General features: G+C 35.0%; 6 protein-coding genes and 1 long non-coding RNA gene across 9 annotated transcripts; 3 read left to right on the forward strand and 4 right to left on the reverse strand.

Annotated features, from left to right (window-relative positions):
• Positions 1 to 3,427: 3,427 nt before the first annotated feature.
• Positions 3,428 to 5,572, reverse strand: LOC136067467 (uncharacterized). Its single transcript, XM_065773374.1, has one exon. The coding sequence runs from the start codon at positions 5,169 to 5,171 to the stop codon at positions 3,606 to 3,608; it is 1,566 nt and encodes a 521-aa protein (XP_065629446.1). The 5' UTR covers positions 5,172 to 5,572; the 3' UTR covers positions 3,428 to 3,605.
• Positions 5,573 to 7,539: 1,967 nt separating this feature from the next.
• On the reverse strand, positions 7,540 to 9,662 carry LOC112035299 (uncharacterized). Its single transcript, XM_024068127.2, has one exon. It carries the CDS (start codon positions 9,281 to 9,283, stop codon positions 7,718 to 7,720), a length of 1,566 nt encoding a protein of 521 aa, XP_023923895.2. The 5' UTR covers positions 9,284 to 9,662; the 3' UTR covers positions 7,540 to 7,717.
• An 18,302-nt stretch (positions 9,663 to 27,964) lies between these two features.
• LOC112035370 (uncharacterized) lies at positions 27,965 to 30,239 on the forward strand. Its single transcript, XM_024068203.2, has 4 exons — positions 27,965 to 28,927; positions 29,379 to 29,449; positions 29,576 to 29,756; positions 29,856 to 30,239. Exons 1-4 carry the CDS (start codon positions 28,823 to 28,825, stop codon positions 30,000 to 30,002), a joined length of 504 nt encoding a protein of 167 aa, XP_023923971.1. The 5' UTR covers positions 27,965 to 28,822; the 3' UTR covers positions 30,003 to 30,239.
• Positions 30,240 to 30,913: 674 nt separating this feature from the next.
• Positions 30,914 to 33,699, reverse strand: LOC136067468 (uncharacterized). Its single transcript, XR_010628945.1, has 2 exons — positions 33,323 to 33,699; positions 30,914 to 31,545 (listed from the first exon to the last, which is right to left on the reverse strand). It is a non-coding gene; the product is annotated as an uncharacterized LOC136067468 (long non-coding RNA).
• A 2,002-nt stretch (positions 33,700 to 35,701) lies between these two features.
• On the forward strand, positions 35,702 to 40,129 carry LOC112015750 (pentatricopeptide repeat-containing protein At4g31850, chloroplastic). The gene is given in 5 exon segments (XM_024048186.2): positions 35,702 to 36,864; positions 36,867 to 37,382; positions 37,385 to 38,410; positions 38,413 to 39,510; positions 39,659 to 40,129. Coding segments are annotated over 4 exon segments (3,333 nt in total). The 5' UTR covers positions 35,702 to 36,101; the 3' UTR covers positions 39,441 to 39,510; positions 39,659 to 40,129.
• Positions 40,130 to 40,790: 661 nt separating this feature from the next.
• Positions 40,791 to 48,983, forward strand: LOC112035369 (uncharacterized). 3 transcript variants are annotated; one of them, XM_065773376.1, is made up of 7 exons: positions 40,791 to 40,951; positions 41,054 to 42,116; positions 42,222 to 42,277; positions 42,580 to 42,634; positions 43,003 to 43,083; positions 43,170 to 43,423; positions 48,641 to 48,983. In XM_065773376.1, the coding sequence occupies exons 2-6, from the start codon at positions 41,909 to 41,911 to the stop codon at positions 43,403 to 43,405; spliced, it is 636 nt and encodes a 211-aa protein (XP_065629448.1). In that variant the 5' UTR covers positions 40,791 to 40,951; positions 41,054 to 41,908; the 3' UTR covers positions 43,406 to 43,423; positions 48,641 to 48,983. The 3 variants fall into 3 exon arrangements, with proteins under 3 accessions (XP_065629448.1, XP_065629449.1, XP_023923970.1); XM_065773377.1 differs by lacking the exon at positions 40,791 to 40,951 and having other exon boundaries at positions 40,971 to 41,158; positions 41,891 to 42,116; XM_024068202.2 differs by lacking the exon at positions 40,791 to 40,951 and having other exon boundaries at positions 40,972 to 42,116.
• Positions 48,984 to 58,363: 9,380 nt separating this feature from the next.
• On the reverse strand, positions 58,364 to 59,239 carry LOC112035372 (early nodulin-like protein 15). Its single transcript, XM_024068205.1, has 2 exons — positions 58,958 to 59,239; positions 58,364 to 58,854 (listed from the first exon to the last, which is right to left on the reverse strand). Exons 1-2 carry the CDS (start codon positions 59,136 to 59,138, stop codon positions 58,502 to 58,504), a joined length of 534 nt encoding a protein of 177 aa, XP_023923973.1. The 5' UTR covers positions 59,139 to 59,239; the 3' UTR covers positions 58,364 to 58,501.
• Between the last annotated feature and the right edge of the window lie 12,850 nt (positions 59,240 to 72,089).

Consider the following 72,089-nt stretch of genomic DNA (forward strand, 5'->3'; position numbering starts at 1 on the left):
AGGAAAAAAAATATGTAATGGGTGTCTTGATTTGATTTAGATATGAGTTTTGTAACTTTTGTTGATAATTTGATAGTTGGGATGGGAGGGATTTTTGGGATGCGTTTTTGGGCTTCCTATACCAACGTTTTTGTGAAACGCCGCTATAGACCTCCTATTGAAGTGCTTTGTAAAGCGCCGGTTTTGAGCGCTAGTACAAGCTTGTCTATTACGGCGTTTTGTAAAAAAGCCAGGAAAAAAATGCCGAAATAGGTCAATTTTTTTGTAGTGCTAACCTAAAATGCGTAAAATTACAATTTTATAATATATATCGTACCATTGTAGAACTTATTTTTAAGAATTATCTTGCTGTTCAATAGAAAAGAGAAACAAGGAACAATTTTCTAACCAATCCACGGGCCATCATCTTCTTTAGCAAAATAAAACCAGAAAAAAAAAAAGAAAAGTAATATTACAGTTATAAACTATATTCTTACTAACTATTATTTAGACTCATTATTAACATTACTTTTTTACATTAATAAATAATGAAATTGAGATAGAAATTATTTTCGAGCAAAATTTGAGTCCCAGGAAACGCATCTTGATGGGCTGATTTCTTTTTAATAAATTTGATGGGCCGACGTTAATTTGGAGGAGCAAAATATAATTAAGAAATGGCTTTTTCGAGCTTCTTCTTCTTAACAAAAGAAAATGGCTTTTCTCAATAAAGTAGTATAGATGATAGGGCATCCAAATCATTATAGAAATTGAAAGTAGAAGAATTTCCAGTTGTGGATTAATTTGAATATCGGCTTGGAATAATGCAGTGTGACAGGGAAAGAGACAGAATAGAGACGTATAGAATTTTAGATGGCCAGTTTGCTTAAGCCACAACTAGGCATAAATTGTTTGGTAAGCCAAAAGCAGACATATATCTCTTCCCTCCTTTGATTCCTTTCTTAGTTCTTTTGCTTTCGTGTTTCTTTCTTCTACGTTTTAATTTATTTTACATTTCTCAAACAGAATTCGTACTATAATTGCAATGCTTGCTCAGTTTTAAACATGTTGAGACAAAGAATTCATTGTAGATCAACTGTACAAAAACAACTAAAATGGATGAGTTTTATCATTTTATTTTGCGCCTTTTTTTTTTCCACAAATAATAATAGAGACAAAACTCTTTTTTTTTTTTTTTCACTTTTTTATTTATAAAAAAAAATTTGTTGAGGCAACAAATATTAGGATCATTTCCATTTAAAATCGATTTATTTCAAAATTCAAATTAAATATTATAAATCTAAAGATGTATCTAATAACCAATATAACATTATTTTAAAATTTTAAAATTTAAACAAAGTGTCACTTTGTAGACCGTTAGATCTAGCAAAATAAAATAAAAAACCTGAACTTGATTCTTTAGGATCTTGACACTTGTGGCAAGTACTGTTTATCAAAGCATTACCTTTACATGCAATGATTATCTCATTCACAAATTGTGATTGGTATAACATCATTTATCTTCTTCCTCTTCATCTTACACCACACATATGAATTGTGATTTGTATAGCACCATCGCCGCATGCAATAATTATCTCATTCATCCGACATATTAGGAACTCTATTCTATTACAGTTAAATGGAGTGATCGTGTTCCCTTTTCCTTCGTATTCTACAATCACACCATCTAAAGAACTGTGAAAAGAAAAAAGGTGTCATAGCCTCATAGGACTTGTTGATTTTCCTCAAACCGTTTGTTTGAGACTGTGAGACGTCCCAATTGATTTCAGATGATGTTCAGTGTCATTGTTCTCGTCCGTTTTCTCTTGGTATTACAAGTTAAAAGACACTGGTTTTTTCATCTTTTTACTGTAAAAGTGGAAAGTGAAGACCATTCCTTTCCAGCCCCAGTTTTCCTTCCCAAGTCAATGGGTGCCTTAGACATATCACGGGCTTTTGTCTTTTGCGCCCATAGGCTATAACAGAACCAACGAACATTAATTTTCCCATTCAAGCATCTCTTAACGTCTATTTTTAGTCCAGCTAAAGTTGTTAAGCAAACGACACAGATCAGGATAAAGTTCCAATTTTGAACCTCATATTGTTGCCATTACACCAAGATATTAAGACCCAGCACAATGTTGCTATCGACAGCTCGATGCCTTGCTTTAGTTATCTTTCTTTGGCAGGAAAGGATCTTTCCTTTACCTTGACTTGATTATGCTCATTCGAGTGATGAAGACACTCAAAATATTTGTCTTTTTTGTAATGTTTGATGTGATAAGTTGTTATTAAAACATTATAATCACAACATTTCATTTCAACAGTTGAAAATTATTGTGTTTCTAGACTTATTGTGCTCATAAACTCATACTTACTATTGTAAATATGTAATTTTTACATTCAGATGTTACTTTAAGCCAAGAAATCGTGATTGATAGACTATCAACAAACTCCATCATAGTTGAATTTGAACTTTCTTGAAAGCTGCTGCAAATAAGATTGTTGATCATTTTAACCTCATGTACATAGCTTTTTAACTTTGGTATGTTTGTACTTTTTAGTTTGTACAACTACTAGATTCTGCAGTATCACAGACAGCCTAATTAATTTCGGCACTCGCTTCAGTGGAAAATTGAAAATGCAACAAGCTGCAACCCCATAGCAAGAATTAGACTCAATGTCACATATAAGGTTAAGGGGTTGCCGACTTGCAGCTTGTATTTACACTGAATCTTCAGCTATAATTTAACCAAAAAGAAGAAAGAATATTCTGAATAAGGATAACATGCTGAATACCCTGCATAAGAATATTCTTATCACTAAGTTTTTTCTATGAGCAGTGTAGATGTAACCAGTTTAGGAAGGTCACCAAAACAACCCACATATTCCCTGCAAATCAAGTTCCATATTCCACCAAAATGAATTTGAATAGGATTACCGGTTTCTAGATGAGCAAACCTCAAAAACAGCATCAATAATTAGTCTCATCAACGGTATAATGATACTTCAATACCACTTCCTAGAACATAAGGAGTAACATTAACACAGTAACCAGTATTCTTAAAAAGTTATTCTAGGTGGGGAAAAGCGTATCAAAATGGTAGTTACATGGAAATTTAAACCAAAGTTAAAGCTAAAAGCACTTAGAAATTCTGTTCAGCTTTACTTATGCAACATCTAAAGTTCCTTAAAAGTGACTATTAAGGCCAATGAAAGACACTGAACATACGAAAATTTTCATTTTCTGCTACAAACCCTTACATCAAAAGTAATTCTGAGGATACAATTGCCCAACAGATTCAAGAACCAACAACATTTTAGTTGTAAAACAAGAAAAAATTTAAGCTTTACTTTTTTTTTTCTTTTTCTGTTTTTTGTTTATAAACTAAACTTTACTTAAACAGTAGCTAATCCTAAATAGTGATTTATTGAGAGACCGATGAAAGACATTGTAACAAATGAAATTTCATTTTCAGCTCCAATCCCTTGCATCAAAAGTAAAATCTCAGAATTCAATTGCCCAACAAAATTACAAGAACTAACAACATTTGTAACTGTAAAATAACAAAAAATTTCAAAAAAGAAAAAAAAAAGTTTCAAGAAGATATCATCTGTATGATTTGTTACCACCATTGATGAACAAGAACCCCACTTTCCCTGAGAGACCTAAACAAGTCCAAGCATTGTCCATAACTTTTCTCATACTTTGCACTCCTCTCACCGGGGCAACACCTTTGCCACCTATTGTAATGACACTCAAGAAATATCTCATCAATCAAACATATCGCCCCGGTCTCAAACAACCTTGGAATCAAATCGAATTCTGTTCCTTCCACATCCATTTTCATCACCACAAAATCCCTCTCCGTCACCGTGCTCTTCAACCACTCTGCAAAATCAAACCCCTGAATCTCATTCACCTCCCTCTTACTACCACCACCACCACCACCACCCGAATTCTTCCCAGGTTGAATTCTCCCCATTCCTCGTTTCGCCTTATCATCCTCCTCGACTTCCTTACCCGGGTCTCTATTAATTTCAAACATCAAACTCTCATTCCTCACCCACGCCGCGTATGGCAACAATGTAACCTTTTTCTTCTTCAACCTATACTCTTCGTGAAACGCCTTATCGGCTTCAATTGCATATACATCGAATGTCTTGTTTTGTTTAGGGTATTGCTTCTTAAACCAACTTCCTATACTAGAACCATAACTCCTAGCACCAACATCAACATAAACATACCTATTCTTAAACCTAATATCAGCCATTGATGTTAAATACTTTATGTTCTGTATGTTCCTCTTCAACGTAATCCACGGTTTCATCGGCTCCGTCGAAATCAACGGCTCTGCTTTCTTAACCAATTCCAGTTTATGCCCAGGAACAAAACACTTATTTACCGAATTGCCACTAATTTTCTTAAATTTAACAACATTCTCAACCTCTTTTCTCAAAACGACTTCGTGTATAAAAGGCATCGAAGACTTTGAATCCAAACCTTCAATTTGATGAGATTTGATCAATTTGCAAGAATTGAAAAGCTCAAGGAAAGAATTGAAACTATACGTATCTTTTGTGGGGACTATGTGGGCCACCACGTAGCCTCCGGGCTTTACTGTCCGCACGATCTCGGAAGACAGATCCAACGGCCGAGGCGCGTTGTCGAGTTTTCCCTCGCCGATGAAAACGAAGTCAAACGTGTTGTTGTCGAACGGGATTCGGTTCTGTGGCGCTTTAATTACCAAAGAACCCGAGGCTTTTTTAAAAATACCGATCGAGTCCTCGACTCCGATTTGTCTCAAAGCGTAGACTTCCTGTCCGGTTCGGGTCTCTACGGTTAACGACTTCGAGGCCGGTGAGAGGTAACCGTGGGCGATAAGATCTTGGAAAATAGAGGAGTAGAAATGGACGGCCTTGATCCAATCTTTGCTGGTGTAGAGGTCGCGAACACCACCGTTGGATGGTCTGACCGAAATAGCCGAGGAAGCTTCTGGACTCGTACTCGTTGTGATGACGAAATTGAAAGATTCAGGTAACGAGAAGAAACAGAAGTCACCAACGGTGCACGATTCGCCTGTGACGGTTACGACGTAGGTGAATCGGACGGCTATGATGAAAAGTCCGAATAAGAGTAAGCGTAAAAAAAGGTTTCTCAGGAAGCTCGGCTTGGATGAGGTCGAGTCCATGGTTAGAAATATGCACACTTTTTTTGTGAATGAAAAATTAGATTGTTAGAGAGAGAGAGAAAAAAAAAGGAGTTGTTGTTGTTGTTGTTGCTAGCGAGAGCAGAAACGAGCGGAAGTGTGGTTAGCTCCGATTAAGGATGTTGTGCGAGAAGATAGGAGAGTGCAGATTGGGAAATAGAGAGGAAAACGAAGGGTAAAACGGGAATGCATGGTTTATATTTTGGAGGCGAAAGTTCCGATTATGGGGGTGAGGCCATTGCTGTTTGGAAGCTTTGCAGAGACTGAGTTTTTTTCTCGAGGGGTTTTAGTTTTATTGAAAGTGGGGAGTGAATAGGAAAGTCATAGACGATAAACAATAAAGACACGCGGGGGGAGTGACCGGATTACCCGGTTACCACGCGTATTGACAAGTGAGAAAAGGAAGGAGCGGATGGAGTTGTGTAGAAAGGGAATATATATAAAAGTGAATTATTTTATTTTATAAATATTAAGATTGCCATCATGCGAATGCCACTTGAGCCTGATGGGTTAGTTGGCCGTTGCCTCATCAGGACCGTGACTCGCGTTCAGCGTGGGGACTGCCGGACTGGGGCATATATTATTCTGTCAATACTATTATTTATGGATTTATTTATTTATTTATTTATTTGGTATCTTCAATTTTAATATCTAAAATATCATTAATTTATTTTTTTACAAAATTTTCAACTAATAAGATAAATACGTAAAAAAAAAAGTTAAATTCTATTTTCTATGTTTTACTTCTAAAAAAGTGCTTTTAATATGCCAATAACGTTTCAACTCTTTCAATTACCTTTTTTACAGCCCCAGTTTTCCTTCCCAAGTCAATGGGTGCCTTAGACATATCACGGGCTTTTGTCTTTTGCGCCCATAGGCTATAACAGAACCAACGAACATTAATTTTCCCATTCAAGCATCTCTTAACGTCTATTTTTAGTCCAGCTAAAGTTGTTAAGCAAACGACACAGATCAGGATAAAGTTCCAATTTTGAACCTCATATTGTTGCCATTACACCAAGATATTAAGACCCAGCACAATGTTGCTATCGACAGCTCGATGCCTTGCTTTAGTTATCTTTCTTTGGCAGGAAAGGATCTTTCCTTTACCTTGACTTGATTATGCTCATTCGAGTGATGAAGACACTCAAAATATTTGTCTTTTTTGTAATGTTTGATGTGATAAGTTGTTATTAAAACATTATAATCACAACATTTCATTTCAACAGTTGAAAATTATTGTGTTTCTAGACTTATTGTGCTCATAAACTCATACTTACTATTGTAAATATGTAATTTTTACATTCAGATGTTACTTTAAGCCAAGAAATCGTGATTGATAGACTATCAACAAACTCCATCATAGTTGAATTTGAACTTTCTTGAAAGCTGCTGCAAATAAGATTGTTGATCATTTTAACCTCATGTACATAGCTTTTTAACTTTGGTATGTTTGTACTTTTTAGTTTGTACAACTACTAGATTCTGCAGTATCACAGACAGCCTAATTAATTTCGGCACTCGCTTCAGTGGAAAATTGAAAATGCAACAAGCTGCAACCCCATAGCAAGAATTAGACTCAATGTCACATATAAGGTTAAGGGGTTGCCGACTTGCAGCTTGTATTTACACTGAATCTTCAGCTATAATTTAACCAAAAAGAAGAAAGAATATTCTGAATAAGGATAACATGCTGAATACCCTGCATAAGAATATTCTTATCACTAAGTTTTTTCTATGAGCAGTGTAGATGTAACCAGTTTAGGAAGGTCACCAAAACAACCCACATATTCCCTGCAAATCAAGTTCCATATTCCACCAAAATGAATTTGAATAGGATTACCGGTTTCTAGATGAGCAAACCTCAAAAACAGCATCAATAATTAGTCTCATCAACGGTATAATGATACTTCAATACCACTTCCTAGAACATAAGGAGTAACATTAACACAGTAACCAGTATTCTTAAAAAGTTATTCTAGGTGGGGAAAAGCGTATCAAAATGGTAGTTACATGGAAATTTAAACCAAAGTTAAAGCTAAAAGCACTTAGAAATTCTGTTCAGCTTTACTTATGCAACATCTAAAGTTCCTTAAAAGTGACTATTAAGGCCAATGAAAGACACTGAACATACGAAAATTTTCATTTTCTGCTACAAACCCTTACATCAAAAGTAATTCTGAGGATACAATTGCCCAACAGATTCAAGAACCAACAACATTTTAGTTGTAAAACAAGAAAAAATTTAAGCTTTACTTTTTTTTTTCTTTTTCTGTTTTTTGTTTATAAACTAAACTTTACTTAAACAGTAGCTAATCCTAAATAGTGATTTATTGAGAGACCGATGAAAGACATTGTAACAAATGAAATTTCATTTTCAGCTCCAATCCCTTGCATCAAAAGTAAAATCTCAGAATTCAATTGCCCAACAAAATTACAAGAACTAACAACATTTGTAACTGTAAAATAACAAAAAATTTCAAAAAAGAAAAAAAAAAGTTTCAAGAAGATATCATCTGTATGATTTGTTACCACCATTGATGAACAAGAACCCCACTTTCCCTGAGAGACCTAAACAAGTCCAAGCATTGTCCATAACTTTTCTCATACTTTGCACTCCTCTCACCGGGGCAACACCTTTGCCACCTATTGTAATGACACTCAAGAAATATCTCATCAATCAAACATATCGCCCCGGTCTCAAACAACCTTGGAATCAAATCGAATTCTGTTCCTTCCACATCCATTTTCATCACCACAAAATCCCTCTCCGTCACCGTGCTCTTCAACCACTCTGCAAAATCAAACCCCTGAATCTCATTCACCTCCCTCTTACTACCACCACCACCACCACCACCCGAATTCTTCCCAGGTTGAATTCTCCCCATTCCTCGTTTCGCCTTATCATCCTCCTCGACTTCCTTACCCGGGTCTCTATTAATTTCAAACATCAAACTCTCATTCCTCACCCACGCCGCGTATGGCAACAATGTAACCTTTTTCTTCTTCAACCTATACTCTTCGTGAAACGCCTTATCGGCTTCAATTGCATACACATCGAATGTCTTGTTTTGTTTAGGGTATTGCTTCTTAAACCAACTTCCTATACTAGAACCATAACTCCTAGCCCCAACATCAACATAAACATACCTATTCTTAAACCTAATATCAGCCATTGATGTTAAATACTTTATGTTCTGTATGTTCCTCTTCAACGTAATCCACGGTTTCATCGGCTCCGTCGAAATCAACGGCTCTGCTTTCTTAACCAATTCCAGTTTATGCCCAGGAACAAAACACTTATTTACCGAATTGCCACTAATTTTCTTAAATTTAACAACATTCTCAACCTCTTTTCTCAAAACGACTTCGTGTATAAAAGGCATCGAAGACTTTGAATCCAAACCTTCAATTTGATGAGATTTGATCAATTTGCAAGAATTGAAAAGCTCAAGGAAAGAATTGAAACTATACGTATCTTTTGTGGGGACTATGTGGGCCACCACGTAGCCTCCGGGCTTTACTGTCCGCACGATCTCGGAAGACAGATCCAACGGCCGAGGCGCGTTGTCGAGTTTTCCCTCGCCGATGAAAACGAAGTCAAACGTGTTGTTGTCGAACGGGATTCGGTTCTGTGGCGCTTTAATTACCAAAGAACCCGAGGCTTTTTTAAAAATACCGATCGAGTCCTCGACTCCGATTTGTCTCAAAGCGTAGACTTCCTGTCCGGTTCGGGTCTCTACGGTTAACGACTTCGAGTCCGGTGAGAGGTAACCGTGGGCGATAAGATCTTGGAAAATAGAGGAGTAGAAATGGACGGCCTTGATCCAATCTTTGCTGGTGTAGAGGTCGCGAACACCACCGTTGGATGGTCTGACCGAAATAGCCGAGGAAGCTTCTGGACTCGTACTCGTTGTGATGACGAAATTGAAAGATTCAGGTAACGAGAAGAAACAGAAGTCACCAACGGTGCACGATTCGCCTGTGACGGTTACGACGTAGGTGAATCGGACGGCTATGATGAAAAGTCCGAATAAGAGTAAGCGTAAAAAAAGGTTTCTCAGGAAGCTCGGCTTGGATGAGGTCGAGTCCATGGTTAGAAATATGCACACTTTTTTTGTGAATGAAAAATTAGATTGTTAGAGAGAGAGAGAAAAAAAAAGGAGTTGTTGTTGTTGTTGTTGCTAGCGAGAGCAGAAACGAGCGGAAGTGTGGTTAGCTCCGATTAAGGATGTTGTGCGAGAAGATAGGAGAGTGCAGATTGGGAAATAGAGAGGAAAACGAAGGGTAAAACGGGAATGCATGGTTTATATTTTGGAGGCGAAAGTTCCGATTATGGGGGTGAGGCCATTGCTGTTTGGAAGCTTTGCAGAGACAGAGTTTTTTTTCTCGAGGGGTTTTAGTTTTATTGAAAGTGGGGAGTGAATAGGAAAGTCATAGACGATAAACAATAAAGACACGCGGGGGGAGTGACCGGATTACCCGGTTACCACGCGTATTGACAAGTGAGAAAAGGAAGGAGCGGATGGAGTTGTGTAGAAAGGGAATATATATAAAAGTGAATTATTTTATTTTATAAATATTAAGATTGCCATCATGCGAATGCCACTTGAGCCTGATGGGTTAGTTGGCCGTTGCCTCATCAGGACCGTGACTCGCGTTCAGCGTGGGGACTGCCGGACTGGGGCATATATTATTCTGTCAATACTATTATTTATGGATTTATTTATTTATTTATTTATTTGGTATCTTCAATTTTAATATCTAAAATATCATTAATTTATTTTTTTACAAAATTTTCAACTAATAAGATAAATACGTAAAAAAAAAAAGTTAAATTCTATTTTCTACGTTTTACTTCTAAAAAAGTGCTTTTAATATGCCAATAACGTTTCAACTCTTTCAATTACCCTCTTTCTTTTTTTTTTTTTTTTTTTTTTATCTTTAATCTTTTTTTTTTTTCCTTTTACAACTGATTACATTTGAATATTAAAAAACTGCATTTTAGGATTAAACAAAAATTTATAACTGCCATTAAAAAAATAAAAAATAAAAACACTAAAAAATAAAGAAACATTGGTCTTGGAGCCTTTCCTTTAACAAAAATAAATAATACAGTAACAGAAAAACCTAACACAAAAAAAAATGCGAGCCTTTTACTGCAACAAAATAAATAAAAACTATTAAAATTTTGTACTTTGTTTTGTTATGGATCTATACTAAGTGACTACATTTGAGGACTATCATAAACACATAACACAGCCATGTCCATTTTTCTCAAAAAAACCCACATCCATTTTTACTTCCATCAAAAATGTTATTCCATAAAAAAAAAAATGTACGTAGAGTTTCTTGGTTTTAAATGTAATTGTCAAATCCTGAATTTAAGTTTTTATTTTTTTATTTTTTTTTATTTTTAAATATTGTTATGGATGTGTTGTAGGTGGCTAAATTTTAGCATTGAAGATAAGTAGATAACTCTCATCAATAAATCAGAATTTTCTCTTAAAAAAATATAATAAATAGTTGAGGAAAGATGTGTAAATAAAAGTTTGGATAAATGAAACATTTAAAAATGAAGTATTCTTTTTCTATATTTCACTAAAAAAAAAATGAAGAAGTTTAGATATGCCCACAATTTTGGGATTGAATTCAGTACTAATAATATAAAAAAAATATATGGATTTAACTAAGTATTGATGAAAAATTATTTCACTTACAAACGCATAATACTCATCACATCCCTATGATTTTTTTTTGCTGATTGGAAAATGTAGTAATTTCAAATTATAATGAATGCAAATTATTAAATTTTACCTAACAAAATAGAAATTCAATTGGGAAGAACGTGGCTTTAAAAACCAAACTAACCGATTTGTTTGGTTCAATTGAAAACCGTGCACTAGTTCAGTCCGGTTAAAATACCCCAAAACCAGTGAAAACTAATCAAAAACAAGGTTAAGCCGAGAAAAAAGGGTTTTGCCCCCGGTCCGGTTTATAAAACCATGAGGAAGAAAAAGGGCAAGACTTGGACAAAACCTGTTACAATTGTGACATGTTGTCAAAAGTAGATATGTGTGGCGATCTTAACAAGTTCAGTGCTCTAGCCAAGTCCAAAGAAAACATGTCTTATAAATTACTTAAATTATGACGTTCAAGTGAGTATTATTAATAATTTCAACAATATGACTTAAATTATATTTTTGTGATTGGTAATATATTAGTTTGTAATATTTTTGTACCACGCGTATTAACTGAGAAAAGGAAGGAGCAGATAGAGTTGTGTAGAAAGGGAATATATATAAAAGTGGATTATTTTATTTTATAAATATTAAGATTGCCATCATGCAAATTCCATTTGAGCCTGATAGGAGTCAGGACCGTGACTCGCGTTCAGCGTGGGGACCGGGGCATATATTCTGTCAATAATTATTTAAGGATTTTTTTTTTTGGGATCTTCAATTTTAATATCTAAAATATCATAAATTTTATTTTTTTTTACAAGTTTTTCAAATTAAGTCATATTGTTGAAATTATTAATAATACTCACTTGAACGTCATAATTTAAGTATTTATAAGACATGTTTTCTTTGGACTTGGCTAGAGCACTGAACTTGTTAAGATCGCCACACATTCTACTTTGACAACATGTCACAATTGTAACGGGTTTTGTCCAAGTTTTGCCTTTTTTCTTCCTCATGTGAATAAACCAACGGGGGCAAAACCTTTTCTCTTCTTGCCTTAACCTTTTTTGATGTTTTAGTTTTCACTGTTTTGGGGTATTTTACCGGACTGAACTGGTGCACGGTTTTATTGAACCAAAATCTGGTGTGTTGGTTTTTAAACCAGTTCTTCCCAATTGAATTTCTATTTTGTTGGGTAAAATTAATAATTTGCATTCATTATAATTTGAAATTACTACATTTTCCAATCAGCAAAAAAAAATATAATAGGGATGTGATGAGTATTATGCGTTTAGTAAAATAATTTTTCATTTGTAGGGTTAGGATTTGTGGCCCAAGCCCAGAACAATGAATTTGTAGAGAATGGGTGAAAGAGCTAGGTTGATTATGAAATCGACAACAATTAATCACAACCCTCAAGCATAAACCAACATGAAGTTACTCATAAAAAAATGGAATGACTTTGTTCCCGAAGAGGCATATCATTGATCATATAGCGGTTACAATTCTTAAAATTACAGTAAGATTTTCTTTTTTCTTTCTTCCCCCTTTTCTCAGGAGCCTCCTTCCTTTATATATCCTCTCTTCTCCTCATCTCCATCGTCCACTTGTACCTCATCCGTGTGCCTACTTGAGTATATGTCATGTCAAGCATTTCTTTTAGCTTTGTGTGAGTGGCGGTAGGTGAGGTTACACTGTTCAGGGGGTCTTCTCCACATAAATGCGGCCAAAAAAGTTGCTGCAGAGCATTAAATACGGTGGTAGCAGCTTTCTCTTTAGATATTTTTTCATCCTTATCGTCTCCAAGTATACTCAGAGCTTATCTTAATCAGGAGAAGTCTTCGGAAGATCATTTTGACCTTTTATACGTTCAATTGATCCATACTATTCACGTCAGAGGAATATAATCTCTTCGGACAGAAGGCGATCTCTTCGGATTGTAATCACTTTTCTTTCTGGGGGTCCTTCTTCCAGATGGGCCTTGCCCTTACCTCTCCCTCTCTTCGGACGCACAGTAATCTTCGCATGGGGTTCTAGGGCCACTACATTAAACTAGGCTTTTCCCCCCACATCATTAATGCTAAGTTAAAATCCATATATATATTTTTTATATTATCAGTACTGAATTCAGTCCCAAATTTGTGGGCATATCTAAACTTTTATTTTTTATTTTTAGTGAAGTATATTCATTTTTAAATGTTTCATTTATCCAAACTTTTATTTACACATCTTTCCTCAACTATTTATTATATTTTNGGGGATGGGGGGCGGGGGCAATGGGCAATTGAAAGAGTTGAAAACATTATTGGCATATTAAAAGCACTTTTTTAGATAAAAACATTGAAAATAGAATTCAACTAGCAGTTTTTTTTTTTTTTACATATTTATCCTGCTAGAATTATATTTTTGTGATTGGTAATGTATTAGTTTGTAATGTTTTTGTACCAATTGAATCAAGGGAGGGGGGGGGGGGGTTTGGTTTTAGATGTTATGGAATTGTAGCAATGACTTTGATTGGAGTCATACTTAGTGGTCGCAATGCACTAAATCAAGCAGCTGTTATGGAAGGAGAATGAAACCTACTCATTACTCTATAGATCTACTAATAGGGATAACAGAGTTTTAATAGTGTTTTTGTGCTACATCTATATGTAAATTAGAGGGTATTTACGAAACTAAGTTGATAGGATTAGGAACCTTCCCCAAATTTAGGAATACGATTGGCATGTTGTTGTCCCTTAAGTTGGTTGAGAGAATGTGAGGATGGGTTGCTGTCCTCAGCAAAGAGGCAGCTCCTATCAAGTAACATTTAATGTAACAGACAATTGGTGATGAGAGGCAATATATTTTTGCTGGTGTCCCTTTTTGGGCGAGTGTATTTGTGATTGATTCTATAAAAAAGTAGGCTAAATTGTGAACTATACTCTTAAAGTTTAGGGGTGTTTGGATTTTATACTTTGAAATTTTAAAATTTGGATTTTATCCCTTGAAGTTTGGGGATATTTGGATTTTACACTTTAAAGTTTCAGAATTTGAATTTTATCTACCGAAGTTTGGGAGTAATTGGATTTTACACCCTGATGTTTTTGAATTTAGATTTTACCCCTTAAGTTTAGAGGTGTTTTGATTTTACTGCTTAAAGTTTAGGAATATTTAGATTTTGCACCTTGAAATTTCAAAATTTGGGAGTGTATAATCAAAATACTCTCAAACTTTAGGGGATAAAGTCCAAATTCTGAAATTTCAGGATTTAAACTGTAAAATCCAAACACTCTCTAACTTCAAGAGATAAAATTCAAATTTTGAAATTTCAAGGTATAAAATTCAAACGCCTCCAAACTTTAGAGGTGTAGTTTGCAATTTAGACCAAAAAAAAAAAAATTTATTAGTGATTGCCCTACCTATAGCTGCTAGGGCACCACCAAGCTCAAACTTGACTCTAACCAAGTTGACCATCAATATTGATCGGATACTATATATAATTCGTGGCTGGTGGCCAAACCAGGATATGTGGTCAAGCTTATGGCAATAGGCACCAACGACACTTTCCTTTAGGTTGGTCGGAGGGGTTAACTATCATGTGGATCTAATCAACGAGCGAACTAGGACGTGTTGGGTCTTCAAGATCCGTCTCAACGAGTAATATTTTTCTTTTAGCAATATACTTAAATGTATTACAGCATTAACAAGAGTATTGTATTTAAGTGATATTACTACAAAGGCACTTATGATAAACTTTTATAATAAAAAAAAATGATATTCACAAGACAAAGTTAAAAAGCACATTGCTGATGTGTGAAATCAGTAGGCTGAATGCTTCGGGCTTCAACGGTGGATGAATGATCTGAAAAGAAAAAAAAAAAAAAAAAAAAACTATCGAAGGTGACCGGGCTGAACTGGCCAATGACTCTCCGACGAATAAGTCAAATTTTTCTTTAGAACTCAAGTATAGTGAGTGGATGAATAGTAAAACGTACTTTAATCTGGTGAGGCTCAATTCCTTTTATAAAGAGTTTTAGAGTGGGTCTATTTTTTAGGCTCTACTAATATCATGAGAGATGTGTAGGTTTAGTGGGGAAAGTGAAGTGAATTTCAGAGAATCCACCTCACGTCTCGAAATCGAAATAGTGGATCGTAGTCCAATTGTTCGGGTTTGTAGAAAATACTTTAAAATTTACTAAGTGTTTGCAGATCACTTAGACCTTCTTGTGGTGTAGATGACCTATTTTCTTTAGACAACCTTGCTCTTCAGTGTTAGCTACTTCTTCCTCTTTTCCTTATGAAATTCATCTTTAGATGAGCTTTGCTATTGTGGATGACTTATATAGACGATGAAACGATTTTTAACTACCCATCAACAAACAAATTATGTGTAGTGTCCAATTGGTAGATTTAATGACCATTGTATTATTAACAATTTGTTTGGACATTTTTACAATAATAAAAAAGAAATCCGGATTTTGGATAATTGTTGCAATACATTACTAAAATGTGCTACCAACTACAATACACCTTTAGCATTAACTGTCAGTTTGGATAATTGTTGCAATACATTACTAAAATCGGCTACCAATCATAATCACAATAAGTTCTAGAGCAAAGAAGCCAATTCTCTACAGTACAGTGCATAAATACTCTTTATTTATTAGTGCGAACTGCGGAACCTAAGTTGGTGACCTGCTATACCTAAAACTCCACGAGTACGCCATAAATAATATTCAATGAAGTCATTGTCTTATTTTTGACCCCAAAAAAAAAGAAAAAAAAGAGAAAGAAGTCATTGTCTTTTTTTATTTTATTTTATTTTTATGAAATTGTCTTTCTTTTTATCACATTAGTCTCGAATGACATTAATATTCTACCCCTCTTTTTCTGGTGTACTTGACAGTGGGGATGATACAGACCAATAAACGAGATAAATCATAAATGTGAATTATGGTCATTATTTGCATTATTTTGCAGCTGCTTTCTAAAATATTTACTATAACATGCATAAGAAGCAAAAGTAGGTCTTCATTTATTCTTTTTCCCCACCCTAAATCTATGTAATTGAGAAAAGTTAACAAGTGCCTTAAGAGCTTTAGTTTAATAACTATTTTTAAAAACTTTTTATGAACAAAAAAAACTATTTTATTACTTTTTTAAAAAAAATTTTTGTAAAAATTGTATTAGAACTTTCTCAAAATAACCCATTTATTAGTATTTTAAATCTAGAACCTAAGTAATAACATGCCCTTCTTCATATTGGATTAGTTTAATTTTTTTTTTGCTAAAACTCCTCATTTCAATATATTTTTTTTTCATTTCAATATATTTTACATTAGTTACATTTTAAATTACAAATTACATTCTTTAACTTTGTATAAAAATTAATTTAGTACTCTGACTTCACTCTCATTCATTCAAATAGAAATTCTACTCTAACTTAATCTAAGTGCATATGTGTGTAAATTTTAAATTTCAAATTTCAATTTCGTTCAATTTACTCATTCCATTTGTCATGGTCATAATTGTTTCGCTAACTTTCAATTTTGTTCAATATAAAATTACATTATTTTGGGAGTTTTAATTGGCTAACTTTTGATGGGAACTAATGAGGTACTAAATTAAACAAGATTGTAGCGTTAGATGACTAAATTAAATTGTAGAAAAAAATAGCGATTTATAATTTACTTTTTAAAAAAAAAAGTTTTTTGTTATTATAACATGGGTCTAGAAGTCTAGTTAATGAATCATCTATTTTTAAAAAATTTTATAGGAAATTAAATAACTGTAAGAAAGAAAATTAGTAAATATTTTATAAAAATTTTTCTAAAATAATTTACTAAAAAAATAATAAGTTTTGATATATTCAAAGGAATTCTGAGGAATCAATGGGCTGGAAAATCTCCGGATGTTCTTGATCTAGTAGAGTGAGTCCTGAGAAAACAAAGGAAATCAGCAGAGAAGACCGGTGGAAGCCGGCTTTTAATTCTCCGAGGGTAAAGTTAGAAAATTGAAGGAGAGAAGAGCCCTCAATACTTCTCTAAAATTCTCTACCAAAAAGAAAAAGTCCCCTTACCTCTGCACAGAAAGGCCTTTATATAGCGTTAGAAAACAGTTACTTCTCTTAATCGTCGTAGAGTTTGGAGGATTCAGAGGGTAACTTCCTTAACTGTCACAAAGGTCACCTCTTCAGGAACTGCGTTGAGATTCGAGCGATACAACTTTTGGTTGGAAGTGTGCTTAGTCTAGCCCTTTGTGAATTCACCTCGTCCGTCACTAATGAAGGACGAGGTCTAGCTCTTTATTAATTCACCTCGTCCGTCACTATTGAAGGACGAGGTTCACAGCCCGCTCGTCCTTCAATGGACGAGCGTGTAGAAGGAGAAAAATGGTGGTAATGGAGGGACGAATGTATTAAAGACTCGCTTTCTGCTCTGAACATTGCTATGGACGACCATAAGGACGAGTGATTGAACTTGGTGTTTTTCTTGCACCATCAAGTTTTGTTTGTTTTTTTTTTTTTATTCTTATAACATATTTTCTCCAAAAAAAGAAAGAAAAGTTTCATAGGAAAATGTCACCGGATCAGTCGGTCAAGGCACGAGCTTTTTGGGAAATGCCCGCATGGCACAGCCACAGACAGACACGGATTCGATGGGCGCACCCCACGCCGAAGTAGCCGTTATTTACTTTTGGCACACGAAATACCCACGGTGCCCTTTGGAGAAAGGCCAAAACGGCAGGTATTTTGGACAAAATCAATCCAACTCTTGTGAGTTGTGAAAGCAGTCAGTCACGTATTGGCGTATTGCTTGCTACAGATGGAAACACAGAGCATTAAGCTATTCAACTACCAAACAAATTTTATAATAGAAAATTTCAATATATAAACTTAAAAAACAAAAATCAAACAACAACATTCGGTTAAACTCCACAATTCGGTCAAACTGAGAAAGGGAGGAGATCGGTCTGGGTGACGATATTGGTCTGGGCGACGAGATCGAGACGACGAGATCATTGGTGCGATGAGATCGAGACGACAAGATTGGCAGCGCCGATGAGCACTGGGTTAAGAACGAGAACGAGATTGGTAATGTCGGCGCCGATGAGATCGGTTTGGGTGGATCGGTCTTGGGTGGAGATGATCTAGATGGCGGCACTAGTGCTGGGGTGCGATCTAGATGGCGGCGCCGGTGCTGGGGTGCGATCGGTATCTCTCTCTCTCTCTCTCTCTCTCTCTCTCTCTCTCTCTCTCTCTCTCTCTCTCTCTCTCTCTCTCTCTCTCTCTCTCTCTCTCTCTCTCTCTACGTGTCTAAGACCCAAAATTGTTTGAAGTGAAATAGAAATGTAAACTAATTTCTGGGTCAAAGCCATAAAACACAAGGTCAAAGGAAATTAATTTCTGGAAAATTTTATTTTCCATGCACAACCAAACACACGTAGAGTGTAAAATTATTTCAGAAAATGATTTTACGCCAAAACAAACGCAGCCTTAATTACATTCTAGCGTAATTGATGACGAGGTGCACTGCTGCCTCAACTGCAGTAAATTCCAATAATTGAATTACTGTATTAAAAATGAAGTCGTACTATATACATTGAGTAGTGTAATTGGACTTTGCAATATTAAGTTAAGATTAAGATAATCCAAAGGTGACGAAATGATAATGTATTTGAATATTGAAGCATTAAAAGCATGAAATTATGGTGTCTAAACTCTAAATATTCCCATCTTGAAAGCATGGATGCGTTGTATCATGATTCTTTATCCATTTAATGAATGAACATCCCCCTTTCAAAAAAAAAAAATATTCCCATCTTCTTAGTCAGCACCAGCTGTGACAAAGTGCCAAACCAAACAATGCATGTGACGTGTGGCGCCCTCCTTAATGCTCTGTGTTTTTTTTTTTTTTTTTTTTTNAACTCATCCAACTTCAAAGTTCTCGACAATGTTTGGCATTTCCAATGTTAGGCTGTGTTTGGTTCATGTAAAATATTTTCTGGAAAATAAATATTTTTCCGAAAATGATATTTTCAAGAAAGGAAAATATTTTCAAGTGTTTGGTTGCATTTCAAAAATACTTTGGAAAATATTTTCTAATGTTTGGTTGTGTTCTAAAAATTCTAGTTTTTCACATTTTCTCATCTATTTTCTCAGCTACCAAACAAATTTTATAATAGAAAATTTCAATATATAAACTTAAAAAACAAAAATCAAACAACAACATTCGGTTAAACTCCACAATTCGGTCAAACTGAGAAAGGGAGGAGATCGGTCTGGGTGACGATATTGGTCTGGGCGACGAGATCGAGACGACGAGATCATTGGTGCGATGAGATCGAGACGACAAGATTGGCAGCGCCGATGAGCACTGGGTTAAGAACGAGAACGAGATTGGTAATGTCGGCGCCGATGAGATCGGTTTGGGTGGATCGGTCTTGGGTGGAGATGATCTAGATGGCGGCACTAGTGCTGGGGTGCGATCTAGATGGCGGCGCCGTGCTGGCGCGAGAACTTTGAAGTTGGATGAGTTAGTAATTTTTGGTGTTTTTAATTGAGACATTTGAAGTTTAAAACCCCTCACTCTCAATCATCAAATTGTAAAATAAGATAAGACAAACATATATTATTGTCAAATGGATAGCTGATGAAGAAAATCTAAAGTAAATAGATAATGGGATGTTTAATTCGTGATCACAAGGGCCATTAGGTAACAAGTGTATCCTTATCAATTGGTCATTTGACTAGTGTTGTAGTGAAGTTATGCATAATTAGAGATGGTTTTCAACTAGCTCTCTCACTCAAGATTACCCATTTGTTACCTTAGCTTGAGATTTTATTTTATTTTTTTCCATTTTTTAATTTAGAAATATTATGATTTAAATCTATGAAGTTCACTATATAATAATTATTCTTTACAATTAAGATACTAGTTGATTTTTTAGTGTAAACAGAATTTACTCAAATTATTTATTTGAAAAAAACTTAATAAAGGTTTTTAATCTATTAAATATTTTATACTATTGCAAAATCTTATCAATATAAGCAAAAATAAACTCAGACTATTTTATGACATGTAGAATTACCTTTATCATCAATTCTCCTAAAACTAATACTAATTCTTTTTTATGGCTCATTAACTAAATAATGCATTTTTTTTTTTAGGAAGAATGCATTGTTTTAGTTGAGGACGAAAACTTTTTAAATGCCACAGATTAATTTTAATGAAATTTTTGATGCCAAAGATAGAAGAAAGAAAGAAAACCAGCTTGGTCCACCAAAAATTGAAAAAGTCATGGTCCCAGCGCACCGTTTTAGCAACGACTTTTGGGCACGCAGCAAAGAAGGTCCACATCCGCAAACTACAAACGTATTCAACGGCAATATAGACCAGTCCCTTTTTACACGCCGCCCATCAAGTTCTCATTTTCTCCATTGCCATTTATTTAGAGGTATATTATTATTATTATTATTATTATTTTTTTTGGTGAATTGGATGATAATATTAAAAACTAAGCAGAAAGAACATCAGATACACGAGGGCAAGCCCTGTTACGAGACAGCCCCACAAAATCAGAAAACAACAAAGGAGCAATCGAGGGAGGGGGGGTTGCAAAGCGATTACAAACAGTGGGAGAACTTGCTCCAATCCTAGCTAAAGCGTCGGCGCAGCAGTTGGCCTCCCTATAGCAGTGAGACATTTTAGCCTGAGGCATCCGCAGCAACATCTCCCTGCAATCATCAACAAGACCCGAAAGGTCCCCATTAGTAGAACAATTGCTAGACACCAACGAAATTGCTGCAGATGCATCAAGCTCAACTTCTACAGCCTGAAGGTGCATCTCCAAACACAAAGAAAGCCCCTCCCTAAGTGCCCATAGCTCAGCTGCAATACTGGAGGAGACATTAATGGACATAGCAAAACCCGTGACCCATTGCCCATCGCTACCCCTAATAATACCTCCACAACCCGCCGGCCCATTACCAGCAGAGAACGACCCATCAGTGTTTAATTTGGCCCACCCAAGGGCTGGCCGAACCCATTTCACCTCCTTTGTTATCATGGTCCCATTCAGCTTTGGGCTAGCCACACAGTAAATGAATTCCCTGGTTTGACTCTCAACCTGCAATAAAAGGTCTGGGTTTACTGCCAAATGCTTGAAAGTTTTACGGTTGCGTTGAAGCCAGATATTCCAAATACCAAACAGAAAAAATAACCCCCAAGGGTAGTCTTTGGCTTCTGCATGCAGAGTGCAAACTGCATTATCGTGGATCCATGTCGCCAAATCAGCTGAGAAAGAACGCCGTAACGAGGAGGGGCATACAGCTGCATTCCAAAGAACCTGGGCAGCGGGACACTCTCTTAGAACATGGAGAATGTCTTCATTGCTATCAAAACACAAATCACAGCCCCCAAGCCCCATGATGCCTCTGTGTGCAAGAACACTCTTTACAGGCAGACTAAGGTGTAAGCATTTCCAGAGGAAGGTTTGGATTTTTGGCGGCGTGGGGAGCTTCCATATCCATTTCCCGTGAAATTCAGGGGTGTGAGTCCCCATTCCAGTGGCAAGCATGTATGCGTTCTTCATGTCAAACTCCCCATTCGTACTTGAGATCCAGCATTTGTGATCCCCTCTTTCTGCCACTCTCCTCAACGGGGTGGCCACAATAGCTTGACGAACCAGCTCATTCAAGTCAAAGGATATATTACTAAAATCCCACCTCCCACTGCAGATAACATCCTTAACTAAGAGATTCTCCTCTCCCCTCTGTAAGGGACCTTCAACCAGCGATCTAATAGTGCCCATACTGAGCCATTTATCGTGCCAGAAGCACAAAGTGCTGTTGCTTCCAATAACCCATTTAGACCCAACCTCACATATAGTAGCACCCTTTTTCACTGCAGCCCAAATTCTAGATTTCGCTCCTTTACTACTATCAGGCCTAAGTTTATACTTCTTTTTTAAGACCTCTGCCCATTTAGCATCAGCAGCATTCTCCATCCTCCAGTTCAATTTGGCTGCCATGGCTAAATTTTTCCCTTTTGCTTCATGAATACCGAGCCCCCCTTTTGATTTTGGTTTGGTGACTGTCTTCCAGTTTACCATATGCATCCGCTTAGCTTCTTCAGTAGTACCCCATAGGAAGTTTCTATTAATCCTATCAACCCCATTAAGCACTCTGCTCGGCAGAATACACCCTTGCATAACATAGGAGGGGATGGCAGCAATAACAGATTGGGATAAGACAGCCCGACCAGCCATAGATAGAAGCTTAGATTTCCAACCCACCAGCTTGTTTTGAACCCTGTCAAGAACGAAGTTAAAATCTTGTGAAGTCGACCCAGGAAGCTTTAAAGGGAAACCTAAGTACTTCCCAAGGTTAGGAGTGGAGCTCATGCCCAAAATCTCACACAATTCCGCCCGGAGAATAGGATTGACATTTGGGGAGAAATAGACCTTAGACTTGTGAAGACTCACCTTTTGGCCCGACAATTCACAAAAGGAGTCTAGAGTTTCCCTCACATTGCAGCAATTTTTTAAGTCAGCTTTGGCAAACAAAACCAAGTCGTCCGCAAAGAACAGGTGAGAAAAAGAGGGGCCAGATCTAGAGGCTTTCATAGGGTCCCACAGCTTGGCCTCACACTTCTCCCTAATTAGCACTCCCAACATCTCCATACACATAATGAACAAGTAAGGAGAAAGTGGGTCACCTTGGCGAATTCCCCTAGACGGAAGAAAGGAGTCAAGCTTACCCCCATTAAAGAGGATAGAGATGGAGGAAGTTGATATACAACTCATGATAAGTTTAACCATATTCGTGGGAAACTTGTAGAGATTTAGGATGTCCCTAATAAAATGCCACTCCAACCTATCATAGGCTTTCTCAAGGTCAATTTTCAAAGCCATATAGCCTACTTCCCCTTTCTTGAGGCTCATAGTGTGAATGAGCTCTTGGGCAATAATCATGTTGTCAAGCCCCATTCTCCCAGATACAAAGGCAGTTTGGAGCGGAGAAATGAGACTGGGAAGCAAGGGTCTTAACCTCATAACGATAATCTTAGTAACGACCTTATAGATGGTATTGCACAGACTGATGGGTCTGAATGCACCAAGGCAGTCCGCTCCTTGGCATTTAGGAACAAGAGTAATGAGAGTTTCGTTAAGGTGAGGGGGCATAGCACCAGTCCGGAAAATCTTACTTACTTCCTCAAAAATAGCACTGCTAACTTTATGCCAGTAGGATTGGAAAAATCCTGCATGGAGTCCGTCAGGCCCCGGAGCTTTAAAGGGTTTAAGACTAAACAAGCCTTCTTTAACTTCCACAAAAGATAGATCAGCATCAAGCCGGTTCCTATCATCAATGGGAACGTGGCACGTCCAAAGCGGTAAGTCCCAAACCTTATAGGGTGAGCTCACAGCACTCGTGTTGAACAACTCAATGAAACCTTCCCTGATCAGGCTGGCCACATCAGCTTCAATGTGAACCCAATTACCATGACCATCTAATAAACAAGAAATTTGATTTCTCTTTCTCCTTACCAGAGTGGAGGTATGGAAAAACCTGGTATTTCTATCACCTTGGATCAACCAATTATACCGAGACTTTGCTGACCAGAATTCTTCTTCTTGGGTAAGAATCTCAAAATACTCCTTATGAAGCTGGTTTTCCAAATTTAGTAAGAACTCACTAGGGTTATTAGCAATATGCTTCTGAATGCCTCTAAGACGGGCCTCCACCCTATTTTTCCTGTGGAAAATATTACCAAAAGTTTCCTTGTTCCAAATCTTCACATTATCAGTAAACGTCTCAATATTGGCTTTGAGAGCTCTATCAATGACCCAAGAATCGTCAACCACCTTAGGAAAGAGAGGGTGGGACATCCAGACTGGTTGGAACCGAAATGGCCTGGGGAAGTTTGAGGCTAGGGGCTTATCCAAAGCTAATAGAATAGGACAATGGTCCGAGTGAATGCGGGCCAAGTGATGTATAGTAGCCTCGGGATATATTTCTCTCCAATCAATGTTAGCAAATCCTCTGTCCAATCTCTCCTGAATATAGTGACCCACTTCCCTTTTATTAACCCACGTGAATCTGGGACCATGAAAACCAAGATCAACCATACCACATGAATCCAGGCACTCCTTGAAAGCCAGAACACGGCTAGGGATTAAGGGGTTGCCTCCAAGTTTATCTTGACTAGACAACAATTCATTAAAATCCCCCAGCATGAGCCAAGGTAAGCTATGGAGAGGGGCAACAGCAGACAAATTTTTCCATAATAATTTTCTATCTGCTAATCTAGGGCAAGCATAAATAGAAGAAAGAACCCAGTGAATATTAGTAGCACGTACCTTAACCACTACGTGGATTTCCTGCTCAGTTTTAGCTAATTGAGTGACCTCCACAGCATCCGAATTCCACAAGAGCCAAATACCGCCCGAGTAACCAATTGTATCAGAATGAATCGCTCCATCAAATGGAAGCCTATCGGTGATGTCCTTTGCCCTATCACCACCCACCCTAGTCTCCGTTATGATCACAATGGACGGAGAGTGAGTATTGATAAGACTAGTCAACGCCAAGTGGAAACGAGGGTTTAAAGCCCCTCTACAATTCCAGAGTAAAATATTCATTGATAAAGAGGAGGGTGGGGGAGAGACCGGATCAGGAATGGTCAGCGAGTCCGACATACTCAGAAGTCTCCATCCCAACGCTCTCAACATCTCCTTGGACAGGTTGTCCCCCTCTTCCATAATTACCAAATGCTGTAGGATTCCCAATTGTATCTCCCTGGAGTTGATCAGTAAGCTGAGTTGCTTTGTCATTGGAAATATCCGGATCAGCGTTCTTGATACCTCGTTTCCCCAGCACTTCGCCACTGCTGTTTTGGATGTCCAGATTTTCTTTTCCACTGCTAACTCCTCTTGGTCTACGTCTCTCAAGCTTCGCTCCAGCAAAAGCGGTGACAGTGTCCTCCAGCCGAAAACCCTTGCTTCTGCTCTCGTTGGCTTGTCCGACGGGAATATCCACCAAGGGTTGGGCCACTCCATCCAGGCCGGGTCTGATAATGGGAGGAACCCGAGCTTCCTGCTCAAGGGCGTTAGGGGGAAGATGTGACTCCAGGCCATCATCTCCAGATCTTGTAAAGCAACGCTATATAGTATGCTTTTTTTGTGTGTAAATATAACAACTTATAATTCTAATATTTACATTTTTTTAATTATATTTTGATCATGTATTTGCCTATATTCTACTAAATTGAGAAAATCTATACCATATTTATAACTTATATAAGAGAATACAATTTTTTGGTATCCACGCTTTAAATGGGCAAAATGTGAAATATTCTCACACGTTAATCACAAAACCGACTTACGAGTTATAGACTTATAGTGCATGTACGATGTGGTCCATCTCATTGTTATGTGTTGTTTGTAATTTTTTATGTTTATTGTGTACCATTTTGTCGGTGATTAATTAATTTCATTTTGATTCTCAAATTAAATATATATATATATATATATAAAATCATTTTAGTTGAACAAATATATTCAATGACCAATGACCAGTCAAGATTTTGGTCCAATGCTGGTAAGAGTAAAAGACAAAATTGAAAATAGAGTTGAAAATAAAATTAGTTCAAAACATGTTAATTTAATGTAAATAATACATAAATAAAAAGTTTAAAAAAATAATTAATCATCACAAAATAAATATAATGATAATTTTATTATATTTTTTCACGTCTTTAATCTATATTAACAAAAATTTATCAATAGAATAACTTTAAAAAAAGAAATCTAAATAAAGAAAAAAAATTGACAGCTTAAGAGTTAATTGAGAAAATAAATGAATGTAGAAGTATAAAAAATTTTCAAGAAATTTTATATGCACTTTGATTTATTTTAAGAGTTTTTGCGATACCTAATCTTTCATATTTCTACCCTAAGTCCATCTCTTTCATTTCTAATTATTAAAAATACATGTATGATAGAAAACTCCAAAAGATTGTTGCTGTAAAAACATATTTTTTTATAAAAGAAATAAAAGATACATGTCTTAACAATTAACCGTCATTCATATTGCGAACCACTTTGTTTTGTTTGTGAGCCTATAGTTCACTATAGGGACCAGATTTGGGACACTTCTTCAGGTTGAGAGAGTGGGCCCCAAACCCAGCTTGCCCTTCAATGAATTTATAGAGAGTGGGCTCAAGAACTAGACCCTAGTAAGGGATACAACTGCCCTGCATGGTTGCATGAGAGTTTATCAACATAAACATGAAATGGGGGTGCACAATGATGCTCCTCCGACTTGTCCTCCGAGGATTGGCCTTCTTATTATTTCTTTTAAGATTGATTACAAAGGTCTAGAGAACACAAGTCGCTACAGTCCTTCTTCCTGCAGATTCTTTTTTTTTTCCTCCTTTTTCAAGAGGGACTCCTTACATTATATACCTCTCTCTAAACTGATCCTAACCCTCCATTCGTTGATCAGCCAGACCACCACTTGAGAGCCTGTCCCATCAGCCGCATCCCCATTCCCCTCGTGGGTTGCAGCACCCAAGATAGCACTGTTCAGGAGTCCTATCCTCATTAATGCGGTCAGGACGTTAGTTGAGGGCATTCAATGTGGAGGTGACAGCTCGCTTGAGACTTGCTCCCTTATCATGCTCCCGTTGCCGACGCGTGGCACTTGCCCCTCTCCTCCTCGGATATTCAAGAAGACCCTCCCTTTGGTGGAGTGGTGCTCGTGTACTTCCGAGGTCTCGAATGTCCGAGGGCGGGGTTGTCCTCGGATATGTTCCTTGGGGGCCGGACACCACGCTTTCATCCTCGGACCCCACATGCATCCTCAGCGCGGGCCTCTGGGCCCGGTTTGAGATGCGCCGAGGCTGCCTGATTTTCTGGCCCCACATTCACCATACACTTATGACTCTCCTAAGAGTATCTCCAATAGCAAATGTAAAACCAAAATATTCTCTACAATAGAGAGTGAAACCAAAAAATAGGTTTCCAATTGTTTCTCTAAATATCAATTTTTTTTTTTTTTTGCTCATGAACAGTATAGCTCACTAAGTTTGATGGGCTATTGTTCATTAGCAATTGAATTTTTTTTATTAAAAAATTCTAGCAGGTAGTATTATATCAATTCTTCCTTTTTCTTGTTGATTAAAAAAAGATGAATAAATAATATTTAAATGAGATAGAGAAATGATAGAGAGTTTATTGAAAAGTGTATTTAAAAAAGTGAGTAGGTAAAAGGTAAATGTAATTGTTTACTCTCCAAACAATACAAAAATTTAAAGAATTTGCTAGAAATGCTCAAGAGAGTCTAGCTTCAATCCACAAGCAAGGTCCTGCAAATAATTAAGCCAAAAAATAAAAACTATTTTTCTTTTTATTTTTATTAATTTAAATGCATTATGCATGTCATGCTACATGAACATTTATATCAATTTAGCCAAAATTTTCTCTCAGATAGAATAAGAATCTACTTTTTTTTATTTTATCAAACAACCTTTCAAAACACTATACATCTAACTCTTTATTTTATTTCTCTCTCTTTTATTCAAATATTATTTTTCTTAGTTTTTTTTTTTTAATTTTTAAAATTATTAGTTTTTTTCTCTTCACTCACAACAATCCACATCCAAATCTTCACACACAACAACCCATATCCAAATCACATCGCAAATACTTTCTTTAAAGGAAAGCTTGTGTCTTTTAGTTACAAAGAGATCCTTGTCATAAGTTACAAAGACCGAAGATCTTGTTGATCTCCGGTCTCTTTGAGAGAGAGAGAGAGAGAGAGAGAGAGAGAGATTTTTAGAGGAGCATCATAGCAAAAGGACATTTTGGCTAATGAATTGATTCAAATGTGGGTGATTATGGGGGTTTATTAGGCATATTTTAATTAGGATGATGTTTTGGCTAAACCAATGTGGATCCTCTATTGGAATTTCTAATGACCAATACATATAAAAGCCTCAAAATATAGCAGGGTGTTTTGGTACCTTTAACTCCTTATGTTAGTTGTTAGTTACCGCTCCAAGCCATGTGAAGTCTTTCCTTGGCTACAACTGCAACTCAAGAGCAAACAGCAGCCATTTATTATCTCCTCACTTTTCTACACCACCCCATGCCCTATCTCTATCTACCTCTATGCCATATCCAAATCTTCCAAAAACTATAAGATTTACATATATACATCATACATCATACATGTATATGTATATATTTACACACAAGATGTACAACCAGACCCTCTTCTTTGTCTCTAAGAATGGTCCAGCTGGACCTGGACCAAGTTTTGTAGAGAAGGAAAAATAAAAATAAAAACCAAAAAAAATATTATGGAATTGGAAGGATAGGGAGGAAAGAAAGACAGAGAGATATGTCTCCTATTATCCTCCAACCACAGCTCTCTCTCAAACACATAATCCACTTCCCACAAATGCCCTTCTGCATATCCCGTCTTCATCACTCGTTCCTTCCACTCTATCTCCAACCTTCATGGGCCTTTTCGGTTTCTTACATTCATGGACTCCACACAGAGATCCAATTCAAGATTCTCAGTATCCCATCTTACCATAATTACCTTTTGTTATTATTACTACTGCTCTCTTTTTTCTCTCTCTATAATCTCATACCTTATTTTCCAACTCCAATTGGGTCTCTGTTTTTTTCTTTGCTTAATCTCCAAGTTTTGTTTTTGTACTTGTGGTTTCAGAGAAAAAGTTGAGAAGGTTTTAATGGGTTCTCATCAATTTTCTGCCTCCGCCTCTATCTCTCTCTAAAAACATAGGTTTCATCTTCTTTTTTTCTTTGCGTTATATTTTAGAGTTGTGGCTAAAGATTCAATTTTGGAGTTGAAGGTGAAAAGGGTTTTGAATTTTTGTCATTATATGTAACATAAGACTAAGTTTTGATGTTGAAGAGGCAATTTTGAAGACTAAGATGAAAAGGGTCTCCATGGATTCTCATCAATCTCGTCCTATCGATGGAGGGAGGCTTAAGGTTAAATATCAAAATTTATTGCAAGATTACTTGGAATTGCAAAAGGTTAGTATTTTATTTGCTGATTACGTTGTTTAAGGTTTTGTTTTGTTTATGTTTGAACGTTTAACTGATCATCTGGGTGTGACTGAAAACTTTTGTTGTCATGTGTTACTGTTTAGTGAATTGGTCGATTGCTAAATGGTCCTTAGTGCTTGTAATTGTGACTATGGTTGTTGACATGTTGTATGTCCCTCTATTTGGTTTCTGAGAGAGTGGTAGATAAGCGTATAAAATTCTGAATAATGTTTTATGGAATCCACAACGCCAAAAAGTTTCTGGATAAAAATGAATTTTACACAATTATTGTGTTTGCCTTAGCTGCGGAAAGCTTTGTTCTTCAGAGTCTATTATAGAGTGAAAAAATATGATCCAAAACTATAAACTTTTCTTTCCCCATCGTTTTTTTCTTTTTTTCCAACTAGATAATTAAATGTGTATTGTTAAAATTTGATAGGAATTTGTTTCAAAGAAGAAAAAAGCGCAGACTGTAAAGCTATACAGAGAGAACCTTTTGGCCGAAGTCCAGTATGTCTTCCTTCTCTCTTGTCCTATTTTCTTGGTTCGGATGGATTTTGAATTTTTTTATCTTAGTAATCTTAAGATAAACTGGCTGCTTACTTTATTCTTTGATACATTATTTTGGAATTTCAGATTTTTGAGACAAAGGCACAGAAATTTATTGAAGTTACAACCGCCCAAAGGCAAAGCAGAATTTGTACAACAACAGAACTCAGATATGGGCATTCAATTGGTTGCAAATGAGATTGACAACAATGTCAATGAAGCTGTTCTAAAACATCCATCTCCAGTTCTGGCTATGTCGCCTATTTCGGTAGTAAACTTGGGACTGTTTTGAAAATTAGAATATTAACAAATATGTTCTTTATTCTTAATGAGTTGTATAATGTTGATTGTGATTTTTCTGTTGCAGAATGATGAACAGGAACTGAAAAGGAAAGAAGACATTGTTTGGGAACCACTGAGAGTAGGGAAGAAGCCTAAGAATTGCATGATCAATGGCAAAAGAGTCGGGAAGAAGAAAATCTCATTGCAAGATCAGGTTGCTCTGAAGGTTTAAATTTCATATATTCAGCTCTGTTGTGAGGAGATAAAGATTTTATAATTTATTGTCAATGTGATAAAAATTTATTATTTAATCTCTTTTACATATAGGTCTCCTTTCATTCCCTTAAATTCTATGTGAACTGTAGAGTATATTTGATTATTGCCCGTGTAGTTGGGATTAAGACCGAAATATAGATGAAAACTGTGGAACACCCTTTGATAAGATCAATATAATTGTCTTTATTTCCAACTTCTTATCTTATGCATGTATATCACGAAGAATTTAAGTTTTTTTATTATATTCTTTCTCTCCTATGATTTCTTAATTTAAGTTTTTTTATTATATTCTTTCTCTCCTATGATTTCTTAGCAATTAAAAAAAAAATTTCTTAATGGTCCAATTGCATTCTTGATTGTGGGTTTGTAACATAATGTTATCATCATTAATGATGTCAACTTGTCATGCAATCTCATGTTTGATGTACTTTGTTATCATTATTTCCTGGGGAGGGACTGCAGAAGCAATTTACTCTGGTGATGAATCCGTTATCTAATTTATATAAGTCCTTGTATATATTTGGTAAATTTTGGTTCAAATTGATCACAGTGATTATAATTTTAGATGTAATGATTATATGAAGGGGAGAGAGAACTTGAAAGCTTGAAGCCTAAATTTTTTTTGTGTATGTATTATGTAGTAATAGTTTGAGCTCTTCATTTCATTTGGCCCCTACTCTGTATTTTAACTGATCAGATGACCATAGCAGGAACCCTCATCTTCCACAAAGGAGAGTTCGGGAAGCAAATGAAATAGTATAAGCTTTGCTGAGAGAGAGGGTGGACATTTGATGAGAGGAAATAGTATAAGCTTTGCTGTACATTCATGAAAAGAAATAGAATATGGACATTGATGGGATCTCTATAAACAAACAAATATAGCCAAATATTAAAACATAATACTGATAATTCTACATTCCAAGCCAGAATTGGGAGTAACAAACTTTTCTGAATTACTTAGGGAAATTGAATTTACTTATTTACATATGAAATTAGCAAAAATCAAAATGTGCTACTTCCTCACAACACATCTTCTAGCTTCTTGCTAGTGGAAATCGTTTTTCCCCATTATCTCCAGTAGCAATTACAATCCTTACGGAATCTTAACTTCCAAGTAGAGTTTATTGATTATTACACAATCCTCAGATCCATTCTCTACATCTCTTCCAAGACAATCTTCAGCTTCATACTTTGCAACTTAAAACTTTGGACATGAAAAAACAGAGTGACCAGGCAGTGTAGCATATTCTTTTCGGTTCTGTCCACCAAATATTTTACTTGGAACATCATAACAACATTCGATGAAATGCAACCAGAACCATATCAGATATTGATTATCATCCCACGTCAAAATTTGTCCTGCAGCATAGGTAGGGAAGAGACAATGAATCCACTGGAAGCCTGTTGAGATAGGCTCTACTGGTTGAATAATCACGGGCACATTATCATGGCATCGGATGACCCCTATCATACTTAGAGTGCTCCCATCTTTGATGCGCCTGATAGACAACTTTCTTTCCATTACAAAGTATTTTTTTTTGATAAGTAACGGAAGATATATATTAAAGAAGAACACAGCCCCGTACATAGGAAATGTACTAGACAGGCAAAAACATCAAGAAACCAAATTACAATGATCAAACAAAACAGGAAGGGAAAAGCAAGAAAAGGATGGTATAACTAAACACCATTCGAGAAGAGTAAAAAAGAAATAAGACTTAAAACTCAAGAATGGACCGCTCGTGACCCTCAAAGCTTCTGGCATTCCGTTCCTGCCAGATACACCACATCAAATAGTGCGGCACCATCCTCCATATAACTATATTGCGATGACGCTTGAAGTTACATGACCAACAATCCAACAAATCCACAACCCTTTGAGGCATCACCCAACAAATACCAAACAAACAAAAGACCATTACAAAGTATTAAAATAACAAAGTATGGTGCCATTACAAAGTATTAAAATTTTAAAATAACAAAGTTTGAAAATACAAAAAATCAAAGTCATCAACTTATATACTGTTCTATATATATATATATATGAATGACATGGAGAAGCATGGCACTAAGAGGACTCAAAACAAAACAATCGGGAGCATACCCTTCTCTGAGACCCTACAGAGAGGTGGGCTCAACTAGTATCGTGAAAGCTTAGACAAAAGTCTATTTTCCTTTGTTACATCAAGTATAGTTATTGGCTTAACAAATGGAGCTACCTTAGGCCCATAAACTTTTACTGGTGCTCTTAGTCAAGACTAGAAGTTTGACATGTAAAAAGAAGTCAAATTGCACAGTATATTGCAGAAACTTCTACAACAAATAAAATTCCAAACTAGTTTTCTATATTCTAATGCAGCAAATGAATTTAGAGATACATGATAAATCATAACAACAAGCCTAAGAATACTAGCTGATAAGAAAATTCCATAAACTTGATGAACTCATTCTTTATCAATGCAATACCATCTGAAGTATGTACTATTCATATAGATCTTTTGAATGAATTCACATCAAAATTTCATTTGAGACATACCTAATTCGTTGACTATATAGAATACATGTGCTATGAGTATCCAACACTCAATAAGAACAAGAAAAAATGAATCTCAATATGTGATTGCAATTGTAAAATAAATCTACTCCTAAGTTGATCAGAAGGTGCAGGGAAAAATCGACAAAAACCAAAGAAGCAAGATTAGAGGGAAGAATTCAACCTCGCACAAGGATGAAAATCTTTGCATACGATTATCATGTATGTACAGTGATTCAAAGCGTTTAATAATCTACACCATTGCTAAGAAAATTGAAGTTGCCAAAATTTGATTGCCTCAACTAAACATACTATTTTTCTTATTTTGTATTCCATCTATCACTAAACCCATATGGTGATGCTTGTTTCAGTTCCATAATCCGATAGAAACTTGGTTCCCTAGATCAAAACAAATAAATGATCTAATATTCAAAGTCTTAATTCCTTTTCACTTCCTTAAATTCTATCACCAAACAAAGATCCAAATGTGCACAACCCACTCCCAACAAAATAAACAATCTTCAAGGAGGGGAAAACCCAATTACCTTCACTAACCAACAACCACATTTTCTCAACAACCAAACAACCCGACAAAGACTAAAAAAACTGCATCCACAAATCAAGGACAAAAAATAAGACCAAGCAAATCACTATCCTCAGTAAATGGGAGTGCCGATACTGATACACTCAAAAACTGTAGATGGACTTGAAAGCTTGGGCTTGTCTCGGCTACTTTGACTGACCTTGCGGAACTCATGCTTGGGTTGCTGGGTTTGATTTGAAATTTTGGATGTGAGAGAATTAGGAATCATTTGGAGAAGAGGGTGATCTGACACTCTGACAGAGACAGATTTGAACTTTGGATCTGAATTTTTTGATTAAAATTTTTCCGAGCTATTCTGAAAATGCTCAAACATTCATTCCAATTGTGTTAAACAGAATTGGATTTTCCTTGTCATGCTTTATTAGGATCTGACTCAGAAATTTAAGCACAGATGAAGGCTTCTTATTGGTTGAGAGGACCATTGGACTAGAGTGACGCAATGCTCCAGGGAACAAACTTTATTTAAGCGCAAATAATTTCTCAAGTGATGTGAAACACTCTTTCTTCTTCTTCTTTTTTTTTTTTTTTTTTTTTTTGGGATAGGTAAGAAAGAAAATATTATTAAAAAATGAATAGAAGGAAAGATACATAGAGTTCACAATAATGAATAGAGATAGTTGCCACGTGTGTGGAGGAGGAAAAACAAGAAAAAAAAGAAAAGAAAAGAAAAAGAAATGAAATGTAACTTATGGATGAAAGTGAATTGAATAAAGGAAAAATAATATAAAAATAAAAAATCTTAATTGAGAAATGCTACCGTAATATTTTCACAATATTTTCATAATAAATTTTAAGTAACAGATTGTTATTAGTTAATATTGGTTAGCAAAAAAATAATTTCAGTGGTGGGTTCAAATTAGAGTTAATAACAACTTTCCACATAAATTTTGTTGTGAAAATATTGCAAAAAATGTTATAAACGTAACACTTCTCATAATAAAGTTTACACTGTAAGTTGTTATTAGTTTTCATTTGAACCTACTAATGACATTATTATTTTTTTATCTATTATTAACAACTTGTTATATAGATTTTATTGTGAAATTTTTGTAAAAATGTTGTGTCCATAACTTGCATTAAGAGAGATAATTAAAACAAAGAATTCTCTTATATATATATATATATATATCTTGTCCTTTTTGGTAATTTACTCTTCAAACTGCCACTTTTAAGTACTAACCAAACGCTCAGCTTTTTTATTATGCACTTTTTAGTAGTTTTTACCAAACACTCAACTTTTTGAAAAACACTTTTTCATTATGCATTTTTTGAAAACTCTACTTTTTTATTATGCACTTTTTCAAAAAGTTGAACCAAACTCACCCTAAGTATATAATAAGTTAGGTAAAGTAACGAAGAATTAAGAAAAATAGCATCTCAAGTTTTAAAAACTCGAGATCTATATTAAAACTCGAGTCTTAAAGACTCGCTTTGCGAGTGTTGTTGGACTGAAAATGCCACATGAATCTCGAGTTTTTGAAAATCGAGTTACATGCAAAAAAAAAAAATTATTTTGATCGCCCCTATAGTGGCGTTTTTAAATCCTANTCACAAATTTTCAAATTCAACATACATTTTTTTTTTCAAATAAAACGCACTATTTTGTTTGTTCAATATACGCAAATTTTTTAATTACTATATTCAATGAACACAGTTTTTTTGCGTAATGCACACAATTTTGTATATATAATGTACTAAATTTCTTATTTTTATGTATTGAATGTATACAATTTTTCAAAGAATTTATACAATTCTATACCATCAATGTACGCAAATTTTCAAATACTATACAAGATTCTGCATATTCCAAGTACACAATTTTTCAAAAAATGTACACAATTTTGTATGTTCAATGTACACAAACTTTTAAATAACGAACACAATTTTGTACATTCGACTTATACAAATTTTCAAAAAATGTACACAAATTTTCAATTATGTACATTCAATATATATAATTTTTCAAATAATGTACACAAATTTTCAATTATGTACATTCAATGACATACTTGTTCAGAGAATTTATACAATTTTGTATATTTAATATATCCAAATTTTCAATTATGTACAATCAACATACACAATTTTTTGCAGAATGTACACAATTTTGTACATTTAACCTACACATTTTTTAAAGAAAGTACACAATTCTTGTATATGTATATTAAATGTATACAAATTTTCAATTATGTACATTTAATGTGCAAAATTGTGCAAGTAATGAACACAATTAGGTACAATCAACAACTAAAAATTTTCAAATAATGTACACAATTATGTACATTTTGCATAACACAATATTTTAAAAGAAAATACACAATTTTGTATATTCAAATACATGAATTTTCAATTCTACACATTCAATGTACATATTTTTCAAAGAATATACACAATTGTATTTGTGCAGGTTAAATATACACAATTTTTTAATTAATTCTTTCTGATGATATAAGATCAGAAGACAAACGAGTTTGTGCATTTTAATTCTAAAATTAAAAATTAGGAAGACTAAAACGACGGCATACACTTGTTCAGTAGACACTATACTATGCCTTGTTGTCTCTGTTATCCAAAGCCTCCACCCAACTCAACCACAGAAAACTAAGCCCATGGCCATGGAGGAGTTCTCAGCTAAACCACACTCTCAGAATTCAAACATCTAACCTTCACATATCCACCATAGCAGATATCATCTTACCACTTTCAGAGCACTACACTCTTCTCTCTCCCCGCACCTTAAGTCATACATACATACATACATACAGGTTAGTACATGCCAGTTTGTATGTATCTGCGTTTCTTTTGCTTTTTCTCACAAGCAATTCAACAGTCACCAAACATGCACAAACCAATTCATTTATGATTTACAAGACATACCCTCTTTTGGTCACTCCTTTGTTTATGGTAACGACCCCTTCATGGCTGAGTTAATCCTCTGCTCTTCTAGTGTTTGCTGTAGTAGTATCACTTATAGTTGTGCTCTCACTGATAGTAAGGTTCATGGTTTAAGCCACAATGGGTTAGTAGGTGTAAGAAATTGTAGAACTTTAAAGGTTTTTCCATTTAGGTCTGTGGTGAAATGGAAGAAGCATAGGAAAAAACTAGTGAGTTTTTGTGGGTTTGTGATGAAAAGTCCAAATGTGGTGGGGGTGGCCAAAGAAAAGTCGAGAAATTCAGTGTCTTCTGAGGAAGTTATTGGTGTTTTAAAGTCGATTTCAGACCCGAATTGTGCTTTGTCTTACTTTAAGTCTATTGCACAGTTGCCCAGTGTTGTGCACACCACTGAAACGTGTAATTTGATGCTTGAAGTCTTGAGGGTTCACAGGAGGGTGGAAGATATGGCTTTTGTGTTTGGTTTGATGCAAAAGCAAATCATTTACAGGAATTTGACAACCTATTTGACTATTTTTAAAGGCCTTTATATAAGAGGTGGGATTCGGCAAGCACCAATTGCACTAGAAAAGATGCAAAAAGCTGGCTTTGTTCTAAATGCATATTCGTATAATGGGTTAATCTATTTGCTACTTCAATCTGGGTTTTGTAGGGAGGCTTTGGAGGTTTATAGAAGAGCAGTCTCTGAAGGAAATAAGCCTAGTTTGAAGACTTACTCGGCGCTTATGGTGGCATTGGGGAAGAGAAGGGATATTGAAACCATAATGGATTTGTTAAAAGAGATGGAAAGTTTGGGTTGAGGCCAAATATATACACATTCACTATATGCATTAGAGCACTTGGAAGGGCTGGGAAATTTGATGAAGTGTATGCAATTCTTAAGAGAATGGATGATGAGGGATGTGGACCCGATGTTGTTACTTACACAGTTATCCTAGATGCTCTTTGTAATGCGGGGAAACTTGATAATGCCAAGCAATTATTTGCAAAGATGAAAGCTACCCGTCATAAGCCCGACCGAGTAACCTACATTACTTTGCTGAACAAGTTTAGTGACTCCGGAGACTTGGAAACATTTAAAGAAATTTGGAGTGAAATGGAAGTGGATGGTTATGCTCCTGATGTTGTTACTTTTACCATATTTGTTGATGCCTTATGCAAAGCTGGGAATGTTGACAAAGCATTTAGCATATTGGATGTTATGAAGAAGCAAGGGATCTCACCAAATCTTCATACCTATAATAGTTTGATTTGTGGACTTTTAAGGGTAAGTAGGTTGGATGAGGCATTGAAGCTTTTCAGTGATATGGATCTTTGGGAGTTGAACCTACTGCTTATACATATATCCTTTTCATTGACTACTATGGAAAGTCAGGTGATCCTACCAAAGCTTTTCAAACCTTTCAGGAAATGAAAACTCGAGGAATTGTTCCTAATGTTGTTGCTTGTAATGCATCTTTATACAGCCTTGCTGAAATGGGTAGGCTTGGAGAAGCAACAGATATATTTAATGGGCTTAAAAATAGTGGGATTGCTCCAGATTCAGTAACTTATAACATGATGATGAAGTGCCACAGTAAGCTGGGCCAAGTAGATGAAGCCATTAAATTACTCTCTGAGATGATGGAAAATGAATGTGAACCAGATGTTATTGTAATTAATTCTTTGATTGACACACTTTACAAGGCTGACCGGGTTGAGGAAGCATGGCAAATGTTTTGCAGAATAAAGGACATGAAGCTTGCTCCTACAGTTGTGACCTACAATACATTATTAGGTGGGCTAGGGAGGAAGGGTGAAGTCCAAAAAGCCATCGAGTTGTTCGAGAGCATGACTAGGCATGGGTGTCCTCCAAACACGATAACTTTCAACATACTCCTGGATTGTCTTGGCAAGAATGAAGAGGTTGATTTGGCCATGAAAATGCATTTTGAGATGACTACAAGGGACTGTGTTCCTGATGTTTTGACCTACAACACTATCATTTATGGCTTGATTAAAGAAAATAGAGTTAATGATGCATTTTGGTTCTTTCATCAAATGAAGAAATTTCTGTATCCTGATCATGTGACTTTGTGCACCCTCCTTCCTGGAGTTGTAAAGGATGGGCGGATTGAGGATGCTTTCAAGATTGTCGAGGACTTTGTATATCAGGTTGGGGTTCAAACAGACAGGCCTTTTTGGGAAGATTTAGTGGGAGGTCTTTTGACTGAAGCTGAATTAGATAAAGCCATATTATTTGCTGAAAGATTGGTGTGCAATGGGATTTGCCAAGATGACTCAGTATTGATACCTTTTATAGTGTTTTTGTGCAAGCGTAAGAAAGCCCTTGATGCCACAATTTGTTTGTGAAATTTACCAAAAATCTGGGAGTTAACCCAACACTAGAAGCATATAACTGTTTGATTGATGGGCTTCTTGAAATCCATTGTACTGGAAAAGCTTGGGATCTTTTTGAGGAGATGAAGAATAGTGGTTGTGCCCCAGATGTTTTCACATACAACTTGTTGCTTAATGCTCATGGAAAAGCTGGGAAGATCAACGAACTTTTTGACCTGTACAAAGAGATGCATTGTAGGGGATGCAAGGCTAACACCATCACTCATAATATAGCGATCTCTGGTCTTGTGAAATCTAATAGTTTAGATAAGGCTATGGATTTATACTATGATCTCATAAGTGGTGATTTTTCTCCCACACCTTTTACATATGGTCCTCTCCTGGATGGACTTTTGAAGTCAGGGAGACTGGAGGAAGCAATGCAGTTCTTTGAAGAGATGCTGGATTATGGATGCAAACCTAATTGTGCTATTTACAATGTTCTTATAAATGGATTTGGGAAGACTGGTGACTTGGAAACTGCCCATAAGTTATTCAAAAGGATGATCAAAGAAGGTATAAGACCGGACTTGAAGTCTTACACTATTCTTGTGGATTGCCTGTGCATGGCAGGGAGAGTTGATGATGCTTTGCATTACTTTGAGGAACTAAAGTTTTCTGGCATTGATCCTGACTTGGTCTCTTACAATCTTATAATTGATGGACTAGGAAGATCACAGAGGTTAGAGGAAGCTCTCTCTCTTTTCAATGAAATGCGAAATAAGGGCATTACTCCTGATCTTTACACTTTTAATTCATTAATCTTCAATCTTGGGATTGTTGGAATGGTGGAGCAAGCTGGGAATTTGTATGAAGAACTACAACTTATAGGTCTTGAACCTGATGTGTTCACCCATAATGCTCTCATTCGAGGATACTGTACGTCAGGAAACCCAGACCGTGCCTATGCAGTCTACAAGAAAATGATGGTTCGGGGCTGCAGCCCTAACAAGGGAACATTTGCACAGCTTCCTAATCAGTCTTGACTTTATTGAGATACTCACGGGGCCACTCAACTGTATATGTTTGGTGATCTCTGTACTCGAGGAATACCAGGTATAATTTTTTTTCACTCTCCTTGAAGCACTGAAAATCTTCTTTAAATGTCACTAATAAAAGTTTGGCCATCATCTTTTGATGGATCTATATGAGTATGTGTTGGGGTTCTCCCTTTTACTTATGTCTGTTAACTTGGGTTTTTCAGCGATGCTTTACCAGTAAATGGGTTTGGTCAGTACCAACTGACAATGAATGTTGTGGAAACAACTTTGTCCTGCTATTAGATGTATCTGCAAGGTTGGTGGTAAGAAATCTGTCCTGGTTTGGAACGGTTTTTATAATATTTGGTCCTAATATAGAAGTTGCTTGTTAGGTCTGTTTGAAGTCTTCTAAAACTTTTGAGCCTGACAACTGTGAGTATCTTACTTTTGTATACTATGTATGTATGATAGTAATGCAATACAGTGATTTTGAAGTGTAACTACTATTTCTTGTATCATCATTGACCTTGTCATTATTTTGTGAACTAAAACATTACATTTATGTTATACTATGTCTACACCACTTTTACTCTACCAATATCAATTTGAACATATTTTATCTTCTCCAACCCATTATGTGGTGATTTAAAATAGTATTCTTGTGTGTGTGTGTGTGTGTTTTTTTTTTTTTTCCTTTTTCTTTTGGAACAAGTATTCATGTTACAGATTATTAAATAGATACATGAATAGTCACATTAAATAGATAATGTGATAAAGGAATTTTTCTCAAAACCTGTTTGGAGGAAAATTCTAATCTTTAATTTAAAATTTTATAGGGACCAATCAAACCATATGTAAATATTGACATATCGTTGTAGTATGTGCTATTGTAAAGAATTTGTGGATCGCCTGCTGATTTTCAGTCTGGTAGTTCATTCTATGTGGATGTATATGCTTGAGTTGTTTAGGATTGATTGGGTCATGCCAGGTTCAGTTGCAGACTTATTATTTTGTTGGTATCATTGGTTGGGGAAACTTAATTCTTATATTTGGAATTTGGTTCCAGGCTCTTTGACGTGGACTATTTGGACTAAATGTAATCGGCGTTCTTTTCAAATACTGAGAAATCTCTGGCTTAGTTGTTAAATTTGTGCCAACGGACTCTCTTTGATTGGTCTTGATGTTGGGGTCTCTTTGATTGTTTTGTTCTTATGGATTTTCTTGTCTCTTGGAATAGTTTAGTGATTGTTTGTTCCTATTTGTTTTTGTTTGCTCTTTGCCCCCCCCCCCCCTCTTTTATTTTCCTTTTCTCCCTCATTCATCAGAACATTCCAGGGAGCTCCATTCTCTCTTTTTCTCTCCAGCTCTCTCTCTCTCTTTTTTTTTTTTTTTTTACTTGATTCCAAAACTCTTTCTGCGTTAAGAAAATTTTCCTTTTCTCCCTCATTCAAAAACATTCCAGGGAGCTCTCATCTTCGTGCCGTTGCTCATCTTCGTCCCCAACGCAGTCCAGATGGGTCAGATGGCTTCTGTCTTCTGTCTTCTGTCCACTTCTTTTTTCTTTTCTTTTTTCTTTTTTTTTTGTTATGATTTGATTAATAAGATTGTTGTGTTTGTAGTGTTTGTTCTGTAGCACGGAGAAAGATTGTTGTACTTGTTCTGTAGCAGAGCAGCACAGAGAAAGATAGTTGTGTTTGTTTGTAGTGTTTATCAAGGGTAATTTGGTAATTGACTAACCAGCCCAACGGATAGTTCCAACGCGCATGAACTTTTTGCTTATGGACCTCTAGAGCTCTATAAATTTTGCGCGTTCTCAGTGCGTTTTTAGCCTTGGCCCAAAACGCAACTTTTTCCAAAAAGTTGCGTTTTGAGCTGAGCCAAACGCACAAGTTGCTTCAACTTTTATATAAACGTGCGTTTCAGCTCCTAAAAGCTGAAACAAACGCACACTTAGTCTTTACGTTGTTAGGAGTCCAAATCTTCTGTCTCGTTCTTCCTGCTCCACTATATACTCTATAAATAAAAATATGCCACATGTCTATCTAACTTATTAAATATTAACTTTATGCCTTTTATTATTTCAATTACCTAAATATGATGGGTTATTTATTTATTTATTTTAAGAAATTAAAATAATAAAAGGCATAAATTTAGCATTTAATAAATTAGATGGACATGTGGTATATTTTTATTTGTGAACTATATAGTGGAGCAAAAAGAGTGAGATAGAAGATTTGGACTCCGTTGCTAGTCTGCCCATTTCCCCCGATATTACCCGAAACTGACATGTTCTTCCTGTACCAATCAAAAAACAGAAAAGAAAAATAAACAAACAAACAGAAACGTATTAATTAAACCTTCCAAACACAGGACCCCTAGCTAGCTTGCGCCTCTTCAGACTTCAGAGTTTTGAGGCAGCTAAATCATAAATAAAATCTTGTGCGTGTTTGTCGCAGAACTCTGATTCTGTAACAATGGAAGGAGGTGTAAGAGAAAGCTCGGTGATACCAGACTCAGTGATGGACTCTGTGAACCGAACCTTAGCCAACGTAGAAGATGTTCAGACCCATTTGCTCAACTTCTTGTCTCTCTACGACCCACATGTCCTCTCTCAAATGCCGCCTCTCCAACGGGCTCAGACTCTGCTCACGCTTGCCAAAGCCACCACTACCCTCTTCACATGTACACCAGCTCCTCCTCCTCCTTCACTTTTCCCTTTTTTTTGTTTGTGAATTCGCTTAAAGGTTTAATTTTTGGATTCTGTTTTTGGTTTTTGTTCTTTTACAGTGAGGTTGAGGTGTACTGGAGTTCACCCAGATGACCATCCAGTAAAATCAGAGCTTGTAGGTTTGCTCATACTGTGAATTTGTGTTTGTTTCTATGTTTTTTGTCATGTGGGTATCTATGTTTTGAGGTATTTAATGATGGGTGTTGTGTATTTTTCTTGATATTTGGGTGTGACTGTTTGGGTCTTTCTGACTTGTAGATTTTGACTAATGGGTATTGCTTCAAGCATGTGATTTTTATTTTCCTGCTGGTCTATACATGTGGGAGGGGACCAGCTCATTATTTGAAATTACATGCTTTGCCTTTTGGTTTTGATTGCTTGAGAACTGATTTTTTTTTCACCATCCATGTATTGTAGGAAAGATTAAGTTTGTATGAGGACAAACTTGAAAGGCTCATAGACTCGAGTAAAGGTACATTTTTCTCTTTAAAAGCTGCCATTTGCTGTTAATTTCTTGGCATAAAATGTCATCTTGAATGATGCTTCACTGCAATGGCACTTCTAATATATATATATATATAGACACACACACACACACACACACACACACACACGTTTATTATGCAGTGACAGTTTTAATCTTAATCATTGATACAAGGGATTTTTTTTAAGATGAAAAAGGAAAGTGACTGGGCTAGGTCATTTAAGATGCATAGTATACTGTTATATGTTTTGGATTTGAATTCATTTTAGAAGTCATTTCCTACAAACATTATTCAACAGTTGTTTGTAGTTCATTTTCCTTTAATTGATTGCTTGATTTAAAATTTGTTCTTGAAGCACCGCTTCGACCTTCTGCTACGTTGAATTCTCAGGCAGCAACGCGCTTTATTGAGCATGCTTTGCCAGACCTTACCTCAGGTAGTTGGTCTTTTTCTAATTGTCAATTTCATGAATCTTTTACCATCTTAAGATCTTTCCATTGAGAAGTTGCTCATTTTGTGCAGAGCAAAAGCAAAGTATGAGAAGTATTAGTAGAGGAGAGGGGCCAACCATTAAGTATCTTGAGAGGAGTGTCCAAAAGAAGAGAAAGTATCAATCATCTGAAAAACAATCTGTTCAAACTGCTGCCAAGGAATTTCTGGAGAAGGCAGCCCGTGAACTTCTTGGTGATAATAAAGGTGGTTTAGTGGGACCTCTACAGGCTGAGGTTTTAGATGATGATGACATGCCTGTGAGCTAAATTTCGTGACTTATCAAGGTAGATTCTTAGTTTAAAGCTCTTTTTACGTTATTTTCATTGATATTTACAGTTGTCTTGATGCTCTTTGTGATATGTAACTTATGATCTCATCCCCCCCTCCCAAAAATTAAAAAGAACCTTCTGATGTTTGAATGGGTTTTGAAAATCTTGTAATTACACACCCAAGTATACAAGAGCTATCCAACAACCTAAGACCTAAATTGCAAATATCTAAGAATTCCTGAACTAAAGAACATTTACCCAAATGCTCCTGAACCAAGAAGGGATCTAAGAAAGAAGTATTATATCCCTTCGAACTACCTAGATTTACGTTCTTTCCAAATTCACCACATAAGACAAAGAGGGATGGCTTTCCAGATGTCCGCAATTGGATGGCCCTTAAATCCAGCTCTCCAATAAGATGAGAGATCCTTCATCGTGTATGGTATGACCCAAGAATTTCCAAATAAAGAGAACCATACTTCCATAGACCAAATATCCCATATATAGAACAATTAATATCCCCAATGATCCTAAGCCAATCATAAATAGTTCTAAGAAAAAAGAACTTCAATCAAAACAATGGGAATCTTATCCTTTCAAAAACCTAGAATTTCGTTCCTTCCAAATACACCACATGGGACAAAGAGGGATGGCATTTCAAATGTCCACACCTTGGTGACCCGTAAAACCTGTTCTCCAACAAGATAGGAGATCCTTCTCCAAGGCATGACTTAAGAAATTCCAATAAGGAGAATCATAGACCAAAAATCTGATTTGATAACATATTGATCGAGAAGATGGTTTACTGTCATCCTTTTTGCACAAACAACACCCATCCACATTGATGTTCATTTTTGAAGGTTGTCCATGGTGAGCATTATACCGAAATTGCTGTCTATCCAAAGAAAGCAAGCTTTTTAGGGACTTTAGTCTTCTGAATTGCTCTACAAGGAACCCTGCTTGTGGTCTTTATGTAAAGTCCTGTAGAAAGACTTCACATCAACTGTGGTTTTAGGCAATACCTGATAAATCTAATACCAACCTCTCCCTGAAATATGAGCTAAACTAATAGTGTCAAACAAATATTCAATAGTTTCAAGCTCCAAATCATTAAAGTCCCTAATGGAGGTAGGACATCAGTGAACTGTATCATTTAGCCTATGCATATGTTGAGCAACAATGGCTTGTTTTTTAACTGCCAAAATATGTAGGTCAGGAAAAGATATTTTTAAGCAGTTCATCCCCACATCACACATTATGCCAAAATCAAATGAAACTACAATTCCCAACAATGAATTCACTTGAAATTTTAACGGAGACATCTATTTTCTGAGGAAGGACCTTGTGCAGATATGAGATAATAAAGGGAGGTAGCTCCATCCCTTTAAAAGCCACTTCTGAGTGTTATTTGGAGAGAACTAATTTGTCTTTGGTTCTGTAAAGTCACTATCATTGCTAGGAGAATGGACTCCTTTGGCATTAACATGAGTGCTGCTTTAGCATCATAAAATAACTTTTCCTTCATACATAGGAAGCCCATTAGACCTGTGGGTTTTTTAAGTTGTATTTTATGGTGCCAACTTTTTTTTGATAGGTAGTATTTTATGGTGCCAACTTAAGTATGCACCCTGTCTTATTCCAAATAGGAAAGTTGTGAAGAGCAATTTTATCTCTTCACATTGGAGGCTGGCTCCATTTATTTATTTGCCCGTGCTTTCAAATACTTCTACAGCTATGTAAACTCATGTAATCTAGCCTGGGATCACATAAGTAGCTTGTGCAAGACTAACCTACACTGAAAAAAAAATTGTTCAGTATGGAAGACCTCTCTGCCCTTCCTTGTTTGCTATACTGACGTGATTAAGCATTAAATTGTAAGGATTTATTAGATACTTGAATGTATGGTTAAGAGTGAATACGGCAACATCTTCAACCCCTTGAAAAGGTATATATTTTAGACTTAACAAATTTTCTTCTTCGTAAGGGAAATTAGAAAAGTTATGTGAATTTGAAGGGTAATTACATTGATAACTAATCAGAGATATTTCCTAATGGTATGCATTACGTGTATATGCTTTATATAATTGTGATATGCAAATCTCTATTATAGGGTGCATTCTGATTGTATGCTAGCTGCTGATGAGGAAAAGCTTTATTGGTTTGGTGTGATCACCTGAATTAGATAGTTGTGAATGTACGTTTTAGGGAATATTAATGTTTCTGTCCCTAAAGTTTGCCTCAAGTTTGCCTTTTGTCCGTAAACTTTCAAGAGTTATATTTTTGTCCCCACTATTTAAATGTCACGTTTTCTATCCTTCTGTTCACTACCATTATTTTTCCATTATATTTGTCTATTAGAATTATAGTTAAATGATTAAACTCATCATTTTTCTAATAGCTTAAGCTTTTGAGACGATCAATAATTTATAATAGTATCAAAGCAGAAGATCCTAAGTTAAATTACTGTCTCCACTCTACCTTCCATTTAAAATATAAAAAATCCTACGTGTTAGGCCTACTTATTAAGGGGGAATTTAGGACCACACCAGATGGGGAGTGTTAGAATTATAGTTAAATTATTAAATTCACCATTTTCCTAATAGTTTAAGCTTTTGGGAAAATTTTGGTAATTTATCATTGTTTGAGAAATGGAATGCCTAAGTGGAGTTATTTAATGACTAAACTGCATTTTCTATCCTTCCGTTCACTCTCATTAACACTCCATTAGATGTGTCTAACGGAATGCCTAGGTTGCGCTTTTTAATGACTAAACTGCATTAGTTAATCTGACATGGCCCAAAATATTTTAAAATATATTCCCTTTTTTTTACCCTTATTTCTTCTCTTTCTCCTCCCTCTTCTTTTCGTCTATACAAAGGTGGCAATTCTGGTTATCCTCGGCTTGGATGCCCCAACAGATGGTGTCTCTTGTGTTTGTGGATGCAGAGGAAGAAGTTGAGGTTTCTCTCTTGTGACTAGTGAGACTTTAAAAAATTGTTTATATCTCTCTATCATGGTTGTTGTTGGAGGGTTCCATTGCCAACAAATTCCAGTTTATAAAAGGCATGGGAGTTGAATCAGATTCAGCTTGTTTAGGGTTTGAAATCACATTATTTGTTCCCTCTGTGGTGTCAGGATGCTTAGCATCTTTGTCTACCTTTCGGACTTCATTTTCTTCTTCTGCAGTGGCTTGTTCAATTGCAAAATTGAGATATCTGTCAGTTTTGAGTTCATTTCCTTATTTTTCTTTGATGTAGATTTATGCAAGGTTGTCTTGGGGTTTGACTGGTGATAGGTTTGGCTTGGGTATTTGATGATTTGTGAAATAAGGCTGAATGTGTTTCACAGTGTGGGGTTCATGAATTGGGAAAAGACAATTAGATGACACTTTAAAAAAAATTTTAAAAATAAAAATTTGTGGACCATGTCATATTAATTAATGCAGTTTAATCATTAAATAATGCCACCTAGGCATTCCATTAGACATGTATGATGTAAGCTTATTGGGAGTAAACGGAAAGATAGAAAATGTGACATTTAAATAGTTTAGGGGCAATAAAATAAAAAAATAATTAAAAAAATGAAAAAATAAAAAAAACCGTTTTAAGGTTTTAGGACAAGAGCAAACTTGAGGCAAACTATAGGGACGGCAACAATATTTTTCCTAGATTTTATCTTAGGAAATTGCTTTCTGATTTAGGAATCTGTAATTGTGTGTATTTATATAGACTTTAGGAAGATGTAATTGTGTATTTATCATTATTTATTTATTTTGACAGTAAGCTAAGCCATTTGCATCACATAGATCAGTTTTGTATATTAATATTGATACCATGTCTGCTCAGCCTTAGTACTAAGCTGATGGTTGGAGTACAATGTTCTCATAAAGCTTGTAGAGTGACTAATTGGTTTTCTGATTTGATGACCTCATACATTCATATTAATTTCATCCTAAAAGGCTGTAGGATCTGAATCAAATGCCATAAATATATCGTTCACCAAGCAACAACTAAACCTGATATCCATTGTATTACGTATAAAAAGTATCTGGTTTTGCACCAAATATGGAAACAATGGATTGATGATAACTACCTTATGTCAACTAAGCCTTAATCCTAACTAACTGATCTGGGATCCATGGATCCTTTACCCACTTGCTCCATCCAGGGCCATATTTCCCTAGCTACCTTTCCAAGAATCGTGTCTTTCCCTTCTCTCTCTCTCTCTCTCTCTTTAAAGTTATACGTGCACCCAGTCTGTCTTGAACTCACGGCTCACCCTCCACCTAGCTCTTATAAAGGGAAAATGTGCCATTTGATCTAGAGCTTGTCTTTCCTTACAAGTTCTACAAATGTCATTTTTGGCTTCCTCTTTTACTCTTTTTGCTCTTTCCACATTAATATAAGTGTTCCTTTGTCCATATTTGTAAAAAATTTGGGGTTGATGCATAGCCCTCGTACGTGAAAAAAATTTTGAGTGCATGATTAGTAGTTTTTTGTGCACTTGATGAGGAAAGGCTTTGTAGATATTAGTATGGTTCAAACTATGACTAGATCTAGGTAAACTTACTATGAAATTGAATCTATCTACTTATGGAAAACAGAAAGTGAAATCATATGTTGGATTACTTTTGTTTAATTATGATAATTGGTTTGAAGATTTATAGAACTACATTGGGAAACAGTTGTGATGTATTATGTTTAGGAAAACAACAGATCCTGCTGGCCAATCACAATATTGACTCAAGTTATGGAAACTTGATTAGATAGACAATGTGAGGGACACTCTTCTAATAAATCCAGGACAAAAAAGTTCCGGTCTGGGCTGACATATATATATATATATATAAGACAGTTCTGGTCTGGACCAGCTGAATTTAATTTTAACTTAAACTGGCTGGTGTTTGGAAAACTAAAACATCCTCAAGATAATGAATGTGATAAATACGCAGCTTTCTGAAGGTTTTCTTTAGCAGGGCCTTATCTCTAATGCTCTTGCCCATTTTGTACCTCCTTTGCCAACATGGGTGATATGCCTTTTTTTAAGAGGAAAAATAATAGCATAAACTAGTTTCAAGGATAAATTTGAAGGATGCGCTGCATGTATGTTTAGTCTCTCCTGGTTTAATTCCTTCCAAACTCTAAACTTGCTCTTGCATTGTTTTTGAGAATTGGATTTATGATTTATTATTTTGGCATTTTGACAATCCTTCTTTTGTTTGTATCTTCACAGGATTGAGGAGACAAACCGCCCATGTTCATTATTGTCTTAAAGCAAGTGTTTATTTCAATCTCCTTGTGCAGGATTCTGCCTTTTAAATATTCAATTTTCCCTGTAATTGGTTTATAAACTTCTGAAATTTACATGAGAGGTGTCCAATATTTCAGTCTTTATCACCATACCTATGGTTGAAGTTTTTTCCTGAACTGTGATGATTGATGGGGAAAATTGTTTTGGTTATTGTGTTCTCCATCCATATACATCAGTAGCTCTTTTTCCAACAGCTGTACTATCCACATATATTTGGATTAAATCTTATCTTATATAATGTTGATGATGACTGGTTTTGAATTTATGATGAGAATGTGATCAATGGATTCACCTACAATTCTTACATTTTATTTGGATAATATATGTACGTGTGATATATGTTTCAGTTTTTTGAACTTCAGAGAGATTGTTTTAGGAACCATCCTGCAATTGATTTAAGGTTATTGAGCTGGAATCCTTGTTACATTAATTTGGTGAGTGTGAGAACTAATTTAGGCATTGACAATTAGCAGAATCAGTTTTCACATTTGTTGAATACCTAGGGCCGTAAAACATTTCCAAGGGATTTTGTGTGTCCAACTTGCCAGTTGACATCCTTAGCAGAAGCCTTCAACTTCAAGCGGTAATAGTCCATTTGGGTGGAAAATGAAAGTTTTTCAATTTTCCTTCATCTCTAACATTTTTTTATCATTCTACTTTTCAATCTTTCCTTTATTTTCTATCCTCTCAATTTACATCCACCTAACCAAACAGACTCTAAAGGGTTAATTCCACACCCCAAGGGGTTAGTTTGGAACGGAGGGAGAGCACCCAAACATAGAGTGAGTCTCAGAGAAGCCAGTTGCTGTGATGTTCTTGTATTTTATGGTGCACTAAGTGGCGCTTGCCTTTTATATTACTAAGAACTCTCTCTCTCTCATAGTGAAAAGATACAATTTTGTCCACTTCTGAATGGCAAAATGGTGATCACCTGCAAAAATTTTGTAAGTCTTTTATTCTTTTTATAAACTTAAAATATGCACTACAAGTCTACAACACACTGCATTTGTTGGTGAAAACCTCCTTTGCCAACATGGGTGATGTGCCTTTTTTGTGATCAAGTGTTTTTTCTTTCTTTGTCAGTAACAGGTAGTGCAACTTCCGAAATAAAGACAAAACTATGACTGAGTACTAACTCCTAATTTGGTACACTCTATTTGGAACTAATTTATGAATGAATTACTTTGACTTCAATTATTCTAAAAATTCAAATTCAATTGAATTTCTTAAGATCAAATTAGTTGGAAGTCTAATTCAATTCGGGGGAAAAATTAAGATGAATTGCATTGAATGGGGATGTGCATAAATCATTGTAGCCTAATAACCCGACAAGCCCAACCCAATTTGCAGGCAAAACAATTGGGTTTTTTTTTTTTAAGGGTAATGTTAACGGTGGTCTTTAGGGCAATTGTTAATAAATTATATTAAGAAAGTTTTTAACACCACTTTTATGAGAAATATAAAAAGTTGTCAGAAAAATTAATTATTTTATCATTTTCCTATAAAATGTTTTTTAAAATATTCCTAAACCAATACCCTTAAAGCATTCATTAATACTTTTATTTTTTTTAATATTAGTTTGGTTTGATGTCAGGCTTGTCAGCTTTGTATTTTTCTTAACTTGATGAATTGAACCAAACTGATATAAATATTTTCATTACATATGTCAGCTTTCTCTCATTTCTTTTTTATGTCGATTTGTGATAAACGTTCTCTATCAAACTTCCAAATCACCGAATTTGTTTGATTCTTTGCTGACTAATTCACATAAAATTCGAGTTTAATTAGAGTCATATAGAGAAGTTGAGATTCCAAATCACCAAATTTTTTTGATTCTTTGCTAACTAATTTACATAAAATTCTAGTTTAATTAAAGTACTATAAACAAGTTGAGATTCCAAATATTGAAATTGAAAATCGCACACACGTGTGTGCATATATATAAATTTTAATACTAAAAACGCATGAATTAGGAAATTTCCAAACAGGGGATTTTAATTTGCTATTATTATAATCATTGTTGAGAAATGAGATAACAGGGAAATTCTAGAATAGTAGTACCACACAATTTCACACACATTTTGCCACAATTATCTTATATGACAAAATGTAATTAGCTGTTAGTCACTATTATATAGACCTATCATTACTTTTTTTCCACTACTCACAGTCCACATTGTTGAGAAATAAGTAAACAAAGTAATTCTAGTATCACACACTTTACTACAATTATCTTATGTGACAAAACGTAATTGACTGTTAGTCACTATCACATTGACTTATAATTTTTTTTTTATTACTCATAATTAGACAGAAGAGCTACAAAATGTGATACTAGAATTATTCGTAGAAGAGCTACAAAGTGTGATACTAGAATTATCCATGAGAAAAGAGGGTGCCACCCTAAAAGAGAAATGATACGAAACATATAGAAATTTGGTACGTGGTCCGCTAAAAAGTCAAAGAGGCGAGTGCCACCCTAACCAAAATGGCAAAAAGATCTTTCCCCAGATGTTCAAGCTCTCTAATGACTACGACACTACTTTGACTTTCTAGACACAGAGAGAGTTGTAGTCATTGTCGGCTTGTAGGACAGTACTAGTTTAAATTCTGGTCCAAAGTAGGAACCTTTTCGCCACCATCTCTCTTTGTTTTCTATCTATCAAATGGCCCCGACAGCTGCTACTCTTAACCTCACAAGTTTTTTAAGTGCCACCCAATTGGTGTTGGACTCGGTGGTCACCCCCAGGAACCAATCTCTCTCTGTAAGTGTACATAAATCCCTCTTTAACATTAATCAAATTAATACCACACTCCCTACTTTTGTACTACTTGTCTAAAATTCAAAATATTGCTTCTCTCATACCATATCATTGGTGCTTAAACTGAATCTCCAAATTACAATTCATGTAGTAAAATTTATTGTATCCTGTTTGCTTCTTTTATGAACCAGTTAAAAGAATGGTAACGCATATTATTATATGGGTAAAACAGTATGGAGTTGTGAATTTCACAGAGACGAGACACCTGTGGTGCAAAGCTTGAGGAATTTTAGGAAATGTGTGTGCCTGTGCTTAGTGTCATATAATTTAGACTAGTACCATGATGTTTTGTTAGTATACTCCCAGTGTACTTGCAGGTATTTTTGTTAATAATAATAATAATAATAATTTTTTTTTTGTCTAGCCTGCACAATGGCTAAAAATGTTACAATATTCAAAAAATGCTATGATGAAGTTCCATGTGCCTTCTGTGAAGTTCCTGTGTGATCCCATGCGTCTGACAAGCCCATGCACCTGCTGTGAAGTCCCTGTGTAATTCCATGCGTCTGACAAGCCCTTAGGAATAAAGATATTCCTTAAGGCTCATATTGGAGTTCTTGAAAAGAAAAAGAAAAAGAAAAATGAGAGAATCCACATACTTTGGTCTTGTCATGACTTTAGTCTTGCCATGTTTCTTCCGACAAAGTTTGGACATTATAGGATAAAGAAAAAGACAAAAAAATTTCAGCTGATTTTTAAGTCAAAAAGTGGACAAAACACTGTTCACAGATTATTGTTCACTCCGAATTTTTGCCTATTTAAGGGGGGCTGTCCCTTGAGCTTAGATCAAAATTTTTCATAGAATTGTTCTCAGAATTCTCTCCTTTGAAAACCTTCTTTCCTTAGAAGCTTTTCTTTGAGTTAGAGAGTTCCTATTACCTTGTTCCTATTACTACTTTCCCTACAAACCTTGTAACTAGGATTAGTTCAAGCATTGTAACTATTAACATGTACTGTTGAGATCTTGTATTCACTACTACTATAAATGTTTATTCTACTTTCAATAACAAGTATTTTCAGCTTTCTGTTTAATATACTACTTGTTGCTACCATCATCTTGGGCGGTTTTAAATTTCTGTTTTGACATATATACTGCTTGGCTGGTTTTACTTCCTTACTATTATCTTAAATTACTTGCAATTTTTATTTTAACTGCAATACCGCCTTCTTAGCTGGTTCTAATTTGCTTATCTTACTTTCAATATATTATACTATGCTTCCATTTCTTCAGCTGTGCGTCCCCTTCCCCAATTCCCCCCATTTTTGGTGTTTTATCACCTAAAAAAAAAAAAAAAAAAAAGTTGCACTTTTTTTTTTTTTGATAGGGAAAAAAAGGTTGCACTTATTACCCCCCATTTTTGGTGTTTTATCACCTAAAAAAAAAAAAAAAAAAAAGTTGCACTTTTTTTTTTTTTGATAGGGAAAAAAAGGTTGCACTTATTGCAGTACTTATATAGTACACAAGCTTATTGGGCAAAACTGTTCATTCTTCCAAAGAAGGTTATCAAAGTTAATGAGAAAAAAATTAATACCTTCCTATGGAATGGAAATGATAAATCTGCTTTTGGGGCTAAGCTATCTTGGGAGTTAGTGTGTGCGCCTAGAAAGAATGGTGGTCTGGGCTTGAATAAGGCAGTAGTAAAGAAGTAATGAAACGCATCTGGAATCTGTTTGCTAGAGCAGGTTCTCTATGGGTTTCTTGGGTTCATAAAAATCTGTAAAGAGGCAAGAGTTTCTGGTTTGTGAAGGCTCCACAGGAAAGAAAAAGGGGGTGGAGGATAATCTTAAAGTGGAAGAATTTATTATGGCCTTTTCTGAGATTTGAAGTGAGGGATGGACAGAACATCTTTTATGGAATGATAATTGGTATAATGCTGATGGGATTTTGTTTTTAAAATATGGCTTTGCAAGCCAAACTGTCTAGTGCATTAGAGAATAGCAACTGGTTCTGGAAACCTACAAGGTTGGAAGACTTGCATATCATACAAAGTCGACTTTCCTTGGTTGAAGTTAAGGGGTGGACTAGAGTAAGGTTCCCTACCACATATGGAATGTACAGTTGTGCTGATACTTGGGAGGCTATACGAGCTAAACAATCTGAGTTAAATTGTGGAAATTAATGTGGTCTGTGAGTGCCATTCCCAGACATTCCTTCATCAGTTGGTTAGCCTTCAGAAATAGATTGGCAACAGGTGGTAGAAGCTGCATTGGGGGTACTTGGGAACTACTGCCTGTGTGTTCTGTAGGGGATGTCTAGAGAGTAGAAATCACTCATTCTTTCATTGTTCCTTCACCAGAAGAGTTTGGAAAGAGTTGCTTAAATGCTGTCTGGTCAGGAATCCAACAATAGTATGGGATGAGATGGTGAATTGGGGAATAAAAACTGCTGAGGCAGAAGCTTCAGTATTGCCCTGTGTAGGCTTGCTTTGTGGGCTGCTATTTACCATGTTTGGTTAGAAAGAAATGCTAGGCTCCACGGTGGCCAATTCACGTCAGAGGACAACATTGTTCTTGCAGTAAGATTGGAAGTTAGAGCTAGGATGCTGGCTAAAGGGAACTACTGTAACTCAGTTCTAAATAGGGTCTTATATTATAATTAGGGTAATCCTATATGTCAACAGTAGGAGCTGAGATGCTATTTTGCTTTGGCCTATCAGCTGTGGGCTCTGCAATCCAATTTGGTTGTGTTGTTAATAAAATTTCTCTTATTCATAAAATAAAAAAGGAAATCGGTGGACACATATATTATGTAAGCTTATATTGCAACTGAATGGCATGGGGTAGCTTATGATTTTGAAACATCTAAATTCTTTGTTGTTATACTTGTTGGTTTTAGGGGGCACAATAAACTCTATTAAATCAATTGAACGTAGTTCCATTTGAGGGCATTTTCCATTACCATGCTTTTGGCTTATGGGACAACTTAATGAATTATACCTTGACTTCTTCACGTATGCTAACCTTCAAAGGTTATGGTCGAATTTGATAAAGATGGTGTCATGAGACAGGGAGGATTTTTTTTTTTTTTTTTCCTTAAGAAAATATGTCAGAGTTTATGGCGTTTATGTTACTTTTATGTTTAATTTAAAATTTAAAAAAAAAAATGATGGTAGATTTTGGCAAAGAATATAGGTCACTCACATCAAATGGACCAGTAGTTAATTATTTTAAGTCTTTTGCTCCACCTTGGGGGTCCATGCCGGTTTTTTGGGGGGGGGGGGGGGGGGGGAGGGGGGGGGGAGATATTTTTCAATTTAAAAATACAAACCAAACAAATCTCTCTCTCTCTCTCTCTGCTTGGAGAAAGGATTGATGGGGTAATAATTCACATTCAACTAGAAAGATCAAGTGTAGGACTACTTGGATTACAGTGCCAACACCAATGGTTACGTGCCTACTTGGTGATGTGTGTGTGCTTGCACAATGTGTTAGCTGACCTTAAAAGCCATTGGAAATGTGTTGCATCCTTGAGGTCCTTTTGACAACAATAACACCCTTATCAGTGTTGTTAAATCGGTAACTTAAATGCAAAGCGCTATTATAGTTTAGGTGCAAAGCACAAGTCTTTTTTTGATAGGCAAAGCATAAGTTTGTGCCTCATTGAAATAAAGTGCACATTATTTAAACATAATGTATAATGACTTGTGATAGAAAGATTCACGACATATAATTCAAAGTTGAAAAAAGAAAATCAAAATGGTAATATATTAGTTATTAGCTTCAAATGATTAAAGTGTTGGCCTTGGGTGTTCATGCTTTTCACTTTAAGTGTGCCTAGGTGTGCTTTTATTAATACTGACCATCATGCTAGATGCATATCCTTATACGGTGTAGCTTCATGCTAGAGACATGCCTAAGTTAAAAAACAGGGCCTAGGGTGCTTGCCTCAAGCTTTTGTGCAGTGGAACATGGCCATAGGGCACTGAATATTAACAAAGAAAAGTAGGTTATTTTAGTTTTTTCATTGTCTTCTACCTTCATTATCTTCTATATTGTTTGTCTCTGTCACTAATACTAATTTTGGCCTTCTTTTTTTGTTTTCGTTTGGTAGATTAGCAGAACTGCTTTCTTCTTTTTTATATTTCCATATGTTGATCACATGGTTTAGTGAAATAGAAAGTGAACCAACAGCAAGTTTTGCCCCTACTATTCTTAATCCTTTTTCAAAAAAAAAAAAAAAAAAGGTTGTTCTCAGTACATGAAACTCCTACTTTTGCGAGGTTCGGGAGAGGTGATTGTTAGGCAACCTTTTCAATGTTTATCATTTTTTTTCACATATGCTCCTGTTTTTAATTATCATATGTATATTTGTCAAACTTAATAAAGAGCAACGCTTGAAAAATTGGTGAGGTCAAATTTAGAACATTAAAACCTGGGTTCAAAACTCATCATCCACTAGCCTTGAGGATGAAAATTCACTGAACACCTTGACAAACAATTCTTCATTGTTCTTCTGCATACAAATATCTAGTGGCTCAGTATTTCGATAGCTCTAATTTTTCATGGTGATCAATAATGAATAATAATCTTTTTTTTATATAGGTAATAAAACTTTTATTGCTATCAAAAGTGCAATGTGTTTACGATTGTAAACTCATAGCAAAAAAAAAAAAACAATTAAATCAAATGGAAGATCTAACTGAAATAATGAAATCAGACAAGGAAATACGAGTGTGAGACCCCAAATACAAGACCACTCAAATAAAGTCCTAGCTAGCGAAGACTTCAATAGATCAATAGGTCTCTCAATGTCCTCAAAAGTTCGGGCATTGCGTTCCTTCCATGCTAACCATATAAGACACACCGGTAACATATTCTAAACATTTGAAGAATAATTCCCCAACGAATTTCTCCAAGCGAAAAGAAGAGAGACAACTGTACTTGGCATCACCCACTGAACCCCAAACATAAGAAAAACCTCACTCCACAAAGCATGAGCAAACTTGCAGTGGAGTAAAAAGTGATCCACAGTTTTCTCATCACACCGACAAAGGCAACACCAATTGACAAGAGGCAAGTTCTTCTTAACAAGGTTATCTATTGTAAGAATACCATCCCTAGCAGCAGTCCATAAAAGGAAAGACACTCTTTAGTAATCCTGCAATCAGCATGGTGCCAGTTTGCTCAAGTTTCGTCATTTAGAATTTTCCTTGTGTGCCATTTATTTTGTGCTGCTGTAAATGAATTGTGCCTTTTGATCTCAACTTGTTTAGAAATTTATGAAAGTAAATAAATTGTTTGGAAAATTATGAAAGTAACAAAAATTGCGTGCTTTTTCTTGTTCTTAATGTTACTGTGCAACATTCTTTTCCTGTCTAATTTTTCTTGTTCAAACTTATTTCTCTGTTGAATTTTGGTTGAAGTTAACTTATATGCATATCCAGCTGGTCCTTCAATTTTATCATGGCCTAGTCGGAAGACTGGAAGGACACCAAGATCTCTCCGTTTGTATGGTTTCTTTGGAGGGAAAAAGGAAAATAATGGAAAGGGTGATGATACGCCATCAAAGGTTCGGTTCATTCCGTCTCTCATTTTGTGTTCCCTTAGCTATGTATTGTGTCATATAGACTGAACTACTACATACTTAAACAACTAGATCATGCCTTAAACACTAATGAGTATAACTTCCATCTCCTAAATTAATGTTATCTCTCATACTCTTCCTTCCACTTCTTAACTGTATGTTCATCCTTTATTTGTTCACCATAGTTCTTCTTTGATATAGGCAGGCACACTGGGTAATATGCAATATCTATTTGAAACCGTTAAGAAAGCTCAAATGGTAGTCCAAAGCAGTGCGTGTGCAGAAAGAGCTTGCTGCGTATGTTCTTAGTATTATATCCATTTTTGTGTTATATTTGTACTCCTTTTGCCAAAAGAGTTATTTATCTTTTGCATTTTTTTTCTTCTCTTTTTGCAGAGCAGAGTTTGATGGTTATTCACAGGTGAGCTAATTAAGATATGATTTTTCTTTCTTTTTATTACAAAAATAGCCTGAATGTGGTTTAGATTTTTTATGCCAATACTTGTGTGTGGCCGTAAAGTTGGTTGATAAAATATAATACAAATTGTCATGGATTAGGCTCAAGTTTGGTAATTTTAGCTTACTTGTGTCTATTTAACTACTTGGTGGTATCAATAGCATAATAAGGATAAACCTTTTTGAGGGAGATAACTTCATAATTATCAGAACAAGACTCTCAAGCAAGGATGAGATTACTATATCATGTTTGGTATAGCACAACATGAATTAACTGGGTTTATTTGGGTTGACTGCAGGTTAGACGAGACGACATGAATTTTACCTAATTTATTGATCATGGGTTGTGTCAAATATTATCACACTCTTAAGGCAAAACACTGGTGGTCCAAGCAGCTTAAGGCAAAATACGTGTCATTGGTTGCATGCCTGTTATGCTTATTCTTTCTTTCTTTATGCTACAAACCAATGCTCCAATCAGCAACCGGCTGAGTCCTTGTCCAACTTAACAATTGGTATAACTCTCTTTTTGTTCCTGTAGAAACTCTCTTTTGGTTACTGAAGCATAACTGATTACCCCCCAAGGGAATCAGGGAATCAGGCCATGAAGGAGAGAATGAGCAATCTTGCCCAGAGTTTAGGAATGTCACAAGGCCTCGTTGAGGAAATGAATTTTGATTGACACAGATGAGTTTCAATTTTGAGCTTTGCAGTAAACATCCATTTGTGAGTCTCAATTTCAAGGATAAAATTTTATTTCTATAGTTTAAGTCTCTGTTGCCTCTGTTGTGAAGCCAAATATAGAAAATAAAAAAAGTTCTCTTGAGAAGAGGAGGCTAGAGATTGTATAAAATAAATTTAAATTAATATTGGGATATAATCTGAATCTGGATTACATAAGATATCACAACAAATAAAAGAATGCCCCCCTCCTCCCCCAAAATATAAGCTCAAAATCTGGCAATCACTTTGCCCTCTTTCTCAGAACAACCCCAAAACAAAGATCCCCAATGCAACCAACAACCCGCTCTGCAACTTTGTAGCACTGCTAGTGGGAGCAACAGCAGGACCCTCGAACTCCACCGGAGCAGGAGCAGGTGCCGGAGAAATACCAGTGTACCTGTTTCTTGGAGAAAGAACCACCACAACCAACTTCTGACCCTTCTCACAGTTTCCCTTGGTTCCACTGATGAAGTAGAACGGCCCAGATTGGCTCAGCTTCACCTTGGTGTTCCCATCCTTGTACTCTTCAATGGGGTTAGAAATATTGCAGCTAACATAGCCTTCCTTGTTCACTTGCAACACTGAGTCTTTCCCACTGTCATATTTCCACACTGAGACAGAACCATGAAAAAGGGTACGTCAGAAAAGAAAAAAAACTGATACCATGATTTATGAAAACAAAAGACTATCAATTTGATTGAATATAAAAGTTACCAAGAGAGTCGCCGATGCGAAAACGAGTACTTTCAGCCCATTGATTGAGGGAATCAGATTGAGAGGATGGGATCTTCCATGCATCTGCCTTGCCTCCTACCAAGATTTCTTTAGCTTCACAGGAGCTGAAGACTACCAACAAGAGCACCAAAGCTGAAATAGTACTTGGAAAAACTGCCATTGGAAGGCCGAGAGAAAGAGCAATAGAAGTTTGTGTTTTTGTGAGGTGTGTGTGTGGTTTGTGGGAGAGAGAGAGAGAGTGAGAGAGATGATTGTGATTTGTGATGTTGGTTCAGGTGTTTTGGGGGGTATTTATGGAGGAAGAAAGGTGAAGAAAACTAGCCGTTGGGACCTGCGACAGAGGTCAGTGTGGGCCACTCTGCCTTTCTTTCTGGCCTTTGTACGTTACAATATTGTAACGGTCAATTTGTTTGGCCTTGGGGTACAGACAGTAACGGCAAAAATATGAAGCAGGAGGGATTTTGAACGTTCAAAATGACGTGGAAAGTAGGGAGTCTGGGGAAGAGCAACGGTCAGAATTCAGAAAGGTGAGAAAAAAAAAATCTGAAAAGTAATGGGGAAATTACTTTTAATAGGTTCAAAAATGAGGTGTTTGTCCGTAGTATTTTTATATTTTTGCAGCAAATAATAAATGCTCAGTTGTTATTAGTTTAAATTTAAATTTATCACTGAGATTATTTTTTTATCTCAACAATAACAACTAGTAATAACCTGCCACTTAAAATTTGTTGTGAAAATATTACGAAAATGTTGTGAACATATCATTTCTCTTTTACTTTAGACACCGTATGCACAAATTGGTTTTTAATTGAAATCATGATTTGAAGTAAAAAACTAAAAATGACCAATAAAAAAAAGTTTCACTAATTTATGTTAATAAATTATTTTTAAAATATTTTATGAAAAAATAAAAAAGTGACTAATTTTTTGACAGATTTTTTAATTTTTCATAAAAATTTCTTAAAATATATAATTAATGTATGCTCTTAAGGCATATCTAACTAGACCCATATAAACTTTGAAATATTAAAAATGATCGTGTTATTTCAGAGTCTCTTCTTTTTTTCTTTTCTTTTTTCTTTTTTTTTTGAGAAAGATATTCCAAAGTCAGTTTGAAGTTGATTTTTTTTTTTCAACTTTTTTGTTTAATTTTTTTAGTTTATTTGTTTGTATAAATTTTTTTTTAGATTCCAATCTTTTAATTACAATCAAAATATTAATCAATATTAAGTGCTTGTGGGGTTGGAAAGAAGGATTGAAGTTTAAATCTCTAAGAGGAAGCTCCATACACACACACACACACACACACACATATATATATATATATTAGGCTAGGCTATAATAGAATTCTATCTCATATAAAATAAATTTTTAAAAAAATTCAACAAATAAATTAAAATTATACTAATAAATGTGAGTATAATTATACATTAATCAACTTTAATAAGCAAATTTCTTACCTCTCTCTTTCTCTCCAACAACCAAAAAAAAAATCAACAAATAAGCAATCAATAAAAAAAACTACTTCTAAACATGCATTCAGTTTTTATTACCGTAATAATTTTACAAATTGATATTGCAATATATCAAACAAGTTATCCGTTTGGATAGTTTATTTATTGACAATTTATTTGATTAAATGTGAAACAAAAAATAACTTTTAAGTATATAAGTCAACTTTAAATATAGCCAATTTATTTGTTTAAAGTCATTTTTTTATCTCACTATCACACAAATAAGCTTTTTTCTTCTTCTTTTTTTGAAAGAGAGATTATCACACATATTTATTGTAACCAAAAAAAAAAAAAAATTGCCTCTCTAGTCTCTCTTCCTTCACATTCTAATAATCTATTTCGAATGAGGAAATGAATAGAATAAAAGGACCTTCTAAGAAATATTCAATACATTCTATAGCAGAATATTTAAGATATTTAAAATCTATCATCCCAATATATTATCTCTCAAGTTGATTTGGTATTTTAGAGCAAAGTAATATAGTTAATCCTAATATAATAATACAGCCTAGGAAAATGAGTTAGTTTTCCCAAAAAAAATATTTTAATGTTGAAACTTGAGAGACCATATATTGAGATAACACAAATTTTAAATATCTTAAATATCCAGTCTTACTATATTGGGATGACAAATTTTAGAGATGAGACCTTTGAGAGTTGCATTAGAATTCTTAAAATAGTGGGAAAATTACAAATCATTGTAGCTAGCTTTGATTTATGATTTTTTTTTCCTAAGAGCGATGGTGTCCAAAGTTTTTTTAAAATTTGACTATTTCTTAAAGTGTGTGCAGTCCCTCCGCATTACACATACCAAGTATTACATAGAGGACTCTCTTGATGACATTGAAACTATCATCAATTTTTTCACTGAACCTATGTATTCTTTGTACTATGATGGATGATGGTGAGGTGAGTTTTTGACTTGTAAAAGCATATCTACAAAAAAACTATGTAGCAAAACTCCTCTTTCAAAGTTGAAAATTTATCCACTAGCATGTGTGTTTTCCAAACTTGTATGTGTAAATCCATTTCACATTTATATTATAGAGCAGTTGATTTTGGAATATCATTTTGGTTAAGGCTTTAAATAAGCCAAGCTTTGTCAATTATTGAATATTCAAGCTCGGTTTGAGCTCGAACCAAGCCTAGGAACAAATGTTTGGGCTTGAACTCGACAAAATGTCCAAAAGCTAGAGCTTGACTAGACATAACTGGATTCATTTCTTAAGTCGAGCTCAAACTTGATCTCAATATCTAAGGCTTGACCTTCGACCTAATACAAGTACATTATGAAGCTCATATCAAGCTAATTATCAAGCCCATTTTTGTTTGGATGAGTGTCCCAACTCTAATAAGATTTAAAAACTTAGTAAGATATGGATTTATTTGTTAAGCTTGTATCAAACTTACTATTAAGCCCATAAACGAGCCTATGCTCAACTTGCATTTTATTGTGCTCTATTGTTTACAAAATTGTTAATAAACAAATTTTTGTGTGCTCTATTGTTTACAAAATTGTTAATAAACAAATTGTTGTTGTTGTTGTTGTTGTTGTGGTTGTTGTTGTTGTTGTTGTTGTTGTTGTTGTTGCTGCTTGGACTCGACTCATTTATTAAACAAGCCTAGAACTAAAGCTGAAATTTGCCTTGATAATAAACATAGACAAGCTTTTTTATGAATAGCTTGATTAATTTACAACCCTAATTTTGGTCGATACCAAAAAACATAAGTTGGACTATGGTTTCAATTGGGTTCAAAGCACAAGTTAGGCCTAGGTTGGGTTGGTCTAGTTTGGTTAAGCTGGGTTTGCACAACCCGTCAATAGGGTATGTTGACTGGTGTCAACATACCCACTTGTACAGCTATAGTAATACCACACAGCTACGTGTTCAGGAACTTTTTTTTTTTTTTACAAGATAAAATTTTACTCTAATCTAATCTATGTGTGTGAAGCTCTCTCCCGGAGACTTGAACACCGGCCCTTACACCCCACACTTTACAAGCATTAATACTTGTAGAGTGACCATCATACCAAAAGTGTGTAGTAGTCATGTTCAAGAATTGAACCTGCCTTGAAGTCAAACCAAGGAAGTCGATATCATACCGGTACCGGCCGTACCGGTTCCATACCGGTATCGAAACATTAACGTTTCGTACCGGTTTAAATACCGGCCGTACCGGCCATGTACTGGCCATATCGGCCAATTTCGAGTAATACCGGCCGGTACCGGGCTTACCAGCCGGTACATAAAAAACAAAAAAAAAAAAAAAAAACTTTTACTTGATACTAAAGTCTAAAATCATGAATAATTAGTTTTGAATTAAGGAAATGTTTTATGGTAAACTTTTATATTTATTATAATATATACACACATACATACATGTATATATTTATTTATAAATATAAAAAATAGCAGTAAACCCGAAACGGTACACCGGTATTGACCGGTATCCGAAATATATCGTACCGCTAGGCAAACCGGTACAGCCTCCGGTACGGTATTGACTCCCTTGGTTGTAACAATTCTCTAGCTCTTTGTTTAATTAATAAAGCCTTTTATATTGTTTAAGAAAATAAAATATAAAAGTTCTCTTTCAATTCATGCGCATTTATTAGCCTTTCAAGTTTTTTTTTTTGTTGTGTGTGTGTGTGGAGAGAGAGCCTTTCAAGTTTTGAATTCAAAATATTGAATATTAGTTGCTTACTTGTGTGATGTATGGACTAATTGAAAAAACTATATACATATATAACCAAAACTTAGTAATGGAGAACACATTATTGATATATAGTTGACTTGTATAATTAAAAAATAATAATAATAAAAAACAATAAATCCAATGAACTACTAAATACTTTTCTCAATAAGAATTGTTAACCTATGTCATCCAACTAACACTTCCATTTAAATTATCATCTTCAATTATCCTTTGAAGTTTCATGGTTGCCTTTACTTCTTACCTAACAGGATTGCACAAATTTATTATCCCACCTGCATGCATATTAAGGCACACAGACACAGTAAACAAAAGCAAACATACAAACACAAAAATCTTCCATGTAGTTGTTTAATTTCTCTTATAAATGCCAAGTTAATGTTAGAGTCTCATATTCAATTAGTAAACACTATGACACACCTATTCCAAACTTAAACATGCCACCAACTATACCAATTTCCAAATTGGTTTTAAAGGCACCACTTAGTACATGTAACCCTGCAAAGCTCACAAATGAGAGCTAGAATGATGTAATTCAATAATAAATGTACATTTTTATGTTAATTTTTTATTTAAGAACAACAACAAAACTTGAGGAGACTCTCCCCAAAATAACCACCGGTCATTATCGAAACCAAAACAATTTTAAACAAACCTCTCAATCAAATGAATAGCTACGTAAATTTTGTCATTTAAATTAAAAGAGTAGCTACTTGGAAAAGGCAGTAACTAACATTGTTAACTGATACTTGCATTGCATATGAGAAAACCCTAACTATATAGTCATCAATAAAATTAGGCTCTTTTCCGAGGATTTTAAATTTAAAAATTCTTTTTTGATAATTGTTACAATAAGTGGTGGAGGGAAGATTCGATTTGCAATTAGTTTTACTATTTAAAAAAAAAAAAAAAAAAAAAAGACCATATAAGGTTTATGTGTGAAAGTGAGAGTCTTCGATGCTCTGATCTGTGATGAGTATCTTATAATAACTCCACTTTTAACTCGTCACATCCCCCGTTGACCTCATGTTGCCTAAACTTCTAGACTTACACTCATTAAGTGATTATGATTAAATTATCTAATATTAGTGATTAGTCACAGGCATTATGGCTACCAGAGATTCAAGAAAGGTTATTGCACGGAGGTACTCAAATCTAGCTGATCCAAAAATAAAAATAACTTGACTTATATAAATTTTAAATGAATTGCAAGAGGAGAGGCTTATATAAATTTTATATGAATTATATAAAATGTCTTATTTCAATTTATATGAATATTTGATCACTTGATTGTTATATTTCCCAGTAATAATTATTTTCTAATTTATCAAATTATTTTTTAAAAGACATGCCCTTCACTTTAATCAGGCGAGTACTTGAGCTTTATGCTTTAAGCCTATGCTTCAAGAGGCCTTTGTGCTTAAGTGTGCCATGTGCTTTTACCAACACTGACCAAAAGGTGGCAGTTGAGCTACTACAAGGCTCTTGACACAAATGTACATAATACTAAAATACTTGTAAATTGAATGAGTGAATCCCATAAATTTTCCCCAAAATTATACTTGGCACAATCCACACATTGGTGGCCTAGTCCACAAAGAAACCACCCCAAAGCCAAGTGACTACTGTCTCTTCTGTTACAGGTATGGCGCTAGCTATGCTTGTAATTTCTGTAGCTCCCAAAAAGCTTATCCAACCCCAAACCCCAATGTAGAACATTTCAGTTCTTCATGCAAAAGCCTAGAGTTTGAGTCCATCAAAGCCCAGCTCCTGCCCAAATCTCTCAGCCTACTCCAGAAAAATTGCACTCTCAAATCTTACAGCTTAAGACATTCATCAGCAAATCACAGGCCCCATGGTTGGGAACTAATGATTGGAGCTATCTACACTTATTTTGGATTTCCCCTGCCCCTTGTTAATCATAATCCTCTCCATTTGAAATGGATCTATATTCAAGGTTCAGATTAACTATTACAAATCTAAACGCATATATCTAGTGCTACATTATATAAATATTTAAATAATGTGGCATTCTCAGATCCAAGAATAATGTCTTCTCGAAATGGAGAGGATCGTGTTTTCCCGTGAATGCACACGGAGCCAAAGAAATAGGCCTAAAAATTCTTACAAAAATGTTTACAACATTTAAATTCTTCATTAAGCATCAAATCCAAGCTCCTCTACCAGCTACAACTTAATTAGGAAATCATTAAAAACTACAGAGAGAACCAGAATCAAGATCGCACAGTTCTAAAATGCTCATCGATAAACCTTTCAAGTTATTAGATGTTCAATTCTAAGAAAACCAAAAGCATCTTAATTAGGCACTGGAATGTCCTAAATTCTGAAATTCCAAACATTTATTTAGATCCGGCGATAGAATCATAGAAACACAGTTGCAATAAATACCTAATCTTAATTTGGAGAATCAACTATTAGGAATTCAACAGGATAACCTAAAACCTCCGATTCCAAACATGAACTTTCTTTTTTCATTTTTAAAGTTTCTCGGCATCCAAACAAGTGAAATCATATGCAACTCAGATCCAAAACACGAATTCAGATCAAGCAAGCACAGCAAGTATATATGAAGAGAGAGAGAGAGCGTGTTGACCTTTTCGAAATCCTCGGGAGCGACGCCGGGGAGATAGAAACAGAGGCCGCCATGGAAGAGAAGGAGAAGGATTGCGGAGATCGCGGAGAGAGACGTTCGAAACGCCATGGCGTTTCGTTTTCAGAGAGAGATAATGGGGGGATATGGATCTGTGAGTTACGGTGAGATAGAGAGAGAAATGGGAGGTCTTCGTGGTTATTTTGTTTTGTTTGTTTTATATGAGATCGCTCTCTCACTCGACGATAAATTAGAAACGAGAAGCTTAAGGGGATTGTGGGCCTTTGAGATTCACTTCTCTCCAGGTATGATTACTACCGTGACTCCAGCTCATAATGGAAATAAATATCATATTTTAGCCCATCACAGTCAAAATTCACCCACTCCAGTCTAATAGTCTATCGTAAAATTAGGTAAAAATACACATGCAAATTTACACTTATGCTATCCGAAAATGAATGAAAAGAGTGGATGATAAAAAAAGAAAAACAGATAAAAAAAATTAAATATTTTTGATATTTTAATGAAATGTAGTGTAAAATAAATAATCTTACGTAGAGTGTTTTGAAAAGTGAGTATGTAAAATAAAAAAAATAAGTTTTTATACTAAAATAGACATGAATTTTTGCATAAGCTAATGCTAATGTTCTATACTATTTATTACTGGTCCTCTTTATGCTAGGTTAAACAATCAGAGCATTTAGATAAGCTTGTGCAAAAATTTTTGTTTATCTTAACATAAGAACTTTTTTTTTCTATTTTACACGACCGCTTTACAAAAACACTCATATCATGTTGTCTATTTTAAACTACATTTCATTAAAATATATTTTTTGTATTAGATTTTTATTACTCTCTCAAATCATCTTTATCTTTGTCTTTATCTTTATGTATATGAGTAAAGAATTATTTAAAATTTTGATTTACTGTAACCATGTATATTTACACAATTATTATAGTAAAAATGTAAATATACACATTTATAAATGGACTAATGTTGGCAATTTTTAAGCTTTTTTTTTTTGAGAGAGTTTTAACTTATGGCGTTCACTCATGATGATAGCTCTTTATCATCANTGTCCACTATTTTTTTAGGCTTACAATAGGGCAGAGAATAATATGAGTAAGGAAGCTGAGTCTTTATAGAGGTCAATTTGTTCACTTTTACACTCAAACTATCACCCTGCATGTAGAGAAACACCCCCCCGCCCCCAACACACACAAAAGAAAAGTTAGTCACAATTGTTTTTGAATGAATTCTAAAAAAATTCAGGCACAAATAATAAATCTACGCATCATCAGATATCTGTTTTAATTGAATAATGGAAAATGCAATAAAATGAGTAACATGGCTTAGAAAACATAAATTACTAAGCACGTACTAGTGCAGGCTCATATTTCTTAACAATGTCTCATATATTTTTAAAAATATGAGCTCCAGTGGAGATTGGAGAGAGTCATATGTGGCAGAGAGCCATAGATCCATATTTTACTTTCTGATATACTTGTTTGCTGTATCACTTTTCATTTTAATCTTTTCTTCACTCCCTTTGAAGCACAAATGTACAGTACAGAATATTTTTTTATGATAATTCGATAGATGGGGAAAGGGGGATTTGAACCTTGGACATGGTTATTGAAAACACCAAAAGCAGTGTTGGTAAAAGCACGCTAATGCACAAAGTGCGAAGCACCAAGGCTCCAGCGCTTTTCAACTCTAAAGCAAAGGGCATTCAAAGAAGCATGCTTTAAGCGCACTTTTTTTTTATGCTTATTCAATAAGCTCAAAGCAAGCTTTATTGCGCTTTTTTATATTTTTCAAAAAAATAAACCAAATCTGAATTGTAGACATAGGATCTTAACACTATTGATATAGACCACTGATTTGGTGTATAAAATTCAACGAAATGGTGTGCTGCTATACATTTTCCAACCCCTCCAACATCACAAATTATATAACACCCATTTTGGGACCACAACCACTCAACAATCCCCCGTTGACCTCATGTTGCCTAATTCTTATAGACTTACACTCATTAAGTGATTAAATTATTAACTAATATTAGTGATTAGTCACAGGCATTATGGCTACCAGAGATTCAAGAAAGGTTATTGCACGGAGGTACTCAAATCTAGCTGATCCAAAAATAAAAATAACTTGACTTATATAAATTTTAAATGAATTGCAAGAGGAGAGGCTTATATAAATTTTATATGAATTATATAAAATGTCTTATTTCAATTTATATGAATATTTGATCACTTGATTGTTATATTTCCCAGTAATAATTATTTTCTAATTTATCAAATTATTTTTTAAAAGACATGCCCTTCACTTTAATCAGGCGAGTACTTGAGCTTTATGCTTTAAGCCTATGCTTCAAGAGGCCTTTGTGCTTAAGTGTGCCATGTGCTTTTACCAACACTGACCAAAAGGTGGCAGTTGAGCTACTACAAGGCTCTTGACACAAATGTACATAATACTAAAATACTTGTAAATTGAATGAGTGAATCCCATAAATTTTCCCCAAAATTATACTTGGCACAATCCACACATTGGTGGCCTAGTCCACAAAGAAACCACCCCAAAGCCAAGTGACTACTGTCTCTTCTGTTACAGGTATGGCGCTAGCTATGCTTGTAATTTCTGTAGCTCCCAAAAAGCTTATCCAACCCCAAACCCCAATGTAGAACATTTCAGTTCTTCATGCAAAAGCCTAGAGTTTGAGTCCATCAAAGCCCAGCTCCTGCCCAAATCTCTCAGCCTACTCCAGAAAAATTGCACTCTCAAATCTTACAGCTTAAGACATTCATCAGCAAATCACAGGCCCCATGGTTGGGAACTAATGATTGGAGCTATCTACACTTATTTTGGATTTCCCCTGCCCCTTGTTAATCATAATCCTCTCCATTTGAAATGGATCTATATTCAAGGTTCAGATTAACTATTACAAATCTAAACGCATATATCTAGTGCTACATTATATAAATATTTAAATAATGTGGCATTCTCAGATCCAAGAATAATGTCTTCTCGAAATGGAGAGGATCGTGTTTTCCCGTGAATGCACACGGAGCCAAAGAAATAGGCCTAAAAATTCTTACAAAAATGTTTACAACATTTAAATTCTTCATTAAGCATCAAATCCAAGCTCCTCTACCAGCTACAACTTAATTAGGAAATCATTAAAAACTACAGAGAGAACCAGAATCAAGATCGCACAGTTCTAAAATGCTCATCGATAAACCTTTCAAGTTATTAGATGTTCAATTCTAAGAAAACCAAAAGCATCTTAATTAGGCACTGGAATGTCCTAAATTCTGAAATTCCAAACATTTATTTAGATCCGGCGATAGAATCATAGAAACACAGTTGCAATAAATACCTAATCTTAATTTGGAGAATCAACTATTAGGAATTCAACAGGATAACCTAAAACCTCCGATTCCAAACATGAACTTTCTTTTTTCATTTTTAAAGTTTCTCGGCATCCAAACAAGTGAAATCATATGCAACTCAGATCCAAAACACGAATTCAGATCAAGCAAGCACAGCAAGTATATATGAAGAGAGAGAGAGAGCGTGTTGACCTTTTCGAAATCCTCGGGAGCGACGCCGGGGAGATAGAAACAGAGGCCGCCATGGAAGAGAAGGAGAAGGATTGCGGAGATCGCGGAGAGAGACGTTCGAAACGCCATGGCGTTTCGTTTTCAGAGAGAGATAATGGGGGGATATGGATCTGTGAGTTACGGTGAGATAGAGAGAGAAATGGGAGGTCTTCGTGGTTATTTTGTTTTGTTTGTTTTATATGAGATCGCTCTCTCACTCGACGATAAATTAGAAACGAGAAGCTTAAGGGGATTGTGGGCCTTTGAGATTCACTTCTCTCCAGGTATGATTACTACCGTGACTCCAGCTCATAATGGAAATAAATATCATATTTTAGCCCATCACAGTCAAAATTCACCCACTCCAGTCTAATAGTCTATCGTAAAATTAGGTAAAAATACACATGCAAATTTACACTTATGCTATCCGAAAATGAATGAAAAGAGTGGATGATAAAAAAAGAAAAACAGATAAAAAAAATTAAATATTTTTGATATTTTAATGAAATGTAGTGTAAAATAAATAATCTTACGTAGAGTGTTTTGAAAAGTGAGTATGTAAAATAAAAAAAATAAGTTTTTATACTAAAATAGACATGAATTTTTGCATAAGCTAATGCTAATGTTCTATACTATTTATTACTGGTCCTCTTTATGCTAGGTTAAACAATCAGAGCATTTAGATAAGCTTGTGCAAAAATTTTTGTTTATCTTAACATAAGAACTTTTTTTTTCTATTTTACACGACCGCTTTACAAAAACACTCATATCATGTTGTCTATTTTAAACTACATTTCATTAAAATATATTTTTTGTATTAGATTTTTATTACTCTCTCAAATCATCTTTATCTTTGTCTTTATCTTTATGTATATGAGTAAAGAATTATTTAAAATTTTGATTTACTGTAACCATGTATATTTACACAATTATTATAGTAAAAATGTAAATATACACATTTATAAATGGACTAATGTTGGCAATTTTTAAGCTTTTTTTTTTTGAGAGAGTTTTAACTTATGGCGTTCACTCATGATGATAGCTCTTTATCATCAGATCAAGACACCAATCAGTTTTTGGTGTATGTGGAAATTGAACTCCAAATTTCTTATACAATAATCAAATATTTTACCAGTTGAGTTAACTGAAATTTACAACAATTTTTAAGCTTAAGTGTGTAAATTTGACACATTTTTCTATTATACATTTACTATGTGAGTGCTCCATCATTAGCTAGCTACCTTTCTTTATTGGCAAAGCTTTTGCATTAGAACTTAATATCTGGTCAAAAGTAAACATGTGCCAATGTTGTGGCAGATACCGTGTTTGAAGCACTAAACCCAAGTCAAGTTAATTTCTTTTGATTTTTTTTTTTTAATTGTGTGTTTTAGGTTTTTGATATTATTATTATTATTATTATTATTATTATATAGTATCAATGTATCACAGTCGTTGACTCATTGGTCAAGATATTTCCCTCCCTACATGTCTTTTTTTGGGTTAAAGTTAAAGAGGTGCTTGGAAAGTGTGGAAGAGAAAATTACAAGCCCATCCCAGTCAGCCTTCCCAGTTTTGAATATCTTAGAACCTTTGGGCCAACATGCAAAAAGCCTCATTAGATCAAACGCAGAACACTTGAAACGTTGAACCACATTGGTTTTTTGATGGAAAGGATAGAGGTGTGTAAACTGTAAAGCATATGAACTTTATTATGTTTCCCATTGCTCATTTTCAAACTGGAAACAAATCTCATAGCTGCAATCCTGAGTTCTGAACGATTAAGCAATGTTAATTGTTAAATGTTACTTTTTTAGAAACACAAAATCTTTGATCATACCAGGGACAGAATCAGCATTCGAATGAGGCTAAAGCTTAAAACCAAAAAAAAAAAAAATTATGAAAGTAAAAACTAATATCTATTTTATATTCAACAAAATACTACATACAAAATAAGTATTTCTTAAACATTTCATATTATAAAAACATCAACAAAGTATAACATACAAAATAAGTGTTTCTTAAACATTTTAACACATTATCAGAATGGAAGTCAACACTATTTTAAATCTCTAAAGTCGTCTATGATTGATTCTGTACCAAATTTTGCAGCAATCTCATTTTCAATGTACAAAATCAAAGACTAAAATCACAACCACACAAAGGATTAAATTAAATCACAAGAGACAAACACAATTTCATATATATAATATATTGGCCACACGGCCCACACCACACAAAGTGACAAAAAACAAAATTTAATGACTCAGTACCAAAGACTTTTACAAATCATTGTCTAACATCTATTTTGATCAAATAATGCTTCCCATGTATATTTCATCTATATGCTTCTATGAAAAGAATGATGCATACTCAAAATTTAGCATTAATAGTGCTACCAAATCCAGTGCACTCAAACAATCATTGGTCTCAAGCACAAACACAATTTCTTCTATATACTAGTATATTGGCCACACGGCCCACACCACACAAAGTGACAAAAGACAAAATTTAATGACTCAGTACCAAAGACTTTTACAATCATTTTCTAACATCTATTTCGATCAAATAATGCTTCCCATGTATATTTCATCTATCTGCTTCTATGAAAAGAATGATGCATACTCAAAATTTAGCATTAATAGTGCTACCAAATCCAGTGCAC

Source organism: Quercus suber, unplaced genomic scaffold (genome assembly GCF_002906115.3).
Source record: "Quercus suber isolate HL8 unplaced genomic scaffold, Cork oak 2.0 scaffold_74, whole genome shotgun sequence".
Lineage (NCBI taxonomy): Eukaryota > Viridiplantae > Streptophyta > Magnoliopsida > Fagales > Fagaceae > Quercus > Quercus suber.

Coding starts and splice junctions, on each gene's coding strand:
- LOC112035369 (XM_065773376.1), top strand. CDS start 41,909: ATGGAAGGAGGTGTAAGAGAAAGCTCGGTGATACCAGACTCAGTGATG. Junction 42,117..42,221: donor CACCACTACCCTCTTCACAT/GTACACCAGCTC, acceptor GTTCTTTTACAG/TGAGGTTGAGGTGTACTGGA. Junction 43,084..43,169: donor TTTGCCAGACCTTACCTCAG/GTAGTTGGTCTT, acceptor CATTTTGTGCAG/AGCAAAAGCAAAGTATGAGA.
- LOC112035299 (XM_024068127.2), bottom strand. CDS start 9,283: ATGGACTCGACCTCATCCAAGCCGAGCTTCCTGAGAAACCTTTTTTTA.
- LOC112035370 (XM_024068203.2), top strand. CDS start 28,823: ATGAAAAGGGTCTCCATGGATTCTCATCAATCTCGTCCTATCGATGGA. Junction 28,928..29,378: donor ATTACTTGGAATTGCAAAAG/GTTAGTATTTTA, acceptor AAAATTTGATAG/GAATTTGTTTCAAAGAAGAA. Junction 29,450..29,575: donor AACCTTTTGGCCGAAGTCCA/GTATGTCTTCCT, acceptor TTGGAATTTCAG/ATTTTTGAGACAAAGGCACA.
- LOC112035372 (XM_024068205.1), bottom strand. CDS start 59,138: ATGGCAGTTTTTCCAAGTACTATTTCAGCTTTGGTGCTCTTGTTGGTA. Junction 58,855..58,957: donor TCGCATCGGCGACTCTCTTG/GTAACTTTTATA, acceptor GTTCTGTCTCAG/TGTGGAAATATGACAGTGGG.
- LOC136067467 (XM_065773374.1), bottom strand. CDS start 5,171: ATGGACTCGACCTCATCCAAGCCGAGCTTCCTGAGAAACCTTTTTTTA.